Here is a 72,089-nt window from a genome sequence, read left to right on the forward strand (position 1 = left end):
ACACACAATGGCGCCACCACCCTTTGCATTCCTCATATGCAAAGAGAAGTAGGTATCGCCCAACAGAGTCGGAACGGGATTAAGAGTAGAGAAGATCCTAATAGCGTTCACATCCACAAACTTGTCGATGTTGGGGAACAATACCAATCCATAGATGAGAAGTACAAATATGGCTTCAAAGGCATCCTCACTCATGGCCTTCCCATATATAGTAGCTTGAGCAATGAGGAACTCAGAAGGGAGACCTTGAATTCCACCTTTGGTAGTCATATGAGCATCAACCAGAGATTCATCTATGTGTAACATGTCAGCAATCTCTTGAGAAGTAGGAATACTCTCCAAGCCACTGAACGACAACTGGTCTAGAATAGGTATACCCACAAGGTAAGCATACTCCTCAAGGGTAGGCAAAAGCCGGAAATCCGGAAACGTGAAGCAACGGTACAAGGGATCATAAAACTGCACCAATACACTCACCAATCCTTCACCCACCTGAGTAGTCAGAAGAGGAAGAATCTTCCCAAAACGAGCCTTGAAACCCAAAGGATCTAATACATAGGATGTCAGATTCCTTAACTCTTTCAAATCTGGTTGTCTGAAATTGTACTTCTTTGTATTCCTTTTTTGTCTTTCCATGTCTGAAAATTTTGCAAATAAACCCCTTAAGTTCCTTGAAATTTTCTTATTTATTGATGATATGGATGCAAATGGGTGCATGAATGCATGAATGCAACAATCACACTCAAGGATCAAGCAAAGCACACCAAGCAAAGGTCATGGGATGGATCATGTTATCCTTAATATCAATCATCCATTTTGGTGGATTATGGTTTACACCTTATCAACACCTAAGTTCCATTGATATTAACGATTCATGAACGGATCAACCATGAATCAAGGGTTTGTTGCAAGTCACGAGCATGGAGTTTAGGTTAAGAACCACCCAAAGGTTTAAACTTGCCAAATATGTTCTACAAAAGGTTCCCATAGTCATCATCCCATCTTTTGGATATTATCGGAGAAACGACTACTCGTATTCCAAAAATATTCTCAAGAGAGACTCTTATGAGTGTAGTATCGCGTAACAATCGTATCAAATCTTACACTTGAACGACTTTCGCACTACATCCTAAGAATAGGCCAAGATGGGCTTGGTAAACTAAGGTCCTTGGCTTCTAAGGTCTATATTGGAAAGAGTAATGTCTAACCACAACTTACTTGTGTGACATTATTGATCCCAACATAACCTCCACCAAGTGAAGGGACTTGCAAGTCAACTTGCTAAGGAATAACTCCACACAAGTCAACAAGACTACGCCATTCTCCTATCCTAAGTGCACTCGAGTCCGGGTATAGAACTCATCTCACAAAGATCACCAAGCATACAAGGAATTAATATCAAGCAATTCAATCATCACATACAATACAGTAATCCCAAATTGCACAAAAATATGTCACAAAACAAATACAATACAACAAGCATGAAAAGTCGGCAAAACCCACTAGGCAAATACACGATCCCTAGCAGAGTCGCCACTTTTCTGTAGCGGGGTATTCGTTACCATTAGAGATATTAACTAAATCCAAGGTAAATCATACAAGTCGAGTCGCCACCGCACTTCTATTTATCCAAAGGAATGGTTAGAAAGCGAACAAAAACCTAAAAGTTTTATCGAATCAAAAACTAGTAAAAATGTCAGAGATCTGGGTAAGGGGGTTGGTTATGCAATGGGAAGGTATTAGGCACCCAAAGCATCCTAGGTACTCATAGGGAGCCCTTTTCACATTTGTTGCAAAGGTTGTTGTTTTTTTTTTGAAAATTTATTTGTGCAAACATGATTGAAGGGATGAGAAAAGTGTGTATGTTTATCTAATGTACTACTTACTAAAAGAAGGGTCAAAAGAAAATGACTCGCACGGACGTCGCATCCACTGCATACGTATCTCATCTGAATCTGAGAATCAGAGTCTTCGTAGCTCGGCTACCTATGGGTTAAAGAGGAGTGTGCTCGCTAAGACATCGCGTCTTATGCCTACGTATCTCATATGGGATGAAAATCAGAGCAAAACGTAGTTCGACCACCTATGAGGTAAGGGTTGTGTTTTGGGGTGAACGACGTTACTACGCAATCTACCGGATGCTCGACCTTTGGAGACTTACTCGCCTGTAGTAGAAGGAGATAACATGTTCTTAGGAGAAGAAAAATCAATGAGTTTGGGGTGTTTAGGGATGCTCATGCAAAAAGGCAGTCCTAGATGAAGGAACCGCGCTACCTTAAATGACATGCCACGAGAGGCTATACGAAACCTAAGAAATCGGTAACATGCGGGAAAAGTAAAGGGATCGAGAGATCTACCGTACGGATAAAGATCCGAAGTAACAGCAATTAGATAAATAAGAAACCCAAAGACTCTTCCAAGCTAAACACCATCAAAGAAAGCGAGTCAGTATAGGTAATCGGAATAGACCTCCAGGTGGTACCCCACAAATAAAGTGGAACACCAAGCAAGTTGTCCCTGCAAGAGTATGTGAGCCCTCACAAAACAAAACTCAACAAACAGGTTAGAGAAACAAGATAGGGTAATCAAGAGTTGCCCCCAAATCAAAATGTAACCACATGAATCATGCCATTAAAATTCACAAAAAGCTCACAAAAAGCAACCAAGGGTAGGAGGCCTAAACCTCTTGTCAAACACATGCATCAAAAGGGTATCAAATTCACCCATAATACCTCATACATTCAGAACATTCAAATTAAAAGCATAAAGTAATGGGAATAAGGCAAACCTGACTGGAGATATCGAATGAAATTGAATTTCCCGGTTGGGTTTGCAAAGCAATCTAAGGGTTTATATTAGATGGATTTGGCTCTTTGCAGATGAGTTCCCTTCAGTCTCTAGAGGTTGCTCTGAACTCTGTTAGCTCTTCTCTCACTATCTTTCTCCCTGCCAGGGTAATAGGAATAGAATCCATTTGTTTCACTGAAACTCTGAATTTATAACCTGATTTTTGTGGACCTGTGGGCTCAAATGAGAGAGGCCCAAGTCCAAATTTTTTCTATTATATTTTAATTATTTATTTATTTTATTTATTTATTTATTTTTTTCGTTCTTTTTTTTTCTTTTGTCTTTCGTTCTTTTGTTTTTTTTAAACACCTAGGCTTCGCCTAGCGAGCATGACAGTTCAAGAAATTCCTCTGAGCGTAGGTGATTCTGGTGGCTTTTCTTGGGACTCGCTAGGCGACATTCTTCTCGCCTAGCGAGCATGACAACTCATGAACAAACTTTTGCTCCTTCAAGATTAACGTTTTGACTGACGAATAGACCCCATTTGAACATGTTGGAAGTATCTCAAGCCATTCCCTTGTGTTGACTGATCATCTAAATAGAACCCACAAAGTGTCTTGGATGATACTCAAGCTTCAAACAAAAGATGTTAGTGACACATTTTTGTGCTTTTGGTTAGTAAACAAAAGTAAGAGAAACAATGATGTATAATTCAAGCATGCTTGGTGATCTCAAACCAATCACAAGGAGTCCCACCCAAAGGCAAAGGGAACCAAGATGCTAAAGATCCTTGAGGCAATGCAAATGCAATGTTATGATGCCCTGAGGGATCTTAGGGTCAAAATTGGGGTCTTACAGCAGACCATGCAAAAACCATCTCAAAATTGAAGACTGAAGTCATGTTTCAAAATTCTAAATTAGAAGAGATGACCAAGTATGTAAGGATGTTAAGCAATGGGTCTGATTCCTTAGACAAGATTCTTTAAACTGGAGAAATAACAGGAGACAAACATGGCATTGGGTATAATAACTCAAAACCTGAGAGCAGTGACACTGGTGTCAAACCTCAAGCCAAACTTAAGTGCATTCAAAAACCTGTGATGTCACATCATATGTCACAGCATCAGAGGAGAAAACAGTTGAAAGGGAAACACCAAAGATGGAGATGCCATTATTGTGGGAAATTTGGTCATCTAAAGCCTTTCTAGTATAAACTGTATGGCTATCCTAGGTCTACTCATCATCAGGATCACCATCAATTCAGACCCAAACAGCACATGCCTATCATCAAAAAGCAATGGGTCCCTAAGACTAATGTCACAAGTCTGATAGCTCACATTCCCCTCAGAATCTCAGCCAAAGAAGAATGGTACTTCGATAGTGGGTGCTCCAGACACATGATTGGAAACCAAGACCTGCTAACTGATATGCATCACCATACTATAAGTCATGTAACCTTTGGAGATGGAGCAAAAGGTGAAATCAAGGGAACAGGTAAGCTTGATTGCCTTGGAATACCTAGACTTGACAAGGTTCTACTAGTCAAAGGCTTAACTGCAAACCTCATAAGCATCAGCCAACTATGTGATCAAGGTCTAAATGTCAACTTCACCAAAACTGAATGTCTAATCCTTGACATAAATAATAAAGTAATTATGAGAGGAATCAGGACCAAAGACAATTGCTACATATGGCGCTCTCAATTGGATTATTCCTTAAAGTATTGGTTGAGTACAGATGCTCTCAAGAGTGATAAAAAACAAGGTTGGGGGAAATGTCATACAAAGATGTCACACCAGAAGCTCAGAGGAGAAAAGGTTATGATGGCTCAAAAAACTGAGAGTTTAGACCAAACAAGTGGACATATGACCAGTCACAGGGAGAATGGAACTAAGCCACAAGAGACTCTATGCAAAAAGGCCAAGGACATTATGGAGAAGATTTGGATGACACCTGCTAAAGGTATAGAAGATGATAGCATATGGGCTCAACTGGGTTGGATGAAACTATTACTGAGTGCATCCAATGTCACACACGATGTCATAACATTGTATTATGACTTCCTGAATGCTAAAACCTGGTCCAAAAATCAGATTCAGCACAGATGGACAAAGTACTGGTATTGCTATTATCACTCCATTAGAAAATTTGTGGAAGACAAATTCAGAAGTCTAAAGCTTGGACTGGAACTAGCAGACAAGCTTGCAAGGAATTTGGGTAAAATTGAAAATGAGGGAGGAAAATTAGGGATTTGGACTCTTGAGAAATTATGGCAGTTAAAAGGAAAAAATAAAGAAAATAAAAATAGTGTCTGTCCCTTTAAAAGAAAGAGCCACATTAATGATGAGAATAGTGTCTGCCTCCTCAGGGAATGGAGAGGGAGATGAATGGAGAGGGAGATTGCTGCGTTTAAAGGAGGTAATTGAGAAGAAAGAGCCACATTAATGATGAGGAAAAAATAATGTCTGCCCCTTTTGAAAGAGAAATTGGACAAGAAGCTGTAGAGGTAAAGGAGGTAATTGAGCTGATCAAAAATGCTGGACTCATGAAGACTGTGGTAACTCTACCCCAATGCTATAAGGGGTTGGTTAAAGAGTTTATTGTTAATATCCCTGAGGATATTCATGATAAGAACAGCAGGGAGTTTTGCAAGGTATTTGTAAAGGGCAAATGTGTGAAATTCTCACCAAGTGTCATCAATAAGTTCCTAGGAAGAGGAATGGATGGAGGAGTAGACCTAGAAACCACAAACAATAAGGTCTGTAGGGTTATCACAACTGGACAAGTTAAGGAATGGCCTAGTAGAAATCACTTATCAGCTGGAAAGCTCAGTGTTAAATATGCCATCTTGCACAAGATTGGCTCAGCTAATTGGATTCCTACTAATCATGCCTCTACTATCTCCATCAATCTTGGAAGAATCATTCATGCAATTGGAACAAGGGTTAACTATGATTTTGGCAAGTTCATATTTGATCAAACCATTAGACATGCTTCTACAAATGCTGTGAAATTACCCATTGCCTTCCCCTCCCTTATTTGTGGCATTATCCTAAGCCAACAACCAGGGATTCTGAGTACAAGTGACATTCCAAGCAGGAGAAAATCCCCTCTGTCCATTCATTACAAGCTGTTTGAGGGAAGTCATGTCAATGATGTCATGACATCTGCCAGAAGGGAGTCTACATCTAAAGGAAGCCTGATTGACCAACTAAAAGAGACCTGCAAAGAATTGGACAATGGTATAAGGGTGGCCAAGGTCAGAAAAGAAGCTTTAGAAGTTCTCATTCGTAGCCTGGAAGAGGAGAAGATAGAAAAAGCTGGTAAGGACTCAGATGAAAAAGCACAATCCTGTGACATCTCTGAAAGCTCTGATGGCTCTGAAGATGAAGAAGAAGGCGAAGATGATACTTCTTCCTCTGAGTGATAGTTCCTCCTCTTGTTTGTTAAAGAATGAAGACTGTGAAGCTGGTGTGTCTGATGTTCTGAGAGATGTTCTACTGCTGCAATATGGAGTTATTATTTTTCTTTTAAATTGTGTAATGTGTGGCAGTCCTCATTGATGCCTGTTTTGTAATATTTAAGGCTCTTAAAGAGCTCCTTGGATTTGTTCATTGTCTCAGCTTTCAGCTGAGTATAATGTTGGTGTGTGCTGCATGAATATTATGTTTTAACATGTTTAATGTTATAACATTTGTCCTGACATTCTCTGACAGACTAATTGACATTTATTTTGTCTAATTGGTCACCTTTGGTCAATTTTGACTAAAAAGGGGGAGAAGTGTTGATATGGAAGCAGTCGTGGAGAGATGTGTGTGGCTGGACTGGAGGACAACCATTATTGAAAGAAGTGCACAGGTGCTACAACATTATGTTTGTCTGTTTACAGATGTCAAACAGGATGTCTGATATGGTGCACAGGTGTTGATGTTGAAGTAGATGTTGTTTACAGATGTCAAACAGGATGTCTGATATGGTGCACAGGTGTTGATGTTGAAGCAGATGTCAGTATGACATTCTGGCTGGTACAGGTGCTGGAGTTACAGTAGCTGTTATTTGATGAATGCACAGATTGAGGGGGAGAAGAAGTACCCTTGTGCTTTGTGCATTTGTGTGTCTTACTAGTTGCATCCATAACTAGTAATTCTGTTGTTTGTTGCATAGATTTAGGGGGAGGAGAAGTACCCTTGTGCATGTGTGTATTACTAGTAGCCATAACTAGTAATTGTTTTGCTTCTGCTGCTGATTAATCTTCTGTTATGTTGTTTAAACTACTGATAGTTTGCCTTGTGAACAAAAAGACAGATATATGTTTTAGCCAAAATTTGCCAAAGGGGGAGTTTGTTGATTCTAAGTGTTGGCAGCAATTTTGGCAAAACAAAGAGTGTTCACAAGATGTCATGTGTGATGTCTTAACATGAGATATCCTGTGTACCTGCTGGAATTCAAGAACATGTGCAAGCAGGATTGTTTCAGAATGCCACATACAATGACAAGGCTTCTGATATTGGCTGTACCTGCTGGAGCTTAAATGGAAGACATGTTCATGCAAGATTGTTTCAGATGACATACACAATGTCATGGCATCTGATATGGCTGTACCTGCTAAAAGCTATAAAAGGAATTACTGGATTATGCAGGATTTTTCCAGGATGTCAGACCCGATGTCATGACATCCTGTACACAGAACATTCAGTATGAATGTCTGGTGTTTTATGATTGCACAATTAATGGCAATCTTTGGATGATTGAAGATATGGCTAGCTAGCACATTCAATCATGGATTACAACCTGATTTACATATTTTCCAAAGAGATCTAACCAGCTGTTATAAAAAGATTTGATTGGAAAATAGATTTAGGGTTTTCAAGATGTCTAAGCCCAGCTGGATGCTTCTATAAAAAGGGACTTAGAAAACCTGTTTGAATACACAACCAAGACTGAGCGAAATATAGAGAGAGAGCTAGGGTTTGTGTCTGTTTAGTCGTAAGACTTGTAGGTCATTCAAGTCATCCATTAATGATTGAATTGGACTGATTTGTGGTTGTAATTTGTCACTCTAAAGCTGTTAAGCAAGAGTGTGTGTCTACTTGATCAAAGTTGTGAAGCAAGATCAAGTGTGTGTCTTCTTGATCAAAGCTTTAAAGCAAGATCAAGAGTGTGTCTTCTTGATTGAAACTGTGAAGTAAAATCAAGAGTGTGTAATTGAAAAGTATTTTCTTTTCACAAGGGATTGTTGTTTAAAATCACTGGTGTGTGATTGTAAGGGAAGTGAGTGGGTTCTCATATCTAAGAGTGCTTAGGTAGAAGTTGCACGGGTAGAGATTAGGTGAGAAAGACTGTAACTTGTTGAAGTGTACGGATAGTCTTTGAACTAATTCTATTTTAGTGAATTTCCTTCCTGGCTTGGTAGCCCCCAGACGTAGGTGAGTTGCACCGAACTGGGTTAACAATTGCTTGTGTTATTTGCTTTACCATTCTGTTTATCTTATCCATTGTGTGTTAGCAGATATCAGTGTCGTAACATTACCTTCGACATCTTATATCTGATACCAGAATTTCATATATATATATATATATATATATATATATATATATATATATATATATATATATATATATATATATATATATATATATATATATATATATATATATATATATATATATATATATATATATATATATATATATATATATATAGGGGTGGCAAACGGGCATTCCCGCCCCGCAAAAGCCCGCAAAAAAACGGGGCAGGACGGGGCGGTCATAGTTGAGGAAGCGAGGCTAAAACTTAGACCCGCCCCGCAAAAAAGTGATGGCAGGGCGGGGAAAGCCTGTTGGCACTGCACTCTTTAAGCCTAAAAATGCAAAAAATTATGTAAATACACGTGTCCGCAAAAGCCCGCAAAAAAATGGGGCGGGGCGGGGCGGACACATTTGAGGGTGAGGGCCTAAATCCTTGGCCCGCCCCGCACAAAAATGCGGGAAAAACGGGCATGCCCAGCGGGCCGAGCCCGTTTTGCCACCCCTATATATGTATATACCATCAATCACAATCACACAATATGCATATACAAGAATAATATGCATTGCTCATCTCCTCTACTCTCATGCATGTGCTACCATCACCGGATTCCGAGTTATTTTTACTGGAATCTTAAACATAGAGCCGAAGTCCTAAAACACTAGACAGAAGTCATAAGACACTAGACAGAAGTCATAAGACACCAGACCAAAGTCCTTACACCGGACCAAAGTCCTAACCTAACTCCAAAATATATGATGCATGATGCTTCAAACAATGCAATATTCCATCAGAACCTCCAACTCAAAAATTTGACATCGTCGGTTAAAGCTAACACCAGTTATTGTGAACCTAATAACATCGCCAATTAGGCTAAAACACTGACTCTTTCTGTTGGAAAAAATAAAGCATAAATAAAAAAGAGGAACACAATCACAACACAAGAACATAACATGGAAATTCCAAAACCGGAGAAAAAATTATGGTCGTTGTCAATAGACAACCAGAGAATAACACTATGTGAAAATTGTTACAACACATAATATACCCTCAACTAACTCAGGCGCCCAGTACACCCACACCCTCCAAAACAAATATTTTACTATATCTCATAATACTCTAATATAAGAGTATAAGATGACAAAGAAAGTAAAATACAATCTTAAAGTGCTTTTGACTGGTGCATCTTGGAATGGAGAACTTGAATCCTATATATAACTTTGGACTCCCTCTTCCTTCACAAAACTAACCGATATGGGACTTCAAAGAAATTGTATTATATATATATATATATATATATATATATATATATATATATATATATATATATATATATATATATATATATATAGCCTTGGAATCTCTCTTCATTCACAAAACTAAGAGATGTGAGACTTCTTCAACATGTATATTTTCAACCAACTCCGATAATCTCCACCTTGATTGAAAATAATATACTAACTTTCATTGTCTTCACCGACAATCATATTCCATTATAAAGAGTATCAACATGTATATTTTCAATCAATCTCAACAATCTCCACCTTGATTGAAAATAATACATCAACTTTCATTATCTTCGCCGACAATCATACTCCATCATAAAAAATATAGTTACTTGAAACTACACCACTCCAAGAATTTTCACATTGTCTTCACCAGCAATCATAGTTTTAAAAATTATCATACTCTCTCATGAAGAATATATTTCACTTGAAACTACACCACTCCAAGAATTTTCACATTGTCATCACGATTTTATTTCCTTAATAAAGATCTATGTCTTAGCTTCCCAAAACCTTTGACCGCATCCCATTTCAAGTTACGGAACTCAAGTTATAACCTCAGAATCACACAGGGTGTTGAAAATCATAGCGTTGCTACGGGTACCCGAAGTAGCCACTACGGCCATAGCAGGAAAGCCCTTTTCCCATAAAAAACCAGAGAGCTGCTATGGTCATTCATATAGCCATTATAGGCCGTAGTAAAGCCCAACGAAATGACTTCTCTCAAAGTGAGATTTTTCACACTTCGGACCTGGAAATTACCAATTTTCCAGTCGATTCACACGATTAGTATGTTTTTTTAACACTTAACCTTGAAAATGTAAAAGATCATTTGAGAAAAACATGACTACTATGAAACGTGAATCTACTTCTGATTCTTTTGAAAACTGCAATTAACATGTCTTTCTTTCTAAGCCAATTATTTTCAATGAAGATAATGAAAAAACTTATTGGTGAAAGAATAAGTTAGATAGTTTCTTCATGTCTCAAAGTGAAGATCTTTGGGACAATGTTGAAGATGGTAATATTATAACTATCAATAATCAAGGAGTTGCTATAGATAGAAAATGATTATCACCTGAAGATAAGAAGAAATATAAATTTCATCATATAGTTAAAACTATCACAATGTAGACTATATATTTCAAGGATTTCCTCAAAATGTATGATCTGTTTGATGCCAGGCGCATCTATGATTCTCATAGAAATACCCAAGGAAGATATCAACAAACAAAAGAAGTCAGAGTTAATATTTTGGTTTAACAATATGAATTATTCAATATGACAAACAATGACGATATTTAAACCATTCTTGCAAGGTTTCAATCTCTAGTTTTTAGACTGTAGGTCCTGAACAAGAGTTACACTATTGCATATCATGTAAATAAGATTTTTAGAATTTTTCCTATCAGACATAAACTTGCGGTCACTTATTTTTAAAAGGCCAATAATTTCAACAAATTGGCACTAAAAGAATTCAAGAATGTCAAATTAATCCCCCTAAATTCATAGGGTAAAAATTTCAAATTCAAAGCACTTTAAGTTGAGAATTTGGAGTCAGATGCTGAGACCCTAAATGATAAAGATGTTGAAGGACCGCATGACGAGGAACAAATGTTTCTCACCAAAAGGATCCAATACATGTACAAAAGGAAAATGTCATACCCCAATTTCCCCTTAAGTCAATAAATCAATGCAATCACAAGACATTTGCATCATCTACACATCATAACATGCATTTCATTATGCATAATACTTAAAATATGGACCAAAATAAATTTTCGGTTCTACAGACATATCTAGCTGAATCAATTTTCAAATGTGCGTAAAATTAGTAGGCGAAAAATTTCGAGATCGAGCTTGCAGATGTCAGTTTTATTAATCTACGGTTCACATAGTTTAACATGAAGTGCTCATTTTATTTTTTGATTCCCTTTGCGGTCACATTTTGATTCGTCTGAGCCCTTTCAATCGGGCATTTTTACTTTGAAATTTGATTAAAATCTATCTGTTTTTCGAAAGTATATTTCGTGTTAGTCATTTTGGTGCATTCAATTTATTTTTTTGGACACTTTTGCGCCCGATTTTTATTCATTTTTATCCTTTTATTTTTGTTTTTTAGTCGAAATGATCAGTAGAATTAATCGATAGTAGTTTGAGTTTAGGTTGTTTATTCTATTTTCGATTTAATCATTGAAACTTATTTTTAAATTTTAAAACAAAAATAATAAGAGAATAAAAAATAGGAATACAATAACCCCTCACTCTTACCACGCCTCTCCCCCTAATTCAGGTGACCCTTTCTTTCCATGTGGCTCTCACTCACACGTTATTGACCTCTTCCTCTCATTTACCAATGACTCTCTCCCCCTCATTGGATACTTTTCCCCTCACTTTTCTTCCATACTAGATAACGGAACCCCCTCGCTCTTCATATTCTTTTGACCCAACTCACACTTTATCAGATGACCTATAAATAATCTTCTTTCTTTCATTTGTAATACACGTTCTCTCATAAAAAAGGGGTACTTCACTTAAAAAAAAAGACCAATTCACTCTCATTCTTCTCATGAAAGGAGCCGACCAAAAAAGCTACAAGGGAGTGTTTTTTTTGAACCCGTCATCAATCCCACTCATTATTCCTATTCCTTCTTCCATCAACATACAACCCTTAATACACCTCACCATCTTCATTAAAACCTTTGCCTCCCTCCGTCCTTAGCCAAAAATCACCCAAACCATCATGACATATCCTCTCTCATCTCCCTTCCGCCACCCTTTTATCGGTGAGTAACACCTTTTCCGACCACTAACCTACAACTAAAACACACATTTTTCCTTTCTTCACAAAGCCATAACCATAAAAAAGCAGAACAACTTAGCAAAAAAAGAAGAAGAAGAAAAAACAAGTTAGTGAAGAACAACAACTAACGCCGAAAATACCTCTGACGCGGTTCCCTCCGACACTATCATGTGAGCTACACCACTCGGACCACTTCGTCGAAGTTTGTTTCTTTTCTTTCTATTTCATTTATGGTTGTTATTCTGATGTGTGTTATTTTCATTTGTTTGATGTTATTTGAATTGAGAGAGAGGATTGTGTTGCCGGTTTGCACATTTCGCTTTTATTTTTAATACATATTGAACCTTGATATAGAGAGAGACTGTCGAAAGAGATTTAAGGATTGGGGCGCCGCCGCCGCTGGCCCGCCGACCTCCCTCATACGTTGAAGCAAAACCGCGGTGAGAGAAAGTATCGATGAAGGGAGGGGTTTCTTTTGAAAGGTTTCATTTTTGTGTTTCGTTTTTCTGGAAGAACAGAGAGATAAACACGATAGAGAGAGAAAGCCTTTGTTATTTGGTGTTTTGTTTTGTTTTTCTTAATGCATGCCATGTGTCAAGTTTGGAATGGAGATTTTTTATTGTGAATTTGCTGTAGGAGCAGGATTTCGAAATCTTGCCAGACACAATATTAGAAAACCCTAAAAATCTTTTTTTTTCTCTTGCTTAATAAGTAGAAGATCGCAAACTAATATCACACCAACGCTCGTTCACACAACTAACTAAATGGATCCTATTTACTACAACAGATGTGAGAGTTGCTAATACCTTCCCCTTGCATAACCGACTCCCAAACTCGATCTGGTTATGACAACCATTTCCCTTAGCTTTAGCGGGTTTTATTTGATATTTTCTCGTTCATTTGAAACAAATAAAGATTGGTGGAGACTCTGCTGTTATTTCGAACGTGCGATGCGCTCAGGTATTTTTTACGCCACGACAAAAAGGCCCCCCATAAGGAACTCTTAATCCTATAGAGAATCAACATACATAACTAACAAAGAATACCAAAAGACTTGTTATGGTTATAATAAGCTTGGACGCTTCAAGAATGATTGTCCAGAACTTCAAAAGGAGAAACCCAAAGGCGACAACTCCAAAGGAAGTAAGAAGAAGGGTACCATAAAAATATGGGAATACTCTGAAGATAAGAGGATAATGAAGAAATAAATGTAGAAATGATGGCAACGACATCTAGTAGTGATCAAGACACAAATGATGAAGTAGAAGATAAGGTATTCTCTAACCTATCTAGATCTGAATTAATATATACATAAAAAATCAACATAAACATATTTAAAAACAAATATAGAAAATTTATAATCTCACAAAATAATTATAAACTTTTTCTTGAAAAAGAAACTACTTTGAACAAAAATATTGAGGATTTAAGAATTGAAAAATAATATTTTGAAAGAAAATCGCAATCATATGTATCAACTATCTATGAGTTTAATGAATATGAAAATGTTCTTCAAGATTATTAGCCAATGGAATAGGTACACTTAAGGTAGTTTTGATGATCTATTATGTAAGCAATAACAACAAGAGAAGACTTTGATGTACATAAGATGAACTTAGAGGATGGATGTGTTAGTCAATTTCATACTCTAGAAGCATCAACAAATATACGGTTTATATGATGAAGATATTCATCATCTATGTTAACTTAATTTTGATGAAGACAAAAGCTTATCATAGAAGAAAGATCAAAGAAGAAAAAGATTGGAATCAAGTATCAAGATTGTATAAGCTTTGGAAATTAAATGACTGAATCATGACGATTACGGATAAGAGAATTGAATCAGATATTTATAGAGGTCTGATCTAACCAATTAACCTACTCCTCTCTTTAAAAATTTCTTCTTGAAAATTTCCAGTTCCACTATAGATGTGAGTTTTTCACAACTTATGTCAACGAACCTTCTTACAAACAGACTAAAGTTTTACACTGACTATCATTTAAACCAAACACGAGAGTTTACATCAGACTAATATCATAACCAATAAAAAGCTTTTACACTAGGCATAGTTCACGAACCACACTGAATTTTTGACATACAATCTCACGAACCAAATGATAGTTTTTACATCAGGTGAAACTGACAAACCAAACAAAGATTTTTCACAAACAATCTCAAGAATCAAATGAGAGCTCTCAAAAGGATTACTAATTATAGACAGGATGATCCTAACGAGCCTCAGGTTATATATCGCCAAGTCAAAAAACATTGTTCTAATATGAACTCAAAATATATTACCGGAGTTCTTTCCAAACGAGTTGTAGACTACCCAATCCTAAACAGACTATCCAACCACCCATTGGATCTGATTCAACAAACTCTTGCGTCCCACCTCACGACAATTGGAGCAATTTTAACCATTAACCATATATAAACTTAATTCAGCACCGTAACGAATACCGTTTTTATTTAGTCTTGTAAAATTACATATCTTCAATCTTATTAACTTAAGCGCTGTAGTGTTAAACTTCCTGACAACCCCACTCTACTCCAATGTATCATAGAGCTTCAAATCAACATGTCATCAATCTTAATAGATACTTCTTCTAGTATAATAGTTTAAAAAATGATAATAAATTTTAATCACTATTATAAGTAACAAATAATTTTTAAAGTAATTAATGTTTGTAATACTACTATCCATAATTTAATTAAAAAATATTCAAGTTAATTCATTGAATATAACTAAATGTATTATTATAAATTTTACTTTATATATACAGTCTAAAAAGTTAATTGCACTTAACAAACTTTTTGTTTTTGTTTGTCAACAACTAGTAATCCAACTTCCAGTCAAAGCACACATTCTTCATTCTTAACTACCAGCAATTCCATCTAGCTACCAAGAATTCAAACTACTTCCCCTACTACATATGTGGATATCTGATATACACATACACTATTCACTATATCTATGGACTATGGTTTCATTACACATCTCATCACCTAATTATCTCCTTTGTTGACAAAATTCTCATATATTAACTTGAACCATTAACTTGCATAACAATCTTCCTTAATCCTTCATTATTTTAAATGTAAGGGGTGGAATTTACAACGTCGCATTCTGGTTGTCACATCTTAACTAACAGCCATATAAATTAAAGAAACAAAGAAAGTTGATCTATATGATTAAAAATACCAATATCTTTTTTATAAAAAAGGAAAAAAACATCTTTCTATAAATAAATTGGATTGAGATAGAAATAAAAAAGTGAGACATAGGTTGCATTCATAACATAGTTAGAAAAAAGAAACCAATCAAAAAGAGAGTAATGGTGTCTCCAAAAAATATAGGAAAATATAAACTTGGCAGAACCATAGGAGAAGGTACTTTCTCTAAGGTTAAGCTTGCTTTCAATGGCAACAATGGGGAGAAGGTAGCAGTCAAGGTCATTGACAAGAATATGGTCTTGAAAAACAATCTTAAGCATAAGGTAAACCTCATTTTGGTCCATCTTTTTTCCTTCATCAGTTAATCATTATTAAAGTTACAATATTTTTCAGGTACAAAGTGAGATTAGAACAATGAGACTTCTGCATCATCCTAATATTGTTAGAGTTCAAGAGGTTATTGCTACAAAGACAAAAATATACATTGTGATGGAATATGTATCAGGAGGTCAACTGTTGGACAAGATGGTGAGGGTCAACAGTCTTTTGTTGTTCAAATGTTATATACTTACAATTACTATTATGATGCTTCAATTCTGATGATTTTGTTTATGCAGTCCTATGTTGATAGGTTGAATGAATGTGATGCAAGAAAACTATTCCAGCAACTTGTTGACGCCATCGATTACTGCCATAATAAGGGAGTTTTTCATCGCGATTTAAAGGTTAGTTAAACAGTTTTATGTAATTTTTTGTTTAGAAATAAGATTTGAAACCTTAGTTGAACCTTTATGTATGGCAATACAGCCGGAAAACTTGCTCCTTGACAACCAAGGAAATCTCAAAGTGTCTGATTTTGGATTAAGTTCATTGAGTAAGGTAAAAAAAACTTTTTAAACCTCATCGTTAGTTCAGCAGTAGCAGTTTTTTTTATTTTTTATCAATGATCAAATTTTGATATATTGGTATTTCGCAGCCTAATGATGTCTTACACACAAGGTGTGGATCGCCGAGCTACGTGGCTCCTGAGGTAAAATTGAGTGTAAGAAAGTGTTGGCGAGTTCGAGAGAGCACCTTAGAGCAAAAAGGTTCTAAAGAACTCCCTTGGACTCCTCGACAGAAAGAGAGCTAGTGACCGCTTTTATAAGATACCTGTATTATTGATAATAAGAGTCTTATAATCACTCTTTTACTTCCTCATGTGTAGCTGCTGATGAGCAAAGGGTATGATGGAGCAGCTGCTGATGTTTGGTCATGTGGTGTGGTTCTTTTTGAGTTACTTGCTGGTTATCTACCATTTAATGACCAAAACTTGATGAGCTTATACCATAAGGTATATATTAGCAAATATGGTAATAAAGAAGAAAACACATAGTATCCGATTCAACTAATTCACATATTTTGGCAATTTTCATGTGTGAAAATATAGATATGCAGAGCAGAATATGTATGCCCCCCATGGTTTACTCAAAGGCAAAAGAAATTAATCACCAAAATACTCCAACCGCGTCCTGAAAAGGTAGAAATTCAAGAACTAGGGCACTGTGCTTAGACTCAAACTGTAACTGATAGATACTAATTTGTTTGACTGACTTCCTTTCGATCTCTTGCAGCGCATAAACATTTCAGATATTATTGAAAATGAGTGGTTTCAAATAGATTACAAACCTTCTCGTGCGTATGAAATTGATCCGACTACTAATTTGGATGACAACAAAAGTGATGCTTTTGACCCAATTGAGGTAATATGTTAACTAATAGCAGAAATAGAAAAAAAAACACAATTGGAGTTATGGACCAAATTTTCTAACAATGTGATGTATAGGAGAAAACTACGAAGTCAACCATAACCAAGTCGTCGAGCTTCATTAATGCGTTTCAACTGATAGCCATGTTTCAGGACCTTGATCTATCTGCACTTTTTGAAGAACAGGCAAGTCTACAAATCTTGAAGGGTATTTAACTTATCTACAAGGTACTTTAATTACAAATGCTAACGTTACGAGTTTCGTGTTTAGGATCACAAGAAGCAGATGACAATGTTTGGATCCCAACATACAATCAGTGAAACGGTAGAAAAAATAGAAGCTGCTGCAACAGATGTGAGACTGTCGGTGGAGAAAATGAACAATTTTAAGGTCCGAATAATGCTTCCAGTTTGATTGTTAAGTGCATCCATGTAATAAATTTTGGAGGGAATTGTGAAATATTAACCTTTTCTAGAGTCTCGCAACAAATGAACTTTGACTCTTAATATCAGATGAAAATGCACCCAAAACAGACAATGACTAGAAGTTCTAGATCATACTTTGACCTATCTGCTGAGGTAATAATACTCATTTTATCATCACATACACTCCGTTTTTTTCCTTTTCTTTATTAGTAACACAAGTTCATTTCTTTACTGATATGATATTTATGAAACCTGTCAGGTGATAGAAGTTGCTCCAGCTCATTGTGTTGTACAAATATCAAAATCTGCAGGAGATCTAAGAAAATACAATGAAGTAAGAAAAAAAAAATCATGTCAGCTTAATATTCGCAAGCTCAAGCTTGTTAATTTGGTTACTGATTTAATTTTGATTATCAGTTTTGTGAAAGTTTATCAAGTCTGCTGAATGAAAAATCTACTATGCCATCACATGACCGAGATTCTGAGGATCAATGTAAAGTTAGCAGCATAGCAAAGAAACATGATGAATGGTATAATAAACCTAGTTTAACCTAATTTACGTTACTAAATGTTGATGGTATTGGTATGATAGCCACCATTTTCTTATTAGTGGTTTTCATTTGTCTATTTCAGCTATGCAAAGCCAAACAGAGAAGATTTTCGTGGCTATAACTCTGCTTGAAGATTGATTTAAACCATGTCTCTATTATTTATTGAAGTTCATGGGAATATGACATGGCAAGAAGAAAACAAAATATTTTCTCAAAGCTTGTTTTTTTAACTCAAGTATTTCGTATTTTCGATCTTCTTGAGAGAAGCGGTTTTCTTGTCAATTCATTGTTTTCTTCATTGTAAAATAACGAGAAACATAATTTTTGTCATGATTGAAATTTGCATTGATTTAATAAGCAAAAATGCTGTAAAGTTCTCAATCATAGAGTAAAGACAGATTACAATTTAAACACCTTTTGATATAAAATACTCAATCCGGTGAATATATGAACAAATTACTAGGAATGGGCAGTAATGTAAATGAAGCTGCACAGCAATGAAGTAATCAGCTTTCAAAGCTGATGCATAACAAAAAAAAGCATATGTTGGAATTTTGCAATACTAGATATTCAGGGTAGAAGAAGACTACCATTACCTACAAGGTTGATCTGTTGACTCTGAACTCAACAATAAGTCTAGAGACTAGATAAGGAATTTATCTATCATGTGGAAGATCACATCGGAACCATCTGAATGCAACCAATAGGTTTTCACCTAAGAGTAAAAACAGACAAATAATAATATCAAGGAGCATCGAGCTGAAGCTGTGACCATTATTTTTAACAATTTAGCTTCAAATAAGTACATCATCTTCAAATAATATCTCGTATGACAATTCATTTTGTATAGAAAATCCCCTTCATCTAGAACTGGAGTTCTAAAGTAGCTGAAATAAATAAAAACTTTACCTGGATTGTACTGTGAGCAACATACCGTTGTTTACTCTTCCGAAAGCTAACATCCACACGCTCCCAAGGAACCTGAGTGAGACCCCTTATCATCTCCTCTACAGAAAGTGTATGTATTCAATTTTTGAAAGCTAGTTCCAATCGACACATAAACATTTTGAAAATTAAATAATTTCAAAATTCTTCAACAAAATAATATCTTAGACTAGAATATATTACTATTGTAATTGTATCTCTGTGTGTCTAATATGATCACACATGGTGTATATTTATATGCAAATAGGGAATATATAATAGGAAATAATATCAATTACAGTTATGACTAATTGAATATCAATCAATACTAATTGATTGATAACATATTCTTAACACTCCCCCTCAAACCGGATCGTATATATTGTATGATCCGAGCTTGTTACAAATATAATTCACTCGAGAACCCCTGAGAGACTTGGTAAACATATCAGCCAATTGATCTTCAGATTTGACAAATTCCGTGGTTATTTCTCCCGACAGTACCTTGTCCATGAGATCATATTTCCTCCAATAAGAACACAATATCCAGAAGTGGATCTCCTATCCGACGGTGATCCTGTCCAATCTGCATCTGAGTAACAAGTGATTTTAGCATCACCCTTATCTTCATATAATAGGCCTTTTCCTGGTGCATTCTTTATATATCTGAGAATCCGAATAACGGCATTCCAATGAGTATCACAAGGAGCATTAAGGAATTGACTCACAATACTCACTGCAAAAGTAATATCCGGTCTGGTGACGGTAAGATAATTGAGTCTACCCACTAGACATCGATATCTTCCCGGGTCTTTCAACAACTCCCCCTGACCCGGAAGAAGCTTGACATTGGGATCCATAGGAGTATCAATCGGACGACAGTCAAGCATACCAGTTTCAGTTAGGATGTCTAATGCATACTTACGTTGGTTAATTGCAATGCCTGATGAGGACTGTGCAACCTCAATACCTAAGAAGTATCTGAGTGGACCCAAATCTTTTGTCTGAAAGTTTTTGAAAGGATGAGTTTTGAGTCGCTGAATACCGTCTGTATCGTCTCCAGTGATAACAATGTCATCAACATAAACCACAAGAAAGATGTGTTGTCCGTTGGAAGAGTGAAGGAAGAAAACAGAATGATCTGCTTCACATCTAGTCATACCAAACTGTATCAAGGCAGAGCTGAAGCGACCAAACCAAGCACGTGGAGATTGTTTTAGCCCATAAAGAGATCGATTGAGCCGACAAACAAATCTTGAATTACCAGGAATAGTAAAACCTGGAGGTTGATCCATATACACTTCCTCCTCCAATTCTCCGTGTAAGAATGCATTTTTAATATCCAACTGATGAAGCGACCAATGATTAATAGCAGCCAATGCAAGGAAGAGACGGACTGAACTAATCTTGGCCACTGGAGAAAAGGTGTCACCATAATCAAGGCCAAATATTTGTGTGTATCCCTTGGCTACCAAACGAGCTTTAAAACGATCAATCTGACCATCTGGTCCAATTTTCACTGTATAAACCCATCGACAACCCACTGTAGTTTTGTCTGTAGGTAAAGGAACAATGTCCCAAGTGTTATTTGAATGCAATGCAGCCATTTCTTCCACCATCGCCTGACGCCAATTGGGATCAGTCATAGCTTCACCTGTAGACTTAGGAATAGACACAGAATCCAAAGCAGACACAAAAGAAACATAGGAAGTAGATAGACGGTCATAATTTAAAGCACAGACATATTTAGGATTTGGATTATGAGATCGAATACCTTTTCGTAATGCTATTGGAAGGTCAAGTTCAGGTGACGTAACTGGAGGAACAATTGGAGTAGGAGATGGTGCTGGTGGATCAATATCATCTCTAATTGCCGATGGACGCGTTGTGCGTCGCTGATATACGTTCAAAGGAGGTTTAATGGGTGTGGGGATGACAGAAGGGATATCTTGATCATCTAAATTACAACTCTCCTGGGAGGACGAAGAGGCAGAGAAAAAAGGAGAACCTTCAAAAAATGTTACATCGGAAGAGACAATGTACCGTTGAAGTTGAGGACAAAAACAACGATATCCCTTTTGTATACGTGAGTAGCCTAGAAAAATACATTTGAGAGATTTAGCGGAAAGTTTGTCTTTACCTGGATTAAGATCATGAACAAAGCATGTGCAACCAAACACACGAAGGGGAATGGGGTAGAGATCGTGTTCCGGATTCAAGATAGAGTATGGAATCTGATCTTGAAGGACCGAGGAAGGCATTCGGTTGATAAGGTGACATGCGGTGAGGAGAGTATCACCCCAAAAACGAGAGGGTACATTGTGGTGAAGAAGAAGAGTCCGTGCAGTTTCAACTAAATGATGATTCTTCCGTTCAACAACACCGTTCTGTTGTGGTGTATGAGCACATGATGATTGGTGAATAATTCCCTCTAATGTTAAAAAAGATTGAAACTGGGATGACATATATTCACGAGCATTATCTGTGCGTAAAATTTTAATGGTAGTATTAAACTGGTTTTTAATTTCAGCATAAAACTCTTGGAATATACGGAAAACATCGGAACGGTTTTTCATTAGAAATAACCTAGTGCATCGTGAGTAATCGTCGATGAACGTTACAAAGTAATAGTATCCTAAAGTAGACTTCACACGACTAGGACCCCAAATATCAGAGTGAACTAAAGCAAAAGGTGATGCAACACTTTTATTTACTCGTTGACAATAAGTACTACGAGTATGTTTGCCTAATTGACAGGACTGACACTCAAAAGAAGAAAGCTTAGAAAGACTAGGAACTAAAAGACGCATTTTATTTAGACTAGGGTGACCCAAACGTTGATGTGTGAGTTCTTGAGAAGCAATAGAAGCACAGGCCACCGGTGGAGAAAGATGATATAATCCTCCAGCTTCACTCCCTGCTCCAATCGTCCGTCCTGTACGTCGATCCTGGATATGAACAGAATTAGCATTAAAAAGAACTGAACAATCAAGAGTACGAATAAGCTTGTGAACAGATATTATATTAAAGGGACAACCAGGAATGTAAAGGACAGACTCTAAAGACAAGTTTGGAAGTGGATGTGCCCGACCAAGGCCTTGAACTTTGGCTTTAGAACCATCCGCCACAGTGACAGAAGGCAAAGAATCAGAATAAGACAAATGAGATAAAATAGATTTATTACCAGTCATATGATCAGATGCACCAGAGTCAAGGACCCAAGGACCAAGTGAAGATGTAGAGACAAAAGCTACAGGATTACCCGACTGAGCAACAGCGGCAGATGATGATTGTTGATGGGCTGCTTTGTATTGGAGGAAATCATTGTAATCAGCGGCGGGAATAGTGACATTTTTAGTGAACATGATGGAATCGGCATCTCCCATGATATTTGATGGCTCGGAACGAAAAACCGAGAGCAGATCTGGAACAACGGCGACGGCTGGGGGCAGCGGATGCGCGACTGATTGTCCAGCGCGTGAGATTCACGTGCGATGAAGGAGAGACGTGTGCGGACGCGTGCGGCGGCGGAAGCCAGTGAATCTGGCCGATTTGTAGGAGACGATTCCGGCGTATAGGAATCTCGCCGAAAAGTCGACAGGAGTGGCGGAGACGGCGGCGGCGCTGTGGGTGGCCGGGAAAAAAAAGAAAATTTTATTTTTTATTTTTTTTATTTTGTGGAAGACAGTAGGTCAACCAGCTCTAGATACCATATTGTAATTGTATCTCTGTGTGTCTAATATGATCACACATGGTGTATATTTATATGCAAATAGGGAATATACAATAGGAAATAATATCAATTACAGTTATGACTAATTGAATATCAATCAATACTAATTGATTGATAACATATTCTTAACAATTACAATATAAAATTGTATGCTAGGCTGACTAGTAAGATTCAAACAGACAATAATATTCCGAGTAGATAACTAATTATCGATATGAATTTTGTTTACAAAATATATTTTTTCTATAGAAAAACATCTTCATAACACATTCTCTGTGCTTACTGATAAACTATTATAGCATGTCTTTTAAAATAGACAAGCACTTTGAGTGTTGTAAGTTTTTAAGAAACATATAATATAAAGGCGCAAAAGATTCTAAACATGAAGATTAAAGTCAAAAAGAGGAAAGGAGATTGTTCTATACTTCATTTTTCCTTATATCATCTGAATGTTCTTGGACTAGACACTACTAATAATCCTACCAAAAAACGCACAGCAATCCTCAAAATAAAAATAAAGACAAAAATTTATCGTCCTAAGTATACTATTTCACCATACTCCTTTCACAAATATCAAAAGAGACAACATTTTTTCTTCTCCAGGAAAATGAAACAAACCTTCTGTGTCAATTGTTTGGTCTCCAACATTAGTAGATTCTTTGGCAGAAAGATCATCAACAGTCCCAACTTTGGCGTGTACAATGTGCGGGTATTTCTCATCAATTAATTGAAGATCAAACTAGCACAGAAGAAGAATGTAAATCTAGTCTCTGTAATCCATGTAAAACATTAAAATTGAGAATCATCAGAAAGTCTATTACTGTTGGAAGTTCATGCTGACGCCGAATCGATGAGGTGCGCCATCCAACCATATCTTCGATGCAGGTCAAGAAATTTGCAAGATATAATAATTGTTGCTCTATGTTAAAGTTAGATCTACATCATTGTAATCAATAAAATAATTAGCCCATGTGGCTGAGAAGCATGGACATGGAGGCCGTGGCAAAGCTCAAGTAATTTTGTTGTGGTGCCAAAGAGCCATAGAATATAGAACTATTTCAATTAATTGCTACAAACCATTAACTGGTGTAGTGGTTAAATTTTGCTTGAATTCACAACCTCAGATTTGCAAAACCTTCCACCTCCCACTGCGTGCTTAATAATCATAGTCATTCTACGAAATGAAACGTATATGTACATTCGCTACTATTATAATGTATATATCTATCCTATTAAGAAGAAAATTTTGGGGTGGCCATCCCCAAGAAGATCCACCTCTGCTTGCAGGGCAGTAAATAAATTCTAATTTATATCATAGTAAACCCTAGTTATAATAATTTCAATATCATGTCTTTGTCCAAGTTCCACTTAATACACATGAAAGTTTCATGTTCTAACGTTTGACATGGCCATTGACACTATATTATCCATTTGGCTTAAGATTCTGAACAATTTAAAGTTTGATAAACAAAAAGGAATATAACTCAGAACGAGGATACGATCAAAGTTTGCATTTGCATATGCTACTCGGCGCTTGAATGCACGTAGAGCTGACCTACACAATCATTAAAAATTAAATTGAAGTAATGAATAATTGAATGGTTGCATGATCTAACAAACTTAAATGACTTGGTAATACTAACATAAATTTTAAGTCATCAGAATTCTCAATCATTCGGAGGAGAAGAGGAGGCTTTCCATCATCATTGTCCATAAGGAAGAGATGCTTTCCAGTTCTCCCTACAACTAAGTGTGCAGTTTGAGATGCTCTTCTTTCAAGGAAAGCAAGGCCACAAAGAAATGGAAGCTACGAGAACCGGAAAAGTAAGGAGCAAAAATAAGAGTCCGTCTTCCAGTATTCACCAACAACAAAACAAATTTAATTTTTTTTTCTAAAGTTAATATATACCAGAATATTAATTACTAATCTTCAGTTAACAGTGCTGGAATCTCAGCGATCAAATCACATTATGTGGTTTTTGAGAAGGACAATGATCCATTACATGAAAACCAGTTTGCAACTATCATTTCAAAGTTTAATTGCAAAGGAACTTATTCACTTTGTCTTTCTTGTGCTTCTTTCTAATCCTATGATATCTGGTTTTCTCTTCTTTCCGTAATAACTCTACTCTAAGGAAATAAGAAGGAACTCGCTAATGACTTCATTGATGCCGGTGTGTTTGCGCTGACATGCCTCTTGTATGCAATTTATAACTAACAGCGTTCAAAAGCTAAAAGTTGGACTGTGATAGATAAATTAACCAACCAAAAAGCAAAGATGATTTTTATGGAATTCAGTGAAAGAAAATAACAGTAATAAGAACAAATAGCAGATGACTAATTACAGTTAAAAGAAAATTAGATATATGATATATCCATGATGTGGAAGCTTGATACAACACTGTTTATATAGAACTTAAATCTACCTGCTTGTTTCCTCTTGAACCAAGATGCGGAGTTGCAAAGGTTATAAAGTTCATTGGCTCTAAACCAGCTATTCGGGCTTCATAATTCTGTTCAATGCAATTCTTTGTACATTCTGTCTCCTCTTTGCAATTGCAAATTCTTCTGGTAACTTCAGATTCTAATGTTGAAGAGTATTCAAAAAGTCTCGCAATAGCATATCTTGCCACCAAGCCTCCCAAAGAATGTGCAACAAAGGAGATCTTCTTCAACCCTGGCCAGCGACTAACAACAGATAGTACCTAGATAAACATCAATTAAGTTTAAAACCGGAGATAAATCATTCCAATGTAAATGAATTATCACAAGGTCAACAACATAAATCATTTCCCACAGTAATTTAAACTTCAGGGAAGTACGAGAGACTATAAAGGTAAAATTGCTACTACCAAAATACCTCTTCAGCTAGCCTCTCACCCATTGTATCAACACCATCAAACGTCAATTTTGAAGAATTGCATTCACTGCCTGTTCACAATATATCATGTAAGATCACAGTGATTATGTTCTTTTATAAATTCACAATACAGTCTACAATTAATGACGGAGCTGACCTCACGCCATACCATTTAGCTCTAACGTTTACTTAAAAATTGAGTTTGTTATTTTTATCCGCCTCTTATTAGGACTAACAAAGAAATAGGTTCAACTACACTTTGATATGTACCTCTAGTTCTGCTAATTAGGATTAGTTATGTTAATTAAGATTTATTATTTTATTTATTTATTTTTAATAAGTGAGTATTTAGAATTTTTAAATTTGAATTTCATCTACCTATTAACTAGGATTGTTATCATTTAAATTTAAATGATAGGAATTTTAGGGAAAAGTAGTTATTGACCTAATTTAATTAGGGATTCTTATTCTATTGTAAGCTTATTTAAAGGCATTTAGATTATCAATAAAATTCATCAATAATTATTATCAAAAAAGTATTTGTGAATTTGAGAAGAGACACTGTTAAGGACGAGCCCGCTTCTACCTTCACCATAAGTCGAAGCACGATCCAAGACAAAGGGACATAACATATATTCCATTTGGCAGCTGAAATGAGAAATAATGCTTATGCCTCCAAATTACTTCGTCGAGAACAATCTCTGTACAATAAAACAGGGGAAGATGAAACCCTAGCTTTTGCAGATGATGACCAGGATCTTTGTGAGTCCTTAGAGAAAGCAAAGCGACGAGCTCTTAAGAAACAGGAGGAGAAAGGAGCATCTGGCCCTCAAGCTATTGCTTTACTTGCCGCCTCAAATCCTAGTAATGAGACTGTTGATGATCAAAATTCTACAGCTCGAGAGTCAAGAGAAAATAAGGTGGTCTTTACAGAGATGGAAGAATTTGTCTGGGGTCTTCACATTGATGAAGAAGCACGTAAGCCAGAAGGTGAAGATGTTTTCATGCATGATGATGAAGAGGCAAATGGTCCTGTTGAGGAAAAGAAAGATGAGGCTGGTGGGTGGACTGAAGTCAAAGAAACTGAAAAAGACGAGAAACCCAACTTAGAAGACAAGGAAGTGATAGTTCCTGATGAAAGTATACATGAAGTTGCTGTAGGGAAAGGACTGTCAGGTGCATTGAAACTGCTTAAAGATCGAGGAACACTTAAAGAAAGCATTGAATGGGGTGGCAGAGACATGGATAAGAAGAAAAGCAAATTGGTTGGGATGGTAGAGGATGAAGGAAAGGAAGTACAGAATAAAAAAGAGATTCACATTGAGAGGACAGACGAGTTCGGGAGAATTTTGACTCCTAAGGAAGCCTTTCGAATATTTTCTCATAAGTTCCATGGCAAAAAACCTGGCAAAAGGAAGCAAGATATGAAATTGAGGCGAATGAAGAGTTCAGATGCACAATCGTTGTCTGTGGAGAGAATGAGGGACGCTCAGGCTCATATGAAGACACCCTATCTTGTTCTCAGGGGTCATGTTAAACCAGGGTTGAGCACTTTTCTGGGAATCAAGAGGAATGCTGAACAATCAAGCTCGGATACCCAAAAAAGACGAAATCTTGATTCCTCGATCTTGTAACGAAAAGCATTTCAAGCTAAAATCCTTACAAGATTGCAAATTGATTTGAAAATTTAATGACATGAGGTTGAGGAATCCATAGAACTAGAGGCCCATATCACAATTTTAATCTCCATACGACCAAAATTAACTTTTAGTCCCCGTTTATATATAACTGTTTTTTGATCTTTTTTTTTACTATCTTGTGTATGTTTTTGATACTGCAGTGATGTGACAACTATTTAACCTTCTCAACCCACTGAGCTCCTCCAACACTTCGTCTAAGCTCCAAGATCTCATGTTAGTTGAGCATGAGAAGCTCAATTCTGCAAAGTCAACAACACACTTTCCACCTCGAAAACCTAGACTCCGTTGTGTCATCCAATAAGTATCGATCGTGCAACATTATAAAAAATGGCGGGTGTTTTAGCGTGTTAGACATAGAAAAAGTGTTTTGGTGTGTTACACATAGGAAAAGAGTTTTAACATGTGTTTGGTTCTGCAATGAAGAAAAATGATTTTTAATGAATTAATTCTGTAAAATTAATTCCAACTAAAAGTGAATTGAAGGTAAAATTATATATGTAGTTTAAATTCAAAAACTACAAATTTTAGTTTTAAGTAGAATCAATTCTAAAAAGCATAATCAATTATATTTGAAAGCAGCCAAACATGTTAAAATCAATTCTACTCTTCCATCCAGATTCAGTTCTAGATGCTTGAAAAGTGAAATCACAAATACACTTATTGTGACTAAAGTAATGAAAGGAATAAGGAAGAGTTAGTTACGGTGGACGATGACTTTATCCGGAAGCTTCTCGAGAAACTGCTCCGCGGCAAACCTCCAATCAGCAGAACTGAAAACACCAATTGCATTTGAATACTATTCAAACTACAAATTCACAATCTAAGAACTTAATCTAAATTTTCTGAAACGAAATGCAAAGTGAAACTGAAGATCACTACTAGTACTACCTGCCAACGATGCCATTAACCATGATTACAAGGTGCGGAGGAACCTCAAGAAGCTCAGCATCAACGTCAATCTCCGCCTTCGAATTCGGTTTGGGATTCTTGAAACAAGTAATTCCGATTCCAAATCGGCGATGAAATTTCATCTTGATGATCCAAAAACCGATGAGAATCGATCCGAATAACGGTGGCGTAAGGTTGAATTTGAAGTGAACAATCGCGATAACGATTGCGAAGCACAAAGCGTAAAGGAGAAACGAATTCATTCGATCAGTTATTATCGTTTCTTCTTTTTATAAAAATGCTCAGTTTCACCAACTCAGATTTCTTTTGTCTGTAGTACATCAATTATTATTATGCTTTTAAAATAAATAAATTACTACTTGTTTTTAAAGCTATCACCCACATAGGGAAAAAGAAAGAAAGATGCTTCCAAGAAATACAGTTTTCATGTCCTTCTTGGGAATCATGCTTTTCAATACTCAAATCTACTACCTGAAATCCTTTTTGGCACATGAGGGCTTTGATATCAACACGATAGTTCTGCTTTTGGAAACTTTAATCTAGTCTTACTTTCATAAATATTTTTAAAGATCACAAGCTAACTTGTGTCTATCAAATAATGTTTGGGTCACTTTAGTTAATTAATTAAAATAAAATATAAAATTAATTATTTAAATATATTTATATATTTTATTTAAATAAATAAATATTATTCATTCCTTGTATTTTTTAGATTCCTCTATTTTGACATTTTAATAAATAGACTATTAATTGACATTTAAATTTTATTATTCTAATTGACTTTTATATTTCATTAAAAATATCCTTCAAAGATGATTCCAATTGATGCATCCTCACAACCTAAACCTTTGCGGTACTTGTTTTTTTCTTCTGAGCTCGCGAAAAATATTTATTATATAATTACCGAAATCATCTTTGAAGGAGTTTGAACACAACAAGCATAAAAAAAAATAGAGTAATATCCCATTTTCTCACGATAAATGATTTATTTGAGTATTTTACATAAATTAAAAAAAGTAAATAATTAAAATATTTAATTGTAATTCTTTGTGTCTAAACAGGTTGCTCGACAGAAGTAATGATGTCGAAATACCTAGGTATTGAAGTGTCTAGGTGGCGAAGTGTTAAGGGGTTAACCTCAACATAGATCTTTACCTAGGCCTTATTTTGTAGTGTTAGCAGAATTAAGTATTTTGAACTTTACTTAAAGATCAAGCAAACCAAACTCTATAAATAAGGAGTAACCCCTATCATTGAAAATAACACATACTTACGGTTGCAAAGAATAAAATTCTCAGTTTGTGAGCAAAGAGAAACTCTGCATGATTTTTTTCTTCTTCTTCCTTATTCGAAAACCCTAATCGATATTTCTTCTCAATTCAATTTTGTTCCTTTTCATTATCATTGTAAACTGAAACCTTACAGTCAAGGTTGGTTGATTCACTCGACTGAAGAGTGAAGAACAAGAGGAGTAATCAATCAGAAAGATTGATTCTTGTTCATCAAGATTCAGTTCAGAATTCTCCATAGGTTTTTGGTGAATTTCTTGAAGGGAAATTGGTGGATTTTCAACATCTAGTATCTAGAGCACTGGCTGAACGATTCGTGGGAAGCAAAACACGATGGTGATGAATCATTCGAACGGAAATATTTCGGCGAGTCTTCCAATTTTGAAGAATCAGAATTATGATAATTGATGCAAGCAAATGAAGATTGTCTTTTGCTATCAAGATCTTTCGGATCTTGTGAAAGAGGGTGTGACATCGTTGGAAGCAAATGCGATGAATGAAGAAAATGCTGCACACAAAGAATTGAAGAAGAAAGATTATAAAGCTCTCTTTATAATCCATCAATGTGTTGATGCAAACAATTTTGAAAAGGTTAGTGATGTTGAAATAATGAAAGAAGCAGAAATTTTGGAAAAATCATTTGGAGGCACAAAAAAGGTGAAAGAATACAAACTCACAAAAGAACGTATGAATTGCTTCAAATTGAAGATAATGAAAACATAACTGATTTTTTCACTAGGGTTAAAAAACTGGTGAATCAAATCAAGATATGTGGAGAAGTGTTGACATCAAGATCAGTTATTTCAGAGATATTGAGATCATTGGCTCCAAAGTTTGGCCATGTGGTAGTAGCCATAGAAGAGTCGAAAGATTTGTCAACATTGACAAAGGAAGAGCTTCAAGGGACGCTTGAATCTCATGAACAAAGAATGGGTGAAAGAGTTGCATGCAAGTCAAAAAGTGATGTGGCTTTGCAGACACATTTAGCAAGAGAAAAGAAAGACAAAGAAAAGTGGTTTGACAACTAAGGTAGAGGAGACTACAATAATTCAATGGTCGAAATCAGCAAGAATGAGACTGAATCAGAGAAATCCCTCATACCAAAGCAACCAAAGAGGTGCTACTGTAGGTAGAGGAAGAGGTGGTGGTCGAAAACCTGACAAACATCACATTCAGTGTTTCAAATGTCAGAAGTATGGTTATTACTCTAGTGATTATCCTGAAAAACAAAAGAATCAAGATAATTATACAAAGTTTGCAAAGCATGAAGAGGAAGAGATGTTGCTGATGGCCACAATAAGAGATGAAGAAATGTTCGAGGATCAATGGTACTTGGACTCAGGATGCTCATCACACATGATTGGTAGGAAAGATTGGTTTGTCAACATGAAATCCTCAATGAAGAACATGGTAAAATTTGCAAATGATAATACTCTAGCAGTTGAAGGTATTGGTGATGTTCTGATTATGAGGAAAGATGGAAAGAGGTCAGCAATTTCTAATGTATTGCACATACCATGCATGAAAAGTAATTTGCTTAACATATGGCAGTTGGTTAAAAAGAACTACAAAGTTTCGATTAAAGAAAAGATGATGAGAGTTCTCGACTTAGGTGGAAAGTTAATCTTGAAGGCACCTATGTCTCAGAATAGAACCTTCTAGATTTAACTAAATGTGATGGAGCACAAGTGCCTAGCAACTTTAACTAGCAGGGATGAATGGATATGACACTATAGACTTGGCCATCTTAACTTCAAAGACATCAGAGATCTGAAGAAAAGAAATGTGGTTTCAGGGTTACCAGAAATTGACATTCCAAATGAAGTATGTGAGGAATGTGTGTAGGCGAAACAACACAAGAACAACTTCAGCAAGGATGTAGGAAGAAAATCAAAGGAAATCCTTGAAGTCATATACTCTGATGTGTGTGGTCCTATCCAAGTGGATTCGATTGGAGGTAATAGATACTTTGTCACATTAATAGATGATTTCAGTCGAAAATTATGGAATTACCTGATCAAGAAGAAAAGTGAAATGATCGAGGTATTTGGTAAGTTTAAATATATGGTCGAAAGACAAAGTGGTCGAAATCTCAAAATTCTGAGGAATGATGGTGGTGGATAATATGTGTCGAAATACTTCAACATGTTATGTGAGAAAAAAGGGATTGTGCATGAGGTGATGCCACCCTACACTCCACAGCAGAATGGAACTGAAGAAATAAAGAATAGAACCATCATGAATATGGTGAGAAGTATGTTAAAAGGAAAGCATCCACCCAAAGAATTATGGGGAGAAGTTGTGCCGATTGCAACATATATTTTAAACAGATGCCCGACAAAGAAGCTAAAAAGAATTACGTACATATAAATCGATTGCCACATTACTCGTGAAAAGATTGAAGTAGGTATCATCAAACTATTCCCAATACACACTCATATTCAAATTGTTGATTTTCTAACCAAACCACTGTACAAATTGGCCTTTGAAACACATATTTCCAAGCTTGGCCTACTCAACCTCCAAAGTGAAACACTCTAAACCATACATTACTTATTTTATAAAAACATACAGAATAATTTTAACTCAGCGACAAGATGTCACATCTTTTCTCAACATAAAACATCTTTTTCAAAAAATCATAATAAAACAACGAAACTCAAAACGTAATTTCAACTTTAATTGCCTCAAATTATAAATCACTTCATTTAAATAAAAGAGATTCAATTAAACAACTAGCAAAACCCAAATAGTAAAGGGAACCCATCTCAGTGCTACACTATCAGAGCGACACACAAAACTAAAATAAACTCAAAGCGATAAACCACGAAGAAGGCCACTACGTCATCCTCAAATTCAATAACAACTAAGGTTCCTCTACTTGAGTATCTTCTATACCACAGAGGTAAAGAACAACACAGAAACAAACAGGGGGTGAGGATACATTCATAAATGTTAATGATGTATAAAACAACAAGGATATCTCACTCAATCATCAAACATATAATCATCCACAAGAATCATCATTCACAAATGCAGTTACGTATGCAATGCAATCAACACCTCTACTTTAATGCACGCGGTACCAAATTTTTCATATCAGAGTTATGTTATTGGTTTATCCATCCACCTATGGTTCCCCTCTGAAACTAGTTCATCTCTTAAACAAAACTCATCTCAGGTCCCCACCACTGAATCCGTATCTCGTCATTGAACCGAAGTCCCAGACTCGTCACTGGTCCCCACTTCTGAACCAGAAAATCGTCTCTGGATCAAAGTCCCTACACCTATCTCCGATATACATGATACATGAAATACAACAAACAATACCAATGCAAAATAATAATTGGTTCCTCTCTGAACCCACACCATCACCAATATAAGGCCACCATAGTAGTTCCTCTCTGAACCCACACCATCACCAATATAAGGCCACCATAGTAGTTCCTCTCTGAACCCACACCATCACCAATATAAGGCCACCATAGTAGTTCCTCTCTGAAGTACACACCTCAACATAAATATCGCCAATATAAGGCCGCCACAATACCTCCTCTCTGAACTATGTATCTCAACATAATTCATCATGCATTTATAATTACAACTCAACAATATTTATATTTAAATAATTACTTAACAATACTCACCAACAAGATAAAAATAACACTACATAATCCTAAGCATTCAACAGGGTCAACTCATAACTCAACAAAGTTCACAACTAACTCTTCCAATTTTTATTCAAGGATTATGAGTCACAAGGCATACTCTAACCTTAACTCAACTACTCATCAACTCGACTCTGAACATGTCAGATAACTCAAAAACTCAAACCATCTTGACACACACAACACTCCAAACACATCAACGTAACTCAATACCCTACTCATAACTCTAAACATATCAAGTGACTCAGAACTTAACCTTTTTTATTCAACTTGACTCTAAAAATATAAAATACCTCAAACTCAACTCCAAGAATGTCAAATACTCCAAACTCAACTCAAACATATCAGACTCAACTCTAAAAATATCAAATACCTCAAACTCAACTCTAAGAATGTCAAATACTCCAAACTCAACTCTAAACATATCAAATAACTCAAATTCAAGTTATTTATAAATATATTAAAATCCTTTAAGTCACTCACAGGTTTTTCCAAAACTTTTGCCTTAACTCTAAAATTGTCTCACATTTTCCTAAATTCTTGACTTAACTCTAAAACGGAATGTCTAACTTCACAATAGCACCGAAAATTATATACTTATGATAAAATTATGAAACTCATTTTAAAATTTCATTAAACCCTCTTTCTAACTCAACTGATTTTACCTCAAACAGACTAACAAAACCCAAGTTACATGTGAAACAAGATGATCAACGTAGGACTACAATTTGACAACGCTTCTGGTATAAAAAACAGAGAACTGCTACTATTGTAGCATTCTCTGACTTGATTTCCACACTTCAAAGAGAAATTATTGCATTAGCTTTCTAACACAACTGACGACGGCTCAAACGAACTTACGAAACTCAAGTTACACATGAAATAAGAAGGTAAATCCCTTTCTATGTCTACTTGCGAGTTTTTTGTGTTTTTCTCCCTGTTGAACAGATCTAAAACTCGTCTATTTGAGTCTCAACCACCCTAATACACATAGATAAACATAAACATGGACAATATGAATCAAACATCACATATTCAACATTTTATCACATTAAAGATCATAAATTTAACATTTTATCACATCAACATCACATATTCAATATTTATACTCTCGCCTTATCATAAGACATTAATATAATTTATCAATTCAACATTTATACTTCCACCTTATCATAAAGCATCAACATAATTTATCAATTCAAATCTACAATCAATCAAGTACAAAAGGAAACTATAGCATATCAGCGGGTTTAGAGAGGTTTTGTACTAACCTTCTTCATCCTCAAAAACCTCTACGATGAAGGGAAAAAGGTAAAAAGGAAGGATGGTAACCTTGAAGGAGAAGAGCAATCCAAAACGCAACGGAATTTAAAATTTCTCCTTTAGTGATCCTTACGAATGGGCATGATCAGTGATAGAATCGTTACCTCTTGTGGCGATTGTAACCTTTGATGCAGATCTACGGAGCGATCACGAACGTTGAACAATGATAACGCCTCTACTCAATCCACACGAATGGATTCCTTTAATCTCAGTGCTAGCTGCTACGAATGAAGGCTATGAGTGAGAGAGAGAGAGAGAGAGAGAGAGAGAGAGAGAGAGAGAGAGAGAGAGAGAGAGAAACGAAATTGCAACTACACAAATGCTTCTACACAAGGGTTCTATTTATAGAACCACTTGTGTGGGCTGCAAGCTAAAAAGCCCACTCAAGTGTATGTGGCCCATATCTTATAATATGCCAAAATCACTTAAGCGCGTGGTACCTTACCATATTTCGTATTCTACTTAAGTACACCGTACCTTACGATGTTCTACAATTCACTTAAGGGCACCATACATTACAGTATTCCTTAGTTACTCTATCTCTCATCAATCCGTCCTTTTGTGTGTGACCCTGTAGGTTTTCGTGGCATTGACAATTATATTAAATCACGTATGTAACATAATAAACAGTGAGCGGTATCTAGCAACACATCACTGCTACCAAAGACACGAAAATGTCATGTGATCTGGCAAATCCTTTTGTGATAATACTTATGTGTACAATTACCCTTTTGCCCTTATGTCTATATTGAACACAAGGCATAGACCGTGTCATCCTTGTCCAGTTCAATATTGGGCCCATAGACATTTATCCTGTTATGCAGGATGGGCAAATTCCATCTAGGTCACTCATGTCCCTTAGCATGCTTCGTGGAGTACTCATCAACTGTCTTTATGGTCACTCAGTTACGAACAATGTTTGATCAGCAATAAGGCACTTGACTCTACATCTAGGGACCATAGTGGTTTCAGGTCGAAGGGTGGTATACACCGTTATCACCATGAGAATAACTTATGACACTTTGCATAACATTCTATATAGTATTCTCATAGCGGGTCAATCCAGTATAAATATTACTCTTAATATTCGTACCTATGTTTAAGACTTGATAACTCCTTATCCATGATCCATGAGATGTGATCATCAGTTTATATATATAATAGTCTTAATGCTTTAATGTTATCCCACTTCACAATAAAACTCGACTATGGATACTTTAAGAATAATGTCCTTATGTTTAATGTGATCTCATGATTAAGTCACACTTGATACATTAAACAGATTATCTATTCTGGGGACTTTATTAGACAAACATAATAAAGAAAAAACTTTTTATTATTAATAAATAATTCGATACAAGTACCAAAAGTATTGGTCTCTAGGGCTTACACCAACAAACCTTACTATCCATCTTCTTAAACACTCATTCATGAATAATTTCTCCCCACCCCCTTACCTCGAATTTAAAGAAACTTGAAGCTTTGGCTATGAAACTCCACTCTCCTACTCTTGCTCTCCTAGAGTTTGCTCTTCTCTCCCTTACCTCTTTCACAACTTTTTCACGTACTCACAAACTCTTCTACTTTTCTTTCTTAAATAAATAAAACATAATTCTCCTTCATTTTAATTAATTTTTAAAAACTTCTTTCGACTCTCTATAACTCCACTCACCTCCTTAATTTCTTTAAAAGTCTAGTTTATTACCCCAAAACTAATATTTTCATATTTTATCTATTAATTAAATAATTAAAAATGTAATTAAATCTAATTTACTACTAAACCATTGATTTCTCCATTAATTCTAAACAAAATTCACCAATTTAAATTATTAAATTAAAAACACTTCCAAAATTTTATATAAAAATAAATATTAAAAATCGGGATGTTACACACAATCCAATTTATAGAGGTCTCTTACACATGAATATAAGTTAAAATAATTTTTATTTTTCTCTAATTGAGAACTATTTTAGGTAAATAGTTTTAGGATCCGTTTGTTTTAGCTATTTTTAAAAATGATTTTTATAGTGTTCATATTTTGGTGTAAAAAAATTTACAAGAAATTTTTTGATAAAAGTTTTAAATGAAAATTTGGTTTGAATAGTTATTTTTTAAATATTATTTTAATTATTTCATCATTTTTATAGAAATATTTTTGGATACCAAAATTAAAAAAAGAACACTTAATTTTGAAGATATCTCAAATAATTTTTCATAAAAATTATTTTTGAGATATAATTTTTTGAAAAAAAAGTGATTTTAACTATATTTTAATATTCAATAATGCATGTTTATGTTATAGAATAATAAATTTAATCTTTTAATTTATAAAAACCAAATTAAAAAAAACTTTTAATATTTAAAAAATATTTTTATAAAATCAATTTATATATAAAAAAAAGTTTTATTTTAAAACTAAAACAAACTACCCTTATTTCTGTCTCCTATTGAAAATTATTATTCTAAGATTTTTTTACTAAAATGATCCAGTTTTTCAAAAAAAAAATCCAAAATAACTCTGATTTCAAAAAAAATCCCAAACTACCCCATTTTTAGGTGGAGGCCCCAATCCAATTGGCGCCTCCTCTTAAAATTAGAGAGGATACGCCAATTGGATTAACTAGGGCATATGGTGCAGCCAATTCAATTGACGTCCATGTGTATGTGTTAAAGGGAGACGCCAATTGGATTGACACCTCAGTGTATTTTATAAAAAAAAATAAAAAACAGTCTACGTGATACATAATTTCGAAATCAGACTAGTTCATATTAATATAAATTCCCGTTTAAACAGAAATGCCTAATGTTGATGATCGGGGCCACCTAACCGACCTCCGGCCCCACATCCCCTAGCTACCCGAACCCGTGACCATAACCCACGTTGATGATTCACCACTGGTGTTTGAGCATCTGAGGGACCAGGAACATCACTACCAACTGTAGGAGATGGCCTGTTGAGATAGTCAGACAAATCAACATAGTCTTGAGTATGCATCGAAGGTGTACCGCCATAGCTGAGTTCATGACCCATGCTAGAGTAGTTGGGTTGTGTTTGACTTGTTGGTGGGCGACCGAGACGGTTGAAGGGAGACATTGGTGTGAATGATGCGTCGAGGAAATGTTGGAAAGATTGTTGTGGTGTTTGGTAGAGATAGGGTTATTGAAGGTTTCAGTTTTGTGAGGTTTGGGCTTCTTGGCTATGGTAGGAGGAGGGACGGTTGGTATTAAATGATCGTTGAGTGTTTTGGCTAAGGCGACTTTGGTAGGGTGATGTGTTGGGTACGAAGCGATGTTGGATCTTTGGTTGATGATCTATTTGTTAGTGGTGGTACGGTGTATTCTCTTGGTATTGTGGCTGGGTGTATGGCATGTTAGGGTTGTATGTTTGTGTGTCTGTTGAATGGAAAGTTTGACGGATAGGGGGTTGTGTGTAACCGGTCTGACAATGTTGTTGGGGGTTAGATGTTGAGGCGTCTGGTGTGTAAGTTTGTTGGCGTGGGTCTTATAGGTACATATCCTCGATGATGAACTCAAAACCAACCGATCTATACCAAGCCATATAAGTACAACTTGGTTTTTCTTCATTTGGCATCACTGCGTCAGTTAAGACATGGTCATGGCGGTGCTTCCATTTGCGACTCTCGAATCTAGCGAAGCTTTGCCATGGGTTGAAGTTCCATTAGTCATTAACTTTGCGCAGATGCCATTCTCCTAGGTTTGCTGGGGGATCTGGGATGTGTTGAAGCATACCGAACTGCAATTTCACACGATCATTGTTGTGCATCTCCACAGTTATGAATCTTATGATCGGTGTGCATGCAGTCCATACGACTGTGTCTTCTTCGTTGATTTCATGGTCATGATCCAAATTTAGGTATGTACGCCAAATGAACTGAAATATGAACTATGTTAGATTATAAACTTGGTAGAAGAAATTAACAAATTATTACGAAATAATTAGATTATTATCCATACATCTGTCGGTCGAAGGTGATCCAAGAGATTGCGATACTGGGTAATACAGTGTCTAGGACATCTGTTACAACTCATACCATGTGCCGACCATCTGCACCATAAAGGTAAAAGTATTAGTTAGAGATAATAATCGTTAAAGTAAGTAAATATATAACATTTTAAAAAACTTACTTTTGTGCATACGGGAATGTGAAAGGGTTGTTGTTGACGGGCGCTAGGGACGATAGTCTTGACCAACCCCATGCTTGGAGCAAAACAACACATCCAGAAAAGGTAGATGTGTCTTTGTGTGAATTTTTACACAAAGAGCTATAAAGATAGGCCAGATAGGCGGATCCCCAACTGTAACTTCCTATTCTATCTATATGTCTTAGTAAAGGTAAATACATAACATGCATACTAGAATCACTACCTTCGGGAAATAAAAAAGAACCAATTAAAAGCATAATGTAACACCTAGTTTTTATTATTCAAGCCTCTTCGATAGAATGCTCATCTAAATGTAAGCTGTTATAGTATGACTTAAGGCGTGAAAGGAGTATACCTTGACCTCTTGAGTTATCATCTAACAAATCAGTATCTAAGAGGTCCATGCAAATTGAATTCGCATAGTTGGTTTTACCATTTACAACTTTACCTTCAACAGGCAATACCAATAGCATGTAGACATCTTCTAACGTCACGGTATACTCACTGGTTGGAAACCAAAATGTGTGTGTTTCGGGACGCCATCTTTCACATAACGCAAGAATGAATTTATTATCCACTGACCAAGATATAGTTTTGCTTCTATGTCCAAAACCGGCGAGTTCGACATACGGTTGAATCATCGGGTCCATGTGGACATGTTCGTGGACCCGAGTACGGAACCTTGAAACATCCTATAAAATAAAAAACAAAACACTTTACTAAGTTGATATGTTATTAAAAGGTACTCTAGACAAATAACAAAAGAACTAAACGCTTACATAAGTTGTTATGTTTGCAACTGTTCCTCTGTGCGATTCGCCCATTATGAGCATAAACATCTTGTCAGAGATGAAATAGGTTAGTGAAGATGAAATAGGTTGTTGCAGATGAAAGATTTGATGTTGTAGAGGAAGTAGTGAGTGATTTTGTGGAAGAGATGTTACAATCACCTTCCTATTTATATGCAAGAGTGTGGAAGCTTGGAAAATGTGATTGCATGTGGTAACCAAATGAATTAGCGCCCATGTGCATTTCCTACATGCTAACTCCATTCAAATTGACGCCTCCCTAGGCTCATGCATGACACATCTAGCTCTGCATGTTTGGTTACGAGGTCTGCATGCATGCAAGACATGGTTTCGCCAAATGGACTGGCGCCCATGTGCAAGGATTGCAAGGAGGCGCCAATTCATTTGGATCTAGGACTTGCATGTGTGACACATGGCTTTCCTCTCTTTTGCATGCTGGACACATCACTTCAGACTAGCTTGCATGTTTGACATATCACTTTGGACTAGCTTGCATGTTTGATACATCACTTCGGACTAGCTTGCATGTTAGACAAATCACTTACCTATTTATTCATCTAACTATCAACATCCAACAATCAACACACATTCATCTGCAGCAAGAAATTAATTTTCATCTGCACCAGAAATATTACAATGTCATCTTCACCAAAATATAATGTCAATGTTCACTACAATGGTGAGACATACAAGTCTGAGTTATACGGGTTTTGTTTTCAAAACACCGATACCATTCGACTTACGATCAAGAGAAATGCAAATTTCTCACATTTGAAAAAACGAATTCAATCCTGCATAGGATCTGGTATTGTGTCAAAGATCACGTATCAAAATCCAAGTTTTTTTAGAATAGTCAATGCAAGTTTTTCCCGCTAAAGATACAGGATGATGAAGATGTTGAATCCATGTTTGTTAGTCATGAACGTTCTGGATGCAATTGTATTGAGTTGTATATTACTCTTCAACCAAGTATACCATCTCAACAATCTCAAATAACTAATCAGGATGACGTCGACCCAGAAACAGAAGCAGAAGTCAACTTCGTCGATGAAGAAGAAAAAGAGACTGAGATACATGTCGATCATATGTTGAACAACGACATTGAAGATGATGATCAAGCATCGCCATTACCTCCAAGTCATGTCTACAATCTGCCTCAACATATGACAAACATGGATCTGCATGACGATGAAACATCAAACAATGTTTTTTATAACCCGTATCCACGATCAGAAGGCGAGTTAAAAGTGGGATACATGTTCCTCACTAAAGAAGAATGTGTGAGAGCTATCAAAAAAATTCACATGAATAACTCTGTTGATTTCATAGTGAAACGCACTGATTCGAGAAGGTATGTCATCGAATTTCGTAACATCCTTTGTAAGTTTCGGTTGACTGCGTCTCAAAAAAAGAAAAACGACTCTTGGGAGATAACTTCAATAGACCCACCTCACAATTGCATTGCAGCTAACGTTGAACAAGATCACCGTAAATTAAGCGCTGCATTGATATGTCAAGACATTTTGCCGCTTGTTAACAAAGACCCATCAATGAAGGTGAGTATAATTATATCTCATATCAAAACAAGATATAATTATACTCCATCTTACAAGAAAGCGTGGATTGTGAGGACAAAGGCTGTTGAACAGGTATTCAGCAACTGAGAGGATTCATACAAAGAATTGCCACGATTTTTATGGGCACTAAAAACGTACGTGTCAGGAACTGTTGCAATTATGGAGACATTTCCAGCAATGACGCCAGACGGAACCTGTGTTGCTGGAAATAGAATCTTTCACCGTCTCTTTTGGGAGTTTGACCCATGCATTAAAGGTTTTGCATTCTGCAAACCGATTATTCAAATTGATGGAACATGATTATACGGAAAATACAAGGGTATTTTGCTTATGGCGATTGCACAAGACGGCAACAACAATGTCTTTTCCATTGCCTTTGCTCTAGTTAAAGGTGAATCTGCTGGTGGTTGGGGTTTCTTTCTTCGACATCTCAGAACGCATGTGGCTCCACAAGCCAATCTCTGTTTGATTTCTGATAAACATGCTGCCATTGAGAGTGCTTACAATAACTATGACAACGGATGGCATGATCCTCTTTCTACCCATGTCTATTGCATTAGACATATCGCACAAAACTTCATGCGTGCAATAAAAGATAAGAACCTTCACAAGAAAGTGGTGAATGCTGGGTATGCTCTAACTCAACCGTCATTTCAGTATTACCATGATGAAATTAGACTGTCTAATGAAGATGCAGGAAGATGGCTGAATAACATACCAGTAGAGCAATGGACAAGGGCATTTGACGGAGGCTATCGATGGGGCCACATGACAACAAACCTTGTGGAATGCATGAACGGCGTATTCAAAGGCATTAGAGATCTTCCAATAAATGCCTTGATCATATCAACCTACTATAGGTTGACTTCTACCTTCGCAACCAGAGGTGAAAGATGGAGTTCGGTGTTAATGTTTGGGAAAATATTCAGTGAGTGTTTCATTAAAGTGATGAAAGAGGAGAGCATCAAAGCTAGCACACACACGGTAACAGTCTTTGACCGTCATAGGCAAAATTTCAGCGCGCAGGAAATAATGGACCACAATAAAGGGATACCAAATTTAGCCTATGCTGTAAAACTAAACACAAGTTGGTGCGATTGTGGAAAATTCCAGGCCTTCCACATTCCTTGCTCACATGTCATTGCAGCATGTGCACATACTCGCCAGGATGCTTACAACCATCTATCTGATGTTTACAAGGCCATCAATGTCATGAATGTCTAAAACAAAAGCTTCTCGGTGCTACCAATGGAGGAATACTGGCCTTCATATGAAGGTGACATAGTTTGGCACAACGACGAGATGCGTAGAAAGAAAAAAGGACGGCCAAACAGCACACGTATTAGGACAGAAATGGATACGACAAATAAAATGATAAGACTATGTAGTATCCATCGTCAACCAGGACACAATAAGAACAACTGTCCCAATCGAGGAGCATCATCTGAGTCATAATCTTTTTGTAACATTGGATTTTTGTAACCTTCAATTTTTATATATCATTAAGTTTTTGTTACAACGAGGTTCACAACAAACATCACTACAACATAAGCAAACTGAAAATAGAATATTTCTAACTGATTACAACTATCAAAGTGATGTCATCTCGTCCAAACATCATTTCTCTAACATCCTTATCAGTTTTCATTCGCACATAACCAAAGATACTATCGAGTCTCTCAATTCTTCTAATTTTTCCTCTTCTGGTATTTTCTCATCTAACCAACGAACCGACTCCCTCTTCAGTTGATCGAAAGTAGTGATGTTCCAAAATGATATTTGTCTCTCGAATAAATCACCTTTCCGTAGCGGCAACGAACACCAAACATGTTTGCAAAATGATGAAATGAGATGTGGCAAAATGATTCACACAACACCTCTATTTATAACAAAAAAATTGCACTTTGCACTGAGGTGCTAGACTAATTGACGCCTCCTCTCAAAACATACACATAGGCGCCAATTGAATTAGCTGCACCATGTGCCCTAGCCAATCTAATTAGCGCCTCCTCTCTAATTTTAAGAGGAGACGCCAATCCAATTGGTGCCTTCTCCTAAAAATGGGGTAGTTTGAAAAATTTTTTAAATCAGAGTTATTTTGGATTTGTTTTTAAAATTAGAGATATTTGGGTAAAAAGATCTTATTCTAATTACGTATATAAATACATATATTGTATTTTCCTCTGAGTAATAATAATAATTTTCTTTTCCTATGATGTGGATTTTATATTAATAGAGTCTCAGAGAACATAAAGAAGGGTGAGAACGGTGAAAGAGAGGGATATGAGAAAAGGAAGAGAAAATAGGGGAAAAAATATACGGGAGAGAGATACAGTGCTGAAGAATGAAGCGTGTGTACATAGTAAATGTATTAGGGTTAAAGAAATGATAAAACAGGTTTATGGATAGTATTATTTTATTCTTTTTCACTGTCAGAATCCGGGCTATTAAACCGTCTAATCTAATTCAGAAATCAATTTTATTATCAATTGATTCTAACTCCCTTCCGATCGTAGTTGCGGGGAATTTATTGTAATTTTTTCCTACTATTTTACTATTGATATCAATAGTATTATTCTAATAATAGAGGTTTGTGATATTTTTATACATAAACATGAAAACCAATAAAACGAGTAGGTGTTGCAATTTAGTAACAACAGAGTACATTCCTAAAATTCAATATATCTTGTTTTTTTATATACAAAGATTGTTTATTTTGTTAGTCTAGATATCACATGTGGACAAAACACAATTAATGATTTCTTCATACTTCATGGACTTTCTTATGCATGACACATGACAAATTATATTTCTATATTTCTATCACATACCGTCTCATAATGCGGACAAAGAATACTCACGAGCAAAACAGAGCTCTGATTCACGGGAGAATCTTCAACACAATCATCCAACACAGTGACACTATAACCTCTCTCATGTTTCCAAGTTCATATAGATTAAGGTATCAAACCTCAAAACTCAATGTTCTTTACACCCGTAGCTAGAAACCATGAACTCCCATTTCTTCTTCTGTTTCTTTGTTTTTCTCACTTTCACCACCAAAACTCTCTCAATGTTCTCAACCAGTCCCCAATCTCCTTCTTCAGCCACTCAATTATACGACAAATATTTAACCCAGCAGAAAAAACCAAACAACGACACCATATACAAAGTTTCAAAGCAACTCTGTTGGGGCTGCATGGCAGAGTCAGTAGAGTTCTTGTTCAGACACAACATAGTAAGATCATACAAATGGGAGCTTCCACTGACATGGGATTTCCAGCTCGAGCAATACGCGAGATGGTGGGCTAGTCAAAGAAAACCAGACTGCAAAGTGGAGCATTCATTTCCTGAAAACGGTTTCAAGTTAGGAGAGAATATATATTGGGGTAGTGGCTCTGATTGGACTCCATCTGATGCTGTAAAAGCTTGGGCGGATGAAGAGAAATATTACACGTATGTTACTAATTCATGTGTGTCTGGTCAAATGTGTGGACATTATACTCAGATTGTGTGGAAAAGTACTAGAAGGATTGGTTGTGCTAGAGTTGTGTGTGATGATGGTGATGTGTTCATGACTTGTAACTATGATCCTGTTGGTAATTATGATGGAGAGAGACCATATTAATTTGATTAATATATAAATATGTATATTGGTTATTAATATGATTATGTTAGCAATATGAGTATATATGTTGATATAGTTTGTTGGTATGATATTGAATAGGCTTTCATATTTGATTAGTGCTTTGGGATAATTAAAAGTATGATTAAATAGTTTTTTTTTTGTCTTAAGTAAGAGAGTTTTTGTTTTAAATATTTATATATTTTTTGTGTGATAAAGTCCTTGTTTAATTTTATCCTATAAAATAAACATAATTGTATGAGGAGAGTTTGACTTATCAGTACCCACAAAATTATCCATAATGGATAGGATAAAAATCCGTAAAAATAGGTATGAACATGGATTCAGGTGATTATCCACAAAATAAATAGGTACGAACATGGATTTGGATAAAAGATTTTCGCGATTTCGGTTGATACATGTCTCACATCACAGTGTAAATAATCACAATTTATTCTTTAATATAAAAATGGTGAATTACACTATCCTTTTTGACATATTAGGCTTTAGTTTTGTTATTTATTCTTTGTTGAGGTATGGGTTTAGTGATGTCTACACTGAAACACTTGATGCAGAGGCTGCTACTGAGTTACTCAGGCCGGCTACATAAACTGATACTCAACCTGAGTACAGTTTTAAAAAAACATTGGAATGTCATTTTGTATTAGCTAGTAACTATTTTCTGAATTTTTACTTTTAAATAACTTCCCTATGACATGAAATGGTGAATTTTGGGTCTTTCATGTCCCTGCTTTTAATAGAGAGAATGGAAACTATTGATTTTAGGTGTTATTGATTGAGTTTATAAATTATTTGATAGTAGGTTTTCTATTTATTGGTAGGTGAATAATTTGAAGGCAAAGTTACTTGAGAAATTAGAACAATCCTTTACAAAAATGCAGAGAAATGAATTACAGGAGGAAGCAAACAAAAAAAAAAAAACAAGAAATTATACGAACAGAAATACAGAGCAGTTCAGTCATAGCAAGTTAGAAGACCACCACAAATCAGATTCAGAATGTTTGAATAACAATTTGATGCAGCAAGTTCATAGTTCTAAGGAGCTTAACACTCACTCTCATAGTCACTCGCAAAATCATAAGCTGGAGCAGCATACTTTCAGTTCTGAAGAGCTTTAAATCACAATGAAGTCTACTTTTGGCACTAGGAAATTCTCAGGAGCATAACAATCATAATTCTAAGGAGCATAACTCAAATGAATAATCAAGCCAAGAACCAATATTCCAAGCCTCTGCACAACTCTAAGGAGCATACTTTCAGTTCTGAAGAGCCTTTCCACCGGACTTACTAGAGTATGATGGGTTCAGATGTTACTCTAGCGGTGCAATTCTTCTTTATTAACGGGAAAATAGAAGAGCCCTAAATGCAAACAATATTATCTTGATTCTGAAGGTGAAGGGAGCGGAAAATGTGTTAGATTTCTGACCTATTTCTTTGGCTAACTTCATCTTCAAGCTTATCACCAAAATTTTGGCAGATAGACTAGGTTTTTCTAGCTGCAAGAATTGTATCTCCTAATCAACGGGGTTAATCTTGGACGACATATCGAGGATCGTGTGATCTTGGCCTTGAAAGCAGTTATAGTGTTGGACAAGAAAATTAAGGGAGGCAATGTTATCTTGAATATTAATATTAAGAAAGTGTTTCATACTTTGGATTAGAATTTTATCCTTGAGGTTCTAGATGTTTTCGGGTACAACTCCATGTTTCAAGGTTTGATAAGAGAAATTCCGGATTTGGCGAGGCTTTCCATTTTAGTCAATTGAATTATTTTAACGGCAGGGTGAGACAAAGGGATCCATTATCTCCGTTACACTTTTGCATTGCTAAAGATGTCATCAATCTTGATTTCACCAAAAAAGGCTAACTAATGGCTTATTAAACCCTTGCGTGCAACGATGGGCACGAATCTCCCGATTCATGCACTTTATACCGAGAATACTATGATTTTCTATCAAGGAAACAAGAAGGCTCTTTTACCTAGGATTTTTAGAAATTTAGAAAATAGTGTTAGAGAGTTAGATATACTCATAATGGATATTCTTGTTTAAGTAATCTATCTAGCAAGGGATATCTCATCACTTGAATTGATTAATGAATGAAAATATATGGATCATAGGAAAAGGGGTAACATCAACTTCTGAATGACAAATGGTTGGGAGACCCGCTTAGTGAGATTTTGAAAATCCTTTGTAAATTTAGGAAATGGTTGTTTATAAAGGTAGAAAATCTTATTAGCAAAAATAGATGGATCATTCCAAACTTTATAATGCAAAATTATCTAGAGACATCCACTCCTATCAATCAGATCCATGTTTTGCAGGGGAACCTTCAGCTTCTGGATCAGTTAAATTAGATTCTGGATCACTTAAATTAGATTCACTCGAACAATGATATGTTAACGAAAAAAGACACTTACAAGTATGTGGGGATATTCATGACAATATTGAGTGGGAAAGGTTAATTTGACAGATATTCATCCCTTCTTCGACTTCCTTCATTATGTGGAGGTTGTTGCATAACAAATCATTGTGTGGAGGTTGTTGCATAATTCTTCGACTTCCTTCGTTACGTGGAGGTTGTTGCATAACAAAATCCCATGTGATGACAATCTAATAAAAAAAGGTTGTTATATGACTTGTATGTGTGGTTTGTGTAACATGAAAATGACAACCTCAGTTCATATCTTCTTTGATTGTCAATTTATTTAGGAAATCTAGAGGGGGATAACAGATAAATTTTGAATCATTACTTTACCAAAAACTTCAGAGGATATTTTAAGAATCATCCGATTAAGGCGGCACCCGAAGCTTCAAGACACCGTCATGGTTAGGGGTGTGCAAAAAAATCGGTTATCCATAATCAAATTGGTATCCAAATTGATCAACTTTAAAAAAACCAAACCAAATGTCAAAATAAAAATTTGGGTATCCATTTTGTTATCCAACTATAAATCGTTAACCATTATAAAAATTTGATTTTGTTATTGATTATCCAAAATTTTAAATTTTTATATTTGTATGTTTTTATGTTTTATCACATTATAATCAATTTTATATTTTAAATTTTATGAAAAAAATATTTTAAAAATAAAAATCAGATTTTTTTTTCTTTTCACCAAAAATATTATATTTGGATTTTTTTTCGAAAAAATTATATTTGATATTTTTTTCAAATAAAATTATTATTTTTTTAAATAAAAAAGATATTTTTTTATCAAAAATATTTTATATTTTTTTCAGTAAAAAATGTTTTTTTAAAAAAAATCGATTTTTTAAAAAAAAAATTCTTCAGATTTTATTATTTTCAATTTTGTTTTATATATTTTTTTTTCTTTTTTCTGAATATTTGTTTTTTTTTTAATTTTTTTTTTTATGTTTTTTAAATTTTAAAAGAAAAAATATTTTAAAACCTCATAAAATTTGTTTATGAACAATTATGAGAGATTTTAGAAATTTGAACAATTTTTTTGATAAATTATTTATTTATGAACAATTATGATTTATAGAGATATGATTCATAATTATTTTATTTTATGACCGTTTTTATGTAACACATCATACTTTGGGATTGTTTTTAATCGAGATATTATTTGTGGTGATTATAAAAGTCAAATTTAAAATAATTATTTTTTATATAAAATAGTTTTATAATTAGTGAAAATAAAAAAGTTAGTTAAAAGAAAATAAAATTATTTTTGATATAAAATTGATTTTTTTTAAATATAGTTTTAAAAACTATTTTTTTTATAAAATTGGTTTTGAAATTAATTTTTTTATAAAAATAAAAAATTGGTTTTAAAGAAATTGATTTAAACTGTTTTTTTTAAAACTTTTTCTTTTTGAAAAAACGGTTTAAAACCGAACCGATCCATTTATAAACCGATTTCTAAAAAATAAATTGGTTTTATGAAAATGATTTTAAGAACCAAACCGAACCATATATATGGTTCAATTTGGTTTGGTTCATATCCCTAGTTATGACTACCCTAATTCACACAATTCATCAAATGGCTTGCAAAGAATGAGAGGATGCTCGAACAGTTCTAAACCTTGTGTGCAGGAAAGTGGAGAAAATTTTGGCTTCTATAAAGATTAGCCTTTCTCTTTCTAAAGGTTAGATTGCCCACGGTAGGATAGAACATGAAATTCTAGATAACTTGTAGCTCTAGAAATGGCACAGTAAGGCTCCCAAATTTAGATAACTTGCAAGGAATAAGCGATGGGAGTTTAATGATCATTTTAAAATTTAACTTAACTCTTTCTTTTAAAATCGATTTATAAGATAAAGATTATTCTTTTTTATATATTCTTTCAAGATCAATCAATATAGAACTTGAAATCTTTACGATAGATATTCAAATAAATATTTATAGTCGTGATCTGATTTAAATCCGCACAATAAATAAAATATCTTCATACACAAACAACACAAATAAGGAGAACAATTTTATTACTATTTAAGTTATTCATTTCTTTCCATTAAAAGATTCGTTTAAACTTTTTTATTACTATTTTTACTCTCCTCTACCAAATTAGAAAGAAATCATTTTTGTCAGAATGAAAAAATCAGACACATTCAAGTACATTAATAATTATCTATACTCCATTAAGCCAGCAATAAAAACAGAGATACAGAGTTAAACAATTCAACAAAAGATACAATTTACAATCAATAGCACTCACATGTCAAACACAGCAACAGACAAAGAAGATAAGCCTCTAAACCTAAATGATGACAACAACATTATTGAGCTGTGTTTGTCTCAATTCTTTCTTCAACAATCATTTCCTTTCAATAAGGTTTCTCTCCATAGTAATTCCCGGGAGGATCATAGTTACATGTCATAAAAGTACCTTTCCCTTCAGAACAAACAACACTAGCACATCCAACTCTCCTTGTATCACCCCACACAACCTGTGTATAATGTCCACACATTTGTCCATCAACACAAGAGTTATGCCAATAATTGTAATACTTTTTCTCATCAACCCAAGCACCCACTGCTTGTGCTGGATTCCATTCATCACCACTCCCCCAGAAAATGTTCTCGCCGTACGGGCCGTTAGAATGCTCCAACGCGCAGTCGTTACGCCGTTCGTTCGCGTACCATTGCGCGTAATGAGTTAGCTTTTCGTCCCATACTAGGGGATGTAACCCCACAGCGGCCCGAGCAATGTTCTGAGGAATCAGAAATTGGTTCGGGAGGCTGCGGTAATTCGAATGTTTTTTGTTTGGAATATAACTGCCACTCGCCGCATGGAAAGTGAACATTAACAGAGAGAAAATGAAACACCTAAGACTCATTTTGAGGATGTTTGTTTTTGTTGTTGTTGTGAGAAAGCATGTGTGAGAAGGGAGTATAAATAATGAAAATGTTGGGAGTTTGAAATGAGTGAAAGTTTGCAATGTCAACTGTTTTAGATTGCATTTAGTGGCATCCATGTTCTATTATCGTTGATATTTAATTGAAACGGTTATTGGTTTTATTTTTTGTGTTGATTTTGATTGGTTGGGGAGTAGTAAATGTCCACATTTGTAGGCCAATGATGTTAAGATTCTCTTTTGTTAGCACATGGGATGTGTTACTTTTTTCTACCACGTCTGATTGGATATGTCCGTGAAGTTTTTTTTGGTTTTTTTAATGTAACTGAAAACCGGCCGTGATTTAAGTAGTTTAGATTTCACTTTCTTTAGAGTAATATTGAGTAATTTAAAAAATTATTAAAAATTAGAAATGTTTTTATTTGTATTAAGGTAGTTATATAACTAGTTGATTTGATGTTTTTTTTTACAAATACTAACGAGAGATGCTAAAATAGATTGGTTCCGTTGAGTTTTTCAACTCCCACTGTTAATTTGGCTTGTCCTATCTAACCCGTTAAATAAATGGGGTTGGACAAAATAGATTAGTAAAAGAATAAAAAAAAAATTATATATTTTTAAAATGAAAATGGGGTTGGACAAAATGGATTAGTAAAAATGTACAAAAAAAAATTATACATTTTTTAAAATGAAAATGGAAGAAAAAATGCATACGGAAATTAAAATAAAATTAGTTATATACTAAAAACACATTCATACATTTCACCATCGTTATTTGTAAAATTTCTTTTTGTTTGTTTAAAAATTTAGATTAAGCAAGTGGAAATGAATATGGTGAACACTTTGTTTTAAAAGTTTTAAGTTATTGGAAGAAGATTGTTATAACACACATCAATAGTTTGAAATAAAGATATGGACAATGTAATGAGTAAAAGTCAAAGCTTCAAATAAGGTATTTGATGCATTTAACCATTAATCAGATTAAATCAATTCTAATTTTAATTTTTTATAGAATAGTCAATAATATGATTATTTAGAAATCCAATTCTTATCAAACCTAATCTTTACAAATTAAGACTATGAACGTAATAAATCTATGAAGCATGCAATTCTAGATTAAACGATAAATCCAACAGCTAGCGCAAGCATACAAGAAAACTAAATGTGTGTGTGTAAGAGAGAGTACCAAGATTTATATTGGTTTCGTTTTATCGTTGCCGCAAACACCTAATCTAGTATCGAATGGTAAAACATCAAAAATTTGAATCTTCCATTATATTCTTGGTTTAGATTTTAATTACAACAACTAAATTGAAACAAAGATAAACTATAACAATCCAATTTATCTTCTTTTTTGCTTCTCGATTGATCTTATCTACAACGAATTGCTCAACCACTTGTGATCTTCACTCGATTACCATATTTAACCTTTGACAAATTTTAACTTTGAATGTTCATTGTTCTTCACTTAATCATGAGCTTTAAATCTTGAATTCTTTTCTTCAACCTTGACAACTTGTAGATCTTCACTTGATCCCAAATTTCAATCCTTGAATAATTCTTCTTCAATAGGTTGACTAATGCGCAAAGAAAAACTCCATACCAATGGATAAAAGATTCATTCTCTTTCTCTTCAATGAATTTTTTCTCTTGAATTTCCCTAAGATCAAACAACTGCTAAGAAATCTACACACACTCCAAAATGCATAATTAGAACACTAATGACTTCTCACAATCTCTTATCGTACACACCAACATGATAAATCTCCATGAAAATGACGAAGATGAAGATTTGAGAGAGAAAATAAGTTTTTCTTTGTAAGTTTTTTATCATAAAAAATTATTTGATCTTGCTCTCTTGATAAGATTTTTCTCATCAAGTTCTTAATTTATGAAATGAAAATACTATTTATATGCACATGGGATGATGCATAAAATTAGATAAAAATGAACTAAATGACTTTATTCAAATGACCCATGAATCAATTCAAATGATGAAAAATGAATATGATTATATCCAAAATGAACCAATTCATTTTCAATTTTGAATTGGATCATACTATCCATGAATTTATTCATTTGTCCTTTAAATCAGGTAAATCATTTTTATTGACTTGATTACTGCAAACAAAAGCAACGACGGGTTTAGATGCACTTTAGTGAAGTGAGTTAAGATGTGAATGAATTGAGTCATTTTTTGTTTGAATTGGATCAGACATTTTAATTTATTTGATTCCTACAAACAATAGCAAAAATGATTTTAAGACACTTTCATGAATCAAGTCAAATTTAGCTTGAATTGAGTCAATTTGATTTTGTACTTTGAACCAAGTCAAATTGTGAATTAATTGAGTCACTTTGATTTTCCATTTTGAATCAAGTCATTTGAGCTTTGAATCTATTCAAATAACTTTGACTTTAGTCAACACTTCATTATATGCATTGAAAACCTATTATTTGTGCGTGTGTGTGTGAGAGAGACATTAGATTCAATTTTAAATTTATTACGTTGTTTATATCACTTAAATAATTATATTTATATGACTTTAGAGTACTTTTACTTTCTCTTAAAGTTGTTTCGACATACTATTGAGATAGTGTTAGGTTTGAATGGACAGTGTGTCATAGTTTTTATTGTTTTGAGAAAAATATTCAGACCAATATATTGAATATTTCTCAATAGTGGTATCAGAGTCTAGTTCACATGTTATCTTTGTATAGAATGTCTATTTGACCAAGATTTTGAAACCGTGTGCTTCATTATACATTGCATCTTAACCCAAAATCTGAAGGCATTAAATTTAAGAGATTACTTTTCTGGCCCTAAGTGTTTCTCGCCCACCACAATGAAATTTCATAAATGCCCATAAAATCCAAATTTTAGACTCGATACGCATCCAAAATAAATATAAAAAAACAAAGTGAAGGCCAAAAAAGCTGGAGATTGGACTCCGGACCTGCCCCTTACCACACCACACCCATTTCTCATAGCCAAAACCATTTAACACTTAATAATCAGAATTCTAATCTTCGTATTTTTTAAAGATTCTAATCTTTGGGCTTGTTTGATTAATAACCTCGCGCTAGACCTTTCCCTCATTTCCATCATTTTTCGAGATTTCTCGTTTCTTCTACTCTATTCATAACCTCGCGCCAGACCACATCACAAACTTTCTCAAAACTCAAAATAGAGCCCGTGAGAAAACTCCATTTCCATCATTTTTCGAGATATCTCGTTTCTTCTACTCCATTCATTCTCTAGAACATAAACCAACCACTAATACACCCCGTTGAATAAAGGTTTCTCAATTTTCAAGTTTTTCTCACAATTTGGTAAGTTTTTCATTTCAATATTTTTTTCTTGATGAATGCATTAGCTAAATAGGTTGGTTAAGATACATTAGGTTGTAGTTAAAATCATAATAAATTGGTTTATATATATATATATATATATATATATATATATATATATATATATATATATATTATATATATATTATATATATATATATATAATATATATATAATATATACACACCACACACACATATGGTGTAAGGGTTCTGTCCTTTTGTGTTCTATAACTCTGATTTTGTCTAGAGATTAGAATCCAGACCATGGGTTCGGAGAAAAAAATTGAGATTTTACATTGTTTGTTTGATCTTTAATGTTTTGTCTTTTCGATTTGCCTTCTTTGATTATGATATGATTTTTATAGTGTAATTACAAATAAATTATTTTATAACCAAAATATTCTTTCGTTCGGAGGGAAAAGGCTGGAGCATCTCGTCTAAATGTTGGTGTAATTCATTTGATGCAAGAGCATCGTTTTCCAAAGTTCATGTGTCTCCAGCATCGTCCTCCCGCAGATACAAGTCCCCTATTGTTGTTAATGATGCCCCAGAAGTCAATGTTGTTGACACTTCTATTGTCCTTCATAATGTTTTTCCAAAAGTCCCCTTAGACCTGTCATTCCTACTATATATCCAGACCATGCTGCTAAGTACGTGTGGGATGGAAAGGTAATATAAATCTTAAATTATTATTTTAAATATCTATATTATAATATTTGAACTTTCTGACAATAATATTTTTTTTACAGTATCGTGATACGTTAAAATGTATCTGTTAGAACAAGATTTGGTTTTACATCTATATCTTGAGTTTTGATGATGACAATGTTGTATTTGTGTGAGAACAATTTTGGTAATCTAATGATTTGTTATTGTGTAGCTTTAACAGAAAATTTTGATTCTGAGTATATTACGTGCAGCGTCATCAATTTCTGAATATTATGTTCCAAATTCCGCTTTTGCACTAATCATGAGAAATTCTGAAAGATGTCAAGTTGTTGCTGCAATGTTCTTTTTGCTTCTATGCTGATTCACTCCTGAGAAGTTTCTTAAGAGATGTTATGTTGTTGCTGCAACATTCTCTCTGCTTCTGCTTCTGGACGTGACTTTGATCATCAAGCTTCTGAAGTTTTGTTACTTAGATGAAGATTCTGAAGATCTCAAGACAGATGTTGAGGTTATCAAGGTTCTGACTGAAGAGTCTGAAGATTCTGAAGATACTGAAGATCTCAAGCCAGAATGCTGACGTTATCAAGGTTCTAACTGAAAGTTATGGGCGAAGGACTGTACGTTGTATCACTCCTTTCACCAATTCAACAGTGGGCAACCGCTCTATTGGTATCCCCATTTTACCCTACAACAATTTCTTTTCTTATGCTATATAAGTAGGACTTGGAGACTTGAAGAAAAAACTAAGACACACTACAATATTTGACAAGTCTGTTTCTTTCTGAAAAACTATCATTTTTGTACGTAGTTTTTCTTTAAGTGTTTGTTTTTCATTTGTGTAAAATCTGTTTGTGTAGAAGCATCTTGTAAACACAAAACTTTTGATTCAAACTTGTTGTTTGTAATTCCTTAAGGAGACTAGGGTATAGTCGGATCCTTGAGAAGACGAAGTAAGTTATTCTTTGTGATTCCTTAAGGAGACTAGGGTATAGTCAGATCCTTGAGAAGGCGGAGAAGATTATTATTTGTGATTATTGTAATCAGTTGATTATAGGGGATTAAGTCCTTGTGTATAAGGCGAAATCACCTTGGCGGGTGGACTGGAGTAGCTTTGAGTTTCAAACGAACCAGAATAAAATTACTTGTGTTTTTATCTCTTTGTTATTAACATTTGTGCGATGTTCTTGAGTTAGTAAAAAACTTTTGTTTTAAAACCCAATCCCCCCCCCCCTTTCTTGTGTTTTTCACACCTTTAATTGGTATCAAAGCTCCGGTTCTGATTGTGATAAAAGTTTTATCAACACTTCGTCGTGTTCAGTACTAATATTGTTTGTGTGAGAAAAAATGGCCGCTGTTAACATTGTTAACAACAATCAGAGAGATAACTACAGTGTTAAACCACCAATTTTTTATGGTGAGAAATTTAATTACTGGAAAGATAGAATCGGAAGTTTCTTTCTTGGATATGATGTTGATCTCTAGGATCTTGTAGTCGATGGCTATGTTCACCTAGTTAATTCTGAAGGAAATAATATAGCAAGAAGTGCTATGATAGATTAACAAAAGAAGGATTTCAAAAATCATCATAAGTCTAGAACGATGTTGCTTAATGCTATCTCTTATACTGAGTATGAGAAGATAACTAATAGAGATTCTACTAAGTCTATTTTTGATTCCTTCAAAATAACTCATGAGGGGAATGCTCAAGTAAAGGAGACAAAGGCTTTAACCTTAATCCAGAAGTACGAAGCGTTCAGAATGGAAGATGATGAAACTGTTGAGACTATGTTCTTAAGATTTTAGATGCTTGTTACAGGACTGAAAGTTCTGGACAAAGGATACTATATAGATGACCATGTCAAGAAGATGAACCTCAAAAGCGAGGTAAATTTGTTGCTCTAAAGTCTAAGCCTGAGAAGATAAGAGCTTATCAAGCTGAGGAAGAATCAGAAGTTTATGATGAAGACTCAAAAGATGATGATGAGTTGTCTTTGATTTCTAAGAGGGTCAACAAACTCTGGAAGCACATGAAGAATGGTCAAGGAAAGTTCATAGGAGCTAGAAGGATTGCTGGTCATTCTGATTCTTCGTCTAGACAGAAGAAGCATGGTTCTGGTAAAGAGGTTATCTGCTTTTAGTGCAAGGAGCCAGGACACTAAAAGAATGAGTGTCCTAAGCTAAAAAGGACAGAATGCCTAAGAAGAAGTTTTCTAAAGGCAAGAAGGTATTGATGGCTACGTGGGATGACTCAGAATCCGAAGAAGAATATTCTCACGAAGAACAAGCCAATGTTGCATTGATGACAACTACAGTTGATCCAAAAGATTCTGAAGAACCAAAAGACAAGGTGTTGTCATAATAAAAAATCAAACTCCGATTTCTGAAGAGATATTTTTTGAACTATCTTGTTCTGAAAAGTAAAATTTGAAAACTAGAGGAAGAAATAGTCTTAGAAGCTTCTGGTACTGATTACGTCATTAGATATGACAAAGCATTCTAATACTTTCTTGCTAAAAGAATAGATAAAAGAAAAATGGCTTCTTTGATCTATGGAGTTAGCAGAAATGACAAGAAATATTTAGGTTATACAGAAACTATAAAACCTAACGAATGTCAGATGGTAAAATCGAAACCTCTCTATGAGCATTCCGTGCCTGCTGGCACTAAGCTTAATGTGTCTCCACAAACACAGAAACTTACAAAGGATAAGAACTCAGTTCTGAAACCTAAGTATAATTCTCAAATTTCACTTGATTATCCTATTGCATAAAGATCCAAAGTTGTAAGAAACTCTGGGAAAACTAACAAGAGAGGACCTAGAAAGTGGGTACCTAAGGATAAAATAGTTTATGTTGCAGACATCCTTAGAAGCTCAGTTGAAACACGAGTCATGGAACCTGGATAGTGGATGCTCATGACATATGATGGGAAAAAGGTCTATGTTCCAAGATTTAGAACTTAAGCCTGGAGACTTCGTTGGTTTCGGGGGAAACTAGAAAGGGATGATCATTGGCTTCGGAACTATTGGTAATGGTAAACTTCCTTATATTACTAATATTATTTTGGTCGATGGTTTGATGCATAACTTTGTAGCACCTCAAATTTGCACCCATCATTGTACATACATTTTCATATTAGGTCATAGCATATCATGGTCCATTGCATAGCATTGCATTGCCTCTTTTGCCTCAAGTGCAAGCCAATCAAGAAATTAAGTCAAACTGGTCAGGAGATCAGTCAGTCAAGCAAGCAAGCACATTTATCAAGGAGCCAAGGCCCTAGGGTTTGTCCAACAAGTTCACACGACTTGGAGGTCCATTTGAAGTGTTCAAGTCAAGGGTTGAAGGCTTGGAGGTCATCAGTTCATACACAGACAGTCAAAAACCCTAGAAAGTCAAAGACAGTCAACAGTCAGTCAAAGCAGTGGATGGTGGCCATTCTTGTGGAGTTTGGGCACCATGATCAATAATCAAGAGTCCATACAACTTGGGACATCATTTGAAGTCAAGGTCTCAAGGAATTAGGGTTTGGAATTCATCAGTCAATGCACAGTCAGTCAGAAACCCTAAAAGTCAACTGTTGGTCAACTATCCATTTAATCAGTGATTTGATGATGGGATTTGGTTTGAGAGAGTTTATTCATGTCCAAATAGGCCTCATATATCATGTCAAACACCATCATGGAAGAATTTGAAGCCAGATCAGAAATTTCCCAAAATGGAAACTGGACCTGTAACTGAAACTTACCAAAAATGGAAAGTCTTGATCCTCAAACTTACATCATGATACAAGCTTCAAATGAATTTTTGCCCAACATGAAAGTTGAAGATCTTGTTCTCCCATTTCCAAAAAGTCTAAGAACTCTCAATTCCCATGTGTGGTTGGCAAGTTATGATCGAATCGATTTCAGAAATTCTTGAACTTCAAAAGGCCATATCTCTCAAACCATTTGGCCAATTTTGGTGGGGTTCTTTCCTACAAGTCACATTTGATCCCCTCTTTCCAAAAATATAAATTTCATGTGCCAAAACTTCACCAATCAAAATGGCATTTTTTGACTTGTCTCATTTAAATTCAAGTTTGACCAAGGGTTGACTTTTTGATATAATCATTTTTTTTCCATTTGGACAATCAAAATAGCTCAGAAATTTGGTTTTGGTCATGTTTGCAAGCCCATTCTATGTAGTACATGTAGCCCATGCTAGTTTGCTTGAAGTTTGGAAAGCAAGTACACTTTCACCCATTCCACTCCATACTTTCATGGACCATCCTTTGTACCTCAAGACAGCAGAGGTTATCATGAATTTTCTGCAAGAACAAACACTAGACAAGCCACATTGGACAGCAAGAACAAACCAACTTCACTCATTCTCTCAAACTTCATCTTTTGTGCATTTCTAAAAATCTGTCAACATGGGCCAAAGAACAAAACCTGGCCTTGCTTAATACAATATCCAACATCATTTTCTGTCATAGAAAACCACTAGGAGCAGCCATCATCTTGCAGACAAACATCATTCATCCTCTAAGAACATTCACTTTGCTTTTGGCATTTTCCAATTTTCTGTCCAAGAACTCAAAGAGAACAAAACCTTGCATTGCTGTTTCACTATTTTTTCACCATTTTGAACCTGTTTTCCACCACCATCCTACAGCAGACCAACCACAGAAATTCATGCTCTAAAAAACTGCATCCTTTGGCATTTTCCAAAACCAGTCAAGAAACTCCAAAGGACAAAACTTGGCCTTGCCTAAAACATCATTCAAACAACATTATGGACCTGTTGCAACCACCTTCCTCCATCTGTAAGCTCCTTTTCCACTGATGCATTAACAGCCATTCATCCACGACAGTCCAAGTTTGAAGCCCTTCCAAGCCATTTCAAGCCAAACATCAATCATCATCCATCATTGGAAGGCTTGTGGAGCATCTGTTTTAGGCCAACAACATCAAAAGACCACTGTATCACAACTGTCCATCAATTTTGGTAAGTTTTCGAGTATCACCATTTGATAAATGAATACATGCTTTTAAAAGATCTCTTGATGCTGAGCTCAACAGTGGTCGTGGTTTTAAAAATGATTGAATATTTCCAAAGATATGTTGTTTTGAAGTTTGATGATGGATTCTTTTCTTGCTCGATTCATGAGTTATAGCTTGTTTTAATGAAAACCATGATTGGATTTGGGTTGTATGCTGTTTGCTGATCATGATGTTGTGTTTAATTCCCATTTCTGGGATTTTTGTTCATCATTGATGATGAACATTACTGTAGCAAAACCCTAAGTATGTGTTTTGTGGCCCAGAAACCATGCTGCTCGTGTTACTGTTCCCATCAACCCAGAACCAATCAAAACATTTCCCTTCGTCGCCCAAAACGGCGCGTTTTGATAAGTGGCCACGTTATTTACAAAAATGCCATGGCCGGACCCCATTGAACCATTAAACCATGTGTGTTTTCAATTATTATTTCATTTTGATGCATCAACTTACAAAAATCATTGTGCATCCAATTTTAATCCAAAAATCATGGGATTTTTTGTGTTGTGTTCCTCATGGTCTCTACTTTTTTATCATTATTTTTCCAGAATTTTGTGATCAATGGATTTTAATTGGTGCTAGGGTTTGTGACATGTGACCAATTTTTGTACACTTTGCCAAAACATTTGTGAAATGGTGACACTTCATTCAATGGCTCCCAAATTTTTTGTGCTTAAACTAGACACACTCATGGTGATTTTGGTGTAGAGTTTGTGAATTTATCATTGCTGGTTTGTGAGTTATGAATTTTTGAATTAGGGTGTGACAATTTGTGTCACACCATTGATGTGCAACTTCATGATTTTCATTACCATGCTTCTTGACCTCCAATTGATCTGATTTTTTGCATGAACCTACTATTGTATGTCTAGTTTATATGTGAATTTTCTTGGAATTATTTGTGGCATTTCCTAATTGTTTGAGATTTTCTCCTCTATTTAGTCAAATGTTGACTTTTTGTGACACTTGTTCCCATTTCATTTGTGAAATTCTCATACATTATTAGATGGACATGAAATTCTACATGAGATAACTAGACATCCTCATCTTTGCCATGGTTTTGACCCCATTCATTTATCATATGCCATATCTGATTTATGAATTTTCTAAGTTGATGCATGTTTGGTTGACTTCATTGAGCATGTTCAAAATTGCTTTGCCTTTCTGATTTTCATTGACTGCCTTCCACTTGTCCAAATGAGATGAAATTTTACATGCTTACCATGCTATGGATTGTGATTGACCATGATTTATTTGGTGATTTTTGGAAATGTTTGAGATTGCTTTTGATGCAAGTCTTGCTGTTGACTTCTATGAGCTTCTAAATGCCATGTTTTGACCTAATTTGTTCATGAAATGATGATGATGATTGATATGAATGTGAACCCAATTGGTTTTGTTTCTTGATTGTGTGAACATGATTTTGGATACTTGCCCTTTGCTGTTTTGACTTTCTCACTCATTTTTGACCCTAGGCTTGTCCTAGTGGTCCCGTTACTCACCTTTGAGTTTATGTTTTCAGGTTGACCAACAAATGACCAATGAGACCGATTCTTTTTGATTGAGCTGGCTTAAATATCATTGTCTAACATGTTTTGTTTTGTAGGTGGCTTGGCTCACATGCTTTGAGCCTTGTGCCTTGCACATTCACTTGCTTGTGTTGACTGGTTGACATCTGTTTCACTTTGATTTAACTTTGACTTGTATACTGATCTTTTTGACCATTTCAGGTACCTTTAGTTGCTTAGTTCTTTGAACTTGCTTTGCTTTGCTTGTATAAGCAATTTGCATTGAGGTATACTTCTAATCTTCATGTAGTCTGGAAGACCTGGCCTGTTACTTGGCCAGGCAACTGTCTGAAGCCCTCCTTAAGAGGCAATGTTTGTGGATGTTTAAATTTGTCCTTGTACAGAGTCAAAGACCTCCTAAGTGAAGAGGCAATTGGCAGAACCAAGGGATAAGCAACCTATCCCCTGCTATTCAGTGTGTCTTTTGTTTTGCTCACACCACTGTGTTGATGCATTACAGATAAAAACCCAAGATCTTGCACAATTGTACAGTTGAGTCAGTTTTAAATGTGTAGAAGGGTTCCCACTTTCTGAACCCACACATTCTTGTCTTAAGCTCTCCCAGGCCAGGGATAAGAGCTGTGAAGTCTTATCTTCACTCACCTTTCATCTGCTTCACCTTAGTCTCTCAATGGCAAGGTTAAGAGCAACATTTCACCCAGTTCCAGAGGTTTGTTTGTTGAGGTTGATATGACCCCTCGACTAAAACCTAACCCTTGTTTGAGCCACTTGCTTGTGTATAGTGTGTGCTATCTGTGCTTGTAGGATTGTTTGACTTGCTTCCTGTGCAAGTTAGGATTGTTTGACTTGCTTCCTGTGCAAGTTAGGATTGTTTGACTTGCTTCCTGTGCAAGTTAGGATTGTTTGGCTTGCTTCCTGTGCAAGTTAGGTGTGTGTGTGGCTTGCTTCCTGTGCAAGTCATGATTAGGATAGGCTGGCTCCCTGTGCCAGTTAGCTAGAAACCTTAACTTAGGGATGATTTGCATGATAACATCTAGGCTCGAGTCGTAGTCTCCCTAGTTGTGTCTCCCTCTGTTATCTGGTTAGGCTAGTCCTTTATCCCTCTGTAGGGGAACTACGTCGCCCTGATCCTCATACCAGATGAGGTACGTAGGCAGGAGATGAGCTGATCTCTCCGGGCGCCCTTTTTCTTTTGAGTGTGTAGTTTGACAGTTATAGGCTCGAGTCCCCGACTCCCTATTACCTTGTTGTCTTGTTGTGTGCTTGGAAGCTGATGTAAGTCCATCAAGTGGCAGTTAGGTTCCAGTGTGCGTGTGTTTGGTTCGGATGCTGATGTAAGTCCAGTGATTGGCATTCAGGCTCCATGTTTGCCTTCTTGAGTGCGTTTTGGTTCGGATGCTGATGTAAGTCCAGTGATTGGCATTCGGGCTCCACGTTTGCCTCTTTGTGTGTGTTTAGGTTCGGATGCTGATGTAAGTCCAACGATTGGCATTCAGGCTCCACGTTTGCCTTTGCCTGTGTTTGTTCGTGTGCGTGTCAGCCGAGCTACGAATGCTCTGATTCTTCTCTCGTCCGAGAAGATACGTATGCATAGGATGCGATATCCTAGCGAGCATGTGTTGTCTCCCCAGTCCGAACTACTTCGACTCTGATGTCTATGCCTGATAGACTAAGTAGGCCCAGGATGCGATATCCTGCCGAGTCAGTTTCAGTCTGTTTTCTTGTGTCTCTTTCAGCCAGTGTGTGTGAGTGTGAGCAGCGTTTTAGCAACCATTTATCCTTCCTTTTGTGCGTGGATCCCGTAGAGTACTACGGATGCGTAGGGGTGCTAATACCTTCCCTTCGCATAACCGACTCCCGATCCCATTCTCTTTGGTCGCGAGACCATGTTCTTTCCTAGGTTTACTCTGAGCGTTTCCTTTCCCTCTTTTGGGATAAATAACGCACGGTGGCGGCTCTGTTGTTCTTGTTTTCCCGCCGGTTTTTCGCGTGATGCGACAGCTGGCGACTCTGCTGGGGATATAGAGAAGTTGACCTGTGCTGGTCCATCTTCCCTGAGCGAGTCTCTCCTAGCGCTCTCTAGGTTAGGATTTTGGTTGCTGTTTGTTGTATTTATTGCATTCATTGTATATATGTGCACTTACTGTTTGCATTTATTATTTGCATTAATGTTTGCATTTCATTCATATTCATCTGCTGTGCTGTCTGTGTTTCTCTGTTTGGGGGGTGGGAGTTACATGAGGTAAAAGGCCCAATACCCAGGCTATGAGTGAAATCTAGGATACTTAGGAATAGAGTGATTCATGGGAAGCGGGTGGTATTGCGCCACTTAGCAGAACATTGATATCACGAGCAGTTCAGACCCTGGTGGGATATTGTCGTTACATACTTCAGGTGTGTATATGATGGTATTCTGCGAAAGGTTATTTATGCTGCGTTTCTCTCGACGTTACCCTGGCCTAGACTACACCTGTGAGTGGGGAAGGGTTGATCATTATTACAGGTACAGTTGGTGACTCCAGGTACAGATGGTGACTGTGAATTATGGATATTTATTTCTGGGACGCCGGAGTTCTGTCCGTGGTTTATCAGCGGGTTCCGTTTATTTCGGATCCCCGGTTGAATTTGAGAGTACCTGTTCAGAGGAGCTGGCTGTCATCCGTTCAGTGGATGTTCCTGTGATGATAGTGATGTAATCTCCAGTTTCGTTTATTTCGGAGCTCCCCAAGTCGGATTTATGGTGACTTGGTTCCTCAGATTGGTTTCAGATGCCAGTTGATCAGATTGACTTTGGGTTTCAGATGAATTGTGACTCCGAGTTCAAGCCGAAGCTTTGACCCTGTGCCTTGAGACGCACAGCTTGACCAGTCATGTTGCATCATTTGCATCATAGCATGTTTATTTTCAAAAAAAAAAATGCATAAAAAAAAAAAAAAAGTTAACTCGCATACGCATATCCTTTATCAGGATCATTCATATTAAAATAGCATTCGCATCATGCATATCATGCACATATCATCCTTGCATTGCAGACATGTTTGGGAGAGACTTCTCACCCTGGTTCCTGACTGAGACAGGATTGCCGACCGTCGTCCGCACCGCTACTCAACCAGACTCAATCATCAGAAGATTATGGATCAGGTTCAGACAGAGTTGGCTGAGATGAGGGCAAACATGGCCCAGTTTATGACGATGATGCAAGGAGTTGTTCAGGGGCAAGAGGATCTGCGTGCCTTAGCCCAGAGACTGGAAGCCGTGATTCCACCAGTCCACCGTACTTCACCAGTGGATGTACCCGCCGCTGTCACTATTCTCGTCAATGATTATGCCGTGGGTGATGAATTGAGGAGGATCAGAATCAGTGAACAGCCTCTTGCTGCAGAGACTGTTAATATCAGAGCAACCCGCGCTCCGGTTCGCCATCCTGGCTCTTCAAGTTCCTCGAGTACTAAGAAGCCATCCTCTGGGGCACCCAAAAGGGGAGAGATTGAAACAAATGCTGTGCACCGTCGGGGGAGCGCAAACAGAGGACAGTATCGTCAGGCTGCTGCTGTGACTATTCCAGCAACTCAACCTCAACAACAGCAGAGAAGGTCAACTCAGCAATATCAGCATCAACAACATCGTCCTCAGCAGCAGGCTTCCCAGCAAGCCAGTACGAGTAATGAGAGGAAGAAGATCATTTTTGATCCAATCCCCATGTCCTACTCTGTTAGAGCGGAACTTGATTACTCTCAGAGACCCGCCGCCCATACCCGTCAACCCTCGGTGGTGGTATAGGCCTGAACAGCATTGTGTGTATCATTCGGGTGCTCCTGGTCATGACGTGGATAGTTGTTTCCAGCTGAAGATGAAGGTTCAAGACCTTGTGAGGTCAGGTATTCTGATCTTGGAGGACTTAGGTCCCAATGCTAATCAAGTTTGAAGATAACAAGTCCTGGGCTGGCGCCGACTTTTCTTCAGAAGGGTTGTTAGAAAAGCAGAAGCTGCTGATGCAAGAAATACTGACAGTTGTCGTCCCTGATGGGATCTATCACAATTGGGTCACTGTGGGCTTTCCTACAGTTGTTCATAAGTCTTTGTAACAATCACTTTGTTTAAAAACCCTTCTCCCATGCCAAAAGGAGAAGTGATGACATTGTTGGCAACATTTTGTGCAATGATATTTTCATTCAAATATTCATGTTAAACATTTGTTTTTCCAATTGTTTTCCCTTTTCGCTTTTTGCATGAAATTGGTGATCACAAAAAACCTTAAAAAACAAGAATAAAAGCAATCTTTTCATCTGCATAACGATTGTCTTGTTTGATTTTCAAAGAGCTTTTCATATCAAAACCTTTATGCAGGTTGTTTCTCAAACCCATTGAACATAATGATCGGACGTCATCTCCCAATTTTGAATTCCCTGTATTCGAAGCGGAAGAAGATGATGTTGAAAGGAATTCCTGACGAGATTTCCCGACTTCTTGAGCAAGAAAAGAAGGTCACTCAGCTGCATCTCGAGAATCAGCAGAACAGCCAACTAGGGCATTATAAAAAAAAAAGAAAAAAAGAAAAAAGAAAGAGGAGGGTGCAAAACCAAATCAAAAGAAATCCAAATCAAAAGAAAAAGAAACAAAGAAAGAAACAAAAAATAGCACCCTCGAAGTCCCAAGTTGACTGATGCTGAATTCGATCGAAAAGAAGAGATCAACTGCCATGTGTCATGGTCAGTCATATCAGCAGAGAGTGAAGAAAATATTCAACAAAAAGGTCAAGCCTCGTGTGTTCCGAGAAGGTGACCTTGTGCTCAAGAAAGTCTTGTCTTTCGTGCCCGATTCCAGGGGCAAGTGAACCCCAAGCTATGAAAGTCCATGTGTTGTCAAGAGAGCCTTTTCAGGCAGTGCTTTAACACTTACATCAATGGATGAAGAAGTTCACTCGTCCTGTGAATTCCGATGCAGTCAAGAAATACTTCGCCTAAAACAAAAACAAAAAAAAGCAAAAGCTCGATAAGTCGAACACCCCAAGGGCGACTTAGTCAAAAAGGAGCGTCTCGGTGGATTGAAAACCCGAAAGGGCGATCCAGGCAAAAGTTAGAGACATTGAAAAAGAATTTGCATCCCGCTAGATTGAACACCTCACACTGGGGCAATCTAGGCAAAAATTAGGGATTTGGCAAGTAACTGCATCTTGACAAGACTGTGCTCTATATCTGTCATCCGTCAGGGATTCTCGATTCATCATCGACTGAAGCTCTGAATACATCGAAAATTCAGAATGGTAGAGGAAAGGTCATTATGTTCAATGTAGCCCTCTCCAATATATATCACCGATTTCAATTTTGTACAGATCTATGGAGTCTCGCCCCTTGCAGACTACCATTCCATCACATCAATTTGAGCTTTTATCCAATTATTTGCACTCTTATTTGTTTCAATTCAACAAATGTTTTGCATGTTTTAATTGATAAAGTGTCATTGTTTTCAAAATAAACAAATTTTTCAAAAAAATTGTTCTTAAACAAAGTGAACATTCACAATGATGAAAGGATACCTAGGAGACCCACAGTGCTCTCCCGGGGGTGGTATGATTACCAACAGGTGAGACAATTGTTCGTATCCCGAGCATGACTGTATCTTTGTCCTGCAGAACCTCGTATGGTCTCTCCTCAGGGAATTTGCCCGATGCAGTGTCGTTTGAAGTTGTTCATCTTCATGTTCCCGGCAATACATATTCTTCCTCCAAATCCCTGTTAGCCCTATCGTGGGGCATCCCCAGCAAGTTTGCTGTTTCGGACATTATTGTGGGGCAGCTCCCCTAGCAGAGTGTTTACTGAAGACTTCAACTTTCGCCTCTCCAGCAGAGCAGTCTTCCTCTCTCCCCCAACATGGGTGTTTTTCTTTGAAGATTCAGTACCTGGTGGATCGACATCCCCGTAATCCGACATTCCCTCAGATAGATCCCCCAGTGGAGTTGTTCGCATAAGGAGCTTTATCAATGCTTTTGTATTTCTCATCAGAAATCTGGTTGCTTCTCGGTATCCCTGATTTCCAGCACAAGTTGTTGTGGCGTATCCGCCTGTATGTTGAACTCTGTTCTCCGGTTGCGACTGACGATCCCTCCGGAAGCCTTTGGTGGCCTTCCTCCCCTGCAGGATGATGATTGTTCCCTATTGTCCCAGTCTCCAGTGGATTTTCTTGGCTCTCTGGTGACTTTGGTTTTCTCTCCGGATGATTGATTCTCGGACCTGTGGTTTGAGCATGTCTGTTTGTCAGCATTCATCATACATTTTAGGTAGAATGCATACATGCATAATCATAACATTCAGGTACTCATGTTGCAGCTGTTACCGTGTATCTGTTGATGGTTGTCTCCTGCAAATTGGTGATGCAGATCTCCCCAGTAGATCCTCTCCTAGTAGATATGGGTGTGTCTGATCTCTCCATGTAGAGCCAACCCCTTAAGCAGAAAGTGTCTATCCTTTCCTGCCATTTCCCCACTGAGATACATCCTCGTGGATGACGGTTGTTTCCGTTCCCTCCCAACACACGGGATGGGTTTTCCCTATTGAGTTCTTTCCTCATTAGGATGAGTCTTGTTTCAGTCTGCCATTTTGGATCGATCCTAAATTGGCTTCCTGTTGGCTGTCTCTCGTGCTTCCCTGGGGCATAAATGAATAGTCGCTCACTAACCGGCACTCATTCATCTTATCCTCAGCGGAGTTTGTTGGCCTCTACCTACGAACCGGTAGCTGTAAGTCCTTTCTTTATGGTCTTCTACCCACTACCCGGTAGTTGTAAATCTTTTTTCTCACTCTGTCTCTCAGTAGATCGTTTGTTGGCCTCTACCTACGAACTGGTAGTTGTAAGTCCTATCTTTGTGGTTTTCTACCTACTAGTTGGTAGTTGTAAAATCCCACTCTCATCCCCTTGATTGGAGTTAACCCTTTGTGCTCATCCTATCGATGACTGGCTACTTTTCCGTGGTTTTCTGCCTACAAACCGGTAGATGTAATCCCCTCCTTGCAGTTATCAGTATCCGGTTTGCGGTGTTGATATTCTTTTCCCCTCTGGATACTTGTCTTGATCAAGCAGTATTGTCCCCATTGGGTCTTCCCCCTCTTTTTGGATACTTGCTCCGAGTAAGCAACTTTATCCTCTTTTGATTGGTCATCTTTGCATACCTAGTCCTGGTACCGATGCCTTTCTTTTCGGTCGATTTATCCATTTAACAACCTGCAACCCGGTTATGGATAATCTTCCATGCGAGTGTATTATCTACGTTTTGACGGCTATAGATAATATATCTCATGCACTCTTTGGTCAATCTTTCGATTGTTATCCCCGAGTGGAGCGGGTCTCATGAAATACATCTCCAGCAGTGATTTTCCTACATATGGATTGGTTGGGTCGTCCCTAGTGGAGTAGCATTTATTTCTCCAGCAGAGTTCATCCTACCAGTGGATTGGACGGGTTTCTGTAGAAGACTGATATCGGCATCCCCAGCTGAGTTGATTCTACCTATGGATCGCGTGGGTTATCCCTAGCGGAGTAATAGACATTCTCCAAAGCAGGGTTTATCCTATCTGAAGATTGGTTGAGTCTTCCTCCCAGTGAAGTCGCTTTACCATTCCCCAAGAAGAGTTCCCCGCAGAATATTTCCTCAGTCAGGGTCTCCCCACAGGGTTGGAGTACCTGATCTTTTGGCTCCCTAGCCAGGGTTCATTTGCATTTTGCATGTAGTAATCATTGCATCCTCAAAAATCGCGTAGCATTCCCATTCATAAATGGAGCATTACGCCATAGAAAAATCAAACATATGCATTCATATGTTCGAAACCCCATTAGACCGTATTCCCTGCAGAGACGGATTTTTGTTCAACCTGTACAACGCATTGGCTACAGTGGCTCCAGTCAACATTTGGTGTTTATAATCCCCACAGAGGTTTATTTCCTCACCTGTTGATGACAGAAAGTTTGTTTCTCCCCAGTGAGACCTCCTGCAAGTGTTCAGCCTAGCCCTGTCATCTTGAGAATGTCAGTATACCCTGTCAGCACCCGGGTGTGTTGTTTCTTTGGTGTCGGTAAACACCATCTTTCGGTGATTTCCAGTCATGCGTAAGTGTCTGGTCTTCTTTGGCGTCGGTAAACACCATCTTTCGGTGATTCCCAGTCATGCGTAAGTGTCTGGTCTTCTTTGATGTCTGTAAACATCATCTTTCGATGTTCGTAACGTCGTCCCTCCCCTAGTGAAGATTCCTCCTCTCCGTTGGTGTCGATAAACGTCGAGTTCTTCCCGATCATCCGTTGATGACTTGGATGTGTTCACTCTCCCAGAAGAGTTTCCTCCTCTCCGTTGGTGTCGATAAACGTCGAGTTTTTCCTAGTCATCCGATGATGTCTAGTTGTGTCATTCCCCATGTGGACTTACCTCTCCGTTGGTTTCGATAAACGACGAGTTTTTCCCATTCGTCCGTTGACGTCTGGTTGTGTTTCTCTTATTCCCATTCATCTGTAAATGTCTGGTCGATCTTTTTGGTGTCTGTAAACATCATCTTTCGATGTCTGTAAACGTCGAGTTTTCCCATTCATCAGTAAATGTCTGGTCGATCTTTTTGGTGTCTGTAAACATCATCTTTCGATGTCTGTAAACGTCGAGTATTCCCATTCATCTGTAAATGTCTGGTCGATCTTTTTGGTGTCTGTAAACATCATCTTCCGATGTCTGTAAACGTCGAGTTTTCTCCCATTCATCCGTTGATGTCTGGCCGAGTCCTCCCAGTCATTCATTAATGTCTGGTTACCTCTCCGTTGGTTTCGATAAACGTCGAGTTTTTCCCATTTCGTCCGTTGACGTATGGTTGTATCCCTTCCAGTTATTCGATAACGTCTGGTTACCTCTTCGTTGGTTCCGATAAACGTCGAGTTTTTCCTAGTTGTCCGTTGGCATCTAGTTGTGATTTCTTTTCCCATTCATCGTCGTTGCGATGTCTGGATGTGGCCGTACCCTTTGAAAACAAAACCAAAAAATATACACCCAGTAATAAAAATCAAATCCCAGTGGACGTTTCCATTGGTGGATCCCTGTATTGTGCAAATTCTACGGTTTTTGGTATTCAATCCCTGTTTACCCTGAAAGTCTGACAGCCGTTGCTATCATCCATTCGGGTTCCCAGCTGATTGAATAGGGGCAGCTGTAGCACCTCAAATTTGCACCCATCATTGTACATACATTTTCATATTAGGTCATAGCATATCATGGTCCATTGCATAGCATTGCATTGCCTCTTTTGCCTCAAGTGCAAGCCAATCAAGAAATTAAGTCAAACTGGTCAGGAGATCAGTCAGTCAAGCAAGCAAGCACATTTCTCAAGGAGCCAAGGCCCTAGGGTTTGTCCAACAAGTTCACACGACTTGGAGGTCCATTTGAAGTGTTCAAGTCAAGGGTTGAAGGCTTGGAGGTCATCAGTTCATACACAGATAGTCAAAAACCCTAGAAAGTCAAAGACAGTCAACAGTCAGTCAAAGCAGTGGATGGTGGCCATTCTTGTGGAGTTTGGGCACCATGATCAATAATCAAGAGTCCATACAACTTGGGACATCATTTGAAGTCAAGGTCTCAAGGAATTAGGGTTTGGAATTCATCAGTCAATGCACAGTCAGTCAGAAACCCTAAAAGTCAACTGTTGGTCAACTGTCCATTTAATCAGTGATTTGATGATGGGATTTGGTTTGAGAGAGTTTATTCATGTCCAAATAGGCCTCATATATTATGTCAAACACCATCATGGAAGAATTTGAAGCCAGATCAGAAATTTCCCAAAATGGAAACTGGACCTGTAACTGAAACTTACCAAAAATGGAAAGTCTTGATCCTCAAACTTACATCATGATACAAGCTTCAAATGAATTTTTGCCCAACATGAAAGTTGAAGATCTTGTTCTCCCATTTCCAAAAAGTCCAAGAACTCTCAATTCCCATGTGTGGTTGGCAAGTTATGATCGAATCGATTTCAGAAATTCTTGAACTTCAAAAGGCCATATCTCTCAAACCATTTGGCCAATTTTGGTGGGGTTCTTTCCTACAAGTCACATTTGATCCCCTCTTTCCAAAATATAAATTTCATGTGCCAAAACTTCACCAATCAAAATGGCATTTTTTGACTTGTCTCATTTAAATTCAAGTTTGACCAAGGGTTGACTTTTTGATATAATCATTTTTTTTCCATTTGGACAATCAAAATAGCTCAGAAATTTGGTTTTGGTCATGTTTGCAAGCCCATTCTATGTAGTACATGTAGCCCATGCTAGTTTGCTTGAAGTTTGGAAAGCAAGTACACTTTCACCCATTCCACTCCATACTTTCATGGACCATCCTTTGTACCTCAAGACAGCAGAGGTTATCATGAATTTTCTGCAAGAACAAACACTAGACAAGCCACATTGGACAGCAAGAACAAACCAACTTCACTCATTCTCTCAAACTTCATCTTTTGTGCATTTCTAAAAATCTGTCAACATGGGCCAAAGAACAAAACCTGGCCTTGCTTAATACAATATCCAACATCATTTTCTGTCATAGAAAACCACTAGGAGCAGCCATCATCTTGCAGACAAACATCATTCATCCTCTAAGAACATTCACTTTGCTTTTGGCATTTTCCAATTTTCTGTCCAAGAACTCAAAGAGAACAAAACCTTGCATTGCTGTTTCACTATTTTTTCACCATTTTGAACCTGTTTTCCACCACCATCCTACAGCAGACCAACCACAGAAATTCATGCTCTAAAAAACTGCATCCTTTGGCATTTTCCAAAACCAGTCAAGAAACTCCAAAGGACAAAACTTGGCCTTGCCTAAAACATCATTCAAACAACATTATGGACCTGTTGCAACCACCTTCCTCCATCTGTAAGCTCCTTTTCCACTGATGCATTAACAGCCATTCATCCACGACAGTCCAAGTTTGAAGCCCTTCCAAGCCATTTCAAGCCAAACATCAATCATCATCCATCATTGGAAGGCTTGTGGAGCATCTGTTTTAGGCCAACAACATCAAAAGACCACTGTATCACAACTGTCCATCAATTTTGGTAAGTTTTCGAGTATCACCATTTGATAAATGAATACATGCTTTTAAAAGATCTCTTGATGCTGAGCTCAACAGTGGTCGTGGTTTTAAAAATGATTGAATATTTCCAAAGATATGTTGTTTTGAAGTTTGATGATGGATTCTTTTCTTGCTCGATTCATGAGTTATAGCTTGTTTTAATGAAAACCATGA

General features: G+C 36.4%; 4 protein-coding genes and 2 long non-coding RNA genes across 9 annotated transcripts; 2 read left to right on the forward strand and 4 right to left on the reverse strand.

The window, feature by feature from the left end:
* The first annotated feature begins 11,887 nt into the window (after positions 1–11,887).
* On the forward strand, positions 11,888–18,713 carry LOC127138523 (CBL-interacting serine/threonine-protein kinase 21). 4 transcript variants are annotated; one of them, XM_051064992.1, is made up of 15 exons: positions 11,888–12,573; positions 15,762–15,901; positions 15,972–16,106; positions 16,196–16,303; positions 16,386–16,457; positions 16,555–16,608; positions 16,786–16,911; positions 17,008–17,097; positions 17,192–17,320; positions 17,404–17,511; positions 17,597–17,716; positions 17,839–17,904; positions 18,011–18,085; positions 18,169–18,281; positions 18,385–18,713. In XM_051064992.1, exons 2-15 carry the CDS (start codon positions 15,872–15,874, stop codon positions 18,431–18,433), a joined length of 1,275 nt encoding a protein of 424 aa, XP_050920949.1. In that variant the 5' UTR covers positions 11,888–12,573; positions 15,762–15,871; the 3' UTR covers positions 18,434–18,713. The 4 variants fall into 4 exon arrangements, with proteins under 4 accessions (XP_050920949.1, XP_050920947.1, XP_050920950.1 ...); XM_051064991.1 differs by having other exon boundaries at positions 11,889–12,605; XM_051064990.1 differs by having other exon boundaries at positions 11,888–15,901.
* LOC127138525 (putative lipase C4A8.10) lies at positions 17,806–28,937 on the reverse strand. The gene is made up of 11 exons (XM_051064994.1): positions 28,408–28,937; positions 28,222–28,289; positions 25,820–25,890; positions 25,386–25,664; positions 24,603–24,766; positions 24,459–24,514; positions 23,781–23,833; positions 23,578–23,698; positions 19,212–19,309; positions 18,899–19,017; positions 17,806–18,067 (listed from the first exon to the last, which is right to left on the reverse strand). Exons 1-10 carry the CDS (start codon positions 28,668–28,670, stop codon positions 18,946–18,948), a joined length of 1,245 nt encoding a protein of 414 aa, XP_050920951.1. The 5' UTR covers positions 28,671–28,937; the 3' UTR covers positions 17,806–18,067; positions 18,899–18,945.
* Positions 28,938–37,371: 8,434 nt separating this feature from the next.
* On the reverse strand, positions 37,372–39,021 carry LOC127135109 (uncharacterized). Its single transcript, XR_007808422.1, has 3 exons — positions 38,856–39,021; positions 38,685–38,775; positions 37,372–38,601 (listed from the first exon to the last, which is right to left on the reverse strand). It is a non-coding gene; the product is annotated as an uncharacterized LOC127135109 (long non-coding RNA).
* A 4,901-nt stretch (positions 39,022–43,922) lies between these two features.
* LOC127138526 (pathogenesis-related protein PR-1) lies at positions 43,923–45,003 on the forward strand. The gene has a single exon (XM_051064995.1). The coding sequence runs from the start codon at positions 44,270–44,272 to the stop codon at positions 44,885–44,887; it is 618 nt and encodes a 205-aa protein (XP_050920952.1). The 5' UTR covers positions 43,923–44,269; the 3' UTR covers positions 44,888–45,003.
* Positions 45,004–45,751: 748 nt separating this feature from the next.
* LOC127138527 (uncharacterized) lies at positions 45,752–47,663 on the reverse strand. Its single transcript, XR_007808792.1, has 2 exons — positions 47,325–47,663; positions 45,752–47,243 (listed from the first exon to the last, which is right to left on the reverse strand). It is a non-coding gene; the product is annotated as an uncharacterized LOC127138527 (long non-coding RNA).
* A 1,825-nt stretch (positions 47,664–49,488) lies between these two features.
* On the reverse strand, positions 49,489–50,359 carry LOC127138528 (pathogenesis-related protein PR-1). Its single transcript, XM_051064997.1, has one exon. The coding sequence runs from the start codon at positions 50,348–50,350 to the stop codon at positions 49,700–49,702; it is 651 nt and encodes a 216-aa protein (XP_050920954.1). The 5' UTR covers positions 50,351–50,359; the 3' UTR covers positions 49,489–49,699.
* Positions 50,360–72,089: the final 21,730 nt, after the last annotated feature.

The sequence above is a fragment of the Lathyrus oleraceus genome, chromosome 4 (assembly GCF_024323335.1).
Source record: "Lathyrus oleraceus cultivar Zhongwan6 chromosome 4, CAAS_Psat_ZW6_1.0, whole genome shotgun sequence".
NCBI classification, from domain to species: Eukaryota; Viridiplantae; Streptophyta; class Magnoliopsida; order Fabales; family Fabaceae; genus Lathyrus; species Lathyrus oleraceus.

Excerpts from the sequence above, each read along its gene's own strand:
- LOC127138523 (XM_051064990.1), top strand. The coding sequence starts at position 15,740 with ATGGTGTCTCCAAAAAATATAGGAAAATATAAACTTGGCAGAACCATA. Across the intron at positions 16,609-16,785 it reads CGAGCTACGTGGCTCCTGAG|CTGCTGATGAGCAAAGGGTA; the intron begins GTAAAATTGAGT and ends CCTCATGTGTAG. Across the intron at positions 18,086-18,168 it reads ATCTAAGAAAATACAATGAA|TTTTGTGAAAGTTTATCAAG; the intron begins GTAAGAAAAAAA and ends TTTGATTATCAG.
- LOC127138525 (XM_051064994.1), bottom strand. The coding sequence starts at position 28,670 with ATGAATTCGTTTCTCCTTTACGCTTTGTGCTTCGCAATCGTTATCGCG. Across the intron at positions 24,515-24,602 it reads TCTGATGACTTAAAATTTAT|GTCAGCTCTACGTGCATTCA; the intron begins GTTAGTATTACC and ends ATGATTGTGTAG. Across the intron at positions 19,310-23,577 it reads CCAAACAATTGACACAGAAG|AGGAGATGATAAGGGGTCTC; the intron begins GTTTGTTTCATT and ends CACTTTCTGTAG.
- LOC127138526 (XM_051064995.1), top strand. The coding sequence starts at position 44,270 with ATGAACTCCCATTTCTTCTTCTGTTTCTTTGTTTTTCTCACTTTCACC.
- LOC127138528 (XM_051064997.1), bottom strand. The coding sequence starts at position 50,350 with ATGGATGCCACTAAATGCAATCTAAAACAGTTGACATTGCAAACTTTC.